The 72,089-nt window shown below is 47.0% G+C and overlaps 2 protein-coding genes and 1 pseudogene across 2 annotated transcripts in view; 2 read left to right on the forward strand and 1 right to left on the reverse strand.

Moving 5' to 3' along the window:
• Nucleotides 1-3,433, reverse strand: part of LOC119976472 (zinc-binding protein A33-like) — a 17,373-nt gene extending 13,940 nt beyond the window's left edge. The window contains exon 1 of the mRNA XM_038817012.1: nucleotides 2,886-3,433. Within this exon, the coding sequence (XP_038672940.1) occupies nucleotides 2,886-3,416 (531 nt within the window). The 5' untranslated portion in view covers nucleotides 3,417-3,433. The remainder of the gene's footprint in view (nucleotides 1-2,885) is intronic.
• Nucleotides 3,434-24,363: 20,930 nt separating this feature from the next.
• LOC119976473 lies at nucleotides 24,364-59,734 on the forward strand (annotated as a pseudogene).
• A 7,425-nt stretch (nucleotides 59,735-67,159) lies between these two features.
• LOC119975734 (zinc-binding protein A33-like) overlaps nucleotides 67,160-72,089 on the forward strand; it is a 6,825-nt gene continuing 1,895 nt past the window's right edge. The window contains exons 1-5 of the mRNA XM_038815560.1: nucleotides 67,160-67,916; nucleotides 68,003-68,098; nucleotides 68,192-68,425; nucleotides 70,808-70,830; nucleotides 71,816-71,931. Coding sequence (XP_038671488.1) covers nucleotides 67,506-67,916; nucleotides 68,003-68,098; nucleotides 68,192-68,425; nucleotides 70,808-70,830; nucleotides 71,816-71,931 — 880 coding nt within the window. The 5' untranslated portion in view covers nucleotides 67,160-67,505. The remainder of the gene's footprint in view (nucleotides 67,917-68,002; nucleotides 68,099-68,191; nucleotides 68,426-70,807; nucleotides 70,831-71,815; nucleotides 71,932-72,089) is intronic.

Raw genomic sequence — 72,089 nt, forward strand, 5'->3', positions numbered from 1 at the left:
CCGAGAGGCCTGGTTGGAGAATGGACAGGGGATTTTTAGTGGACCGGGGCTTCAGCACTGGGCTAAATCGCTGGCTTTGAAAGCAGACCACGGCAGGCCAGCAGCACGGTTCAATTCCCGTACCAGCCTCCCCGAACAGGTGCTGGAATGTGGCGACTAGGGGCTTTTCACAGTAACTTCAATTGAAGCCTACTTGTGACAATAAGCGATTTTCATTTCATTTCATTTCATTCTGTGATAAGATAGGGAATGTGATTGAGGTATATGTGGGGTTCAATTGCAAGGGACAGATTTCGCAGTTGGTGGTTTGGGAGGCTCTGAAGGCAATAGTGAGGAGGGAGATGATTATGTTCAAGACTAGGGTGGATAAGGATGAGAGGGAGGAATTCCAAGAACTGATAGAGGAGATTTTGGAGGAGGATGGTAGGTATGCGGGGACCCAGACCCAGGCCTCCTGGCCAAGGGGAAGGAATTGCAGGCGAGGTTTGACCAATTGTCCATGGGGAAAGCAGTTGAGAAGGGTGAAGAGGGCTGTCTTTGAGTGCGGGGAGAATGCATAGCCTGTCAGCTCTGGAGGGAGGAATCGGAGTTGGAGATAGTTTGGGTACGGGATAGAATGGAGAAGCTGGTGGTGGCCCTGGAGCAGATTAATAAATTATTTGAGGAATTTTATCGGGAGCTGTATAGGTCAGAGCTACCGGAGGGGGAGCGGGGGATGAGGGAGTTCCTGGACTGGTTGGAGTATCCACCATCAAATAACCCCAAGATCATGGGTTCCCAGTTGAATTTTATAAGAAATTTAAGGACAAGCTGGCGCTGTTGATGGTGGAAATATTTGAGGATGCGATAAGGAGGGGTGTCTTTCTGCAAACAATGGGGAAAGCTTCTATCTCATTGCTGCTAAAGAAGGACAAGGAACCGGTGGAGTGTGGATTGTAAAGGCCCACATGGCCGATGAATGTAGATGGCAAGATATTGGCAAAGGTGTTGGCATCAAGGTTGGGAGGGTGTCTCCTGAAGATGAGTGGGGAGGATCAGACAGGGTTGTGGAGGGAAGGCAGTTGTTCCCAAATGTGAAGAGATTGCTGAATGTGGTTCTGTTTCCAGTGGAGGGAACGGAGACGGAGGTGGTGGTGGCACTGGCTGCAGAGAAGGTGTTTGATCTTGGGGTTATTTGATGGTGGTATTGGAGAGATTGGGAATTGGGTCGAGATTTATGTAAAATGTAAATAATATTTATTTTAACTAGTAGGCAAGCATTAACACTGCAATTAAGTTACTGTGAAAAGCCCCTAGTCGCCACATTCCAGCACCTGTTTGGGTGCACAGAGGGCGAATTCAGAATTCTCAGCTGGTACAGGAATTGAACCCGCAGTGCTAGTCTTAGTCTGCATTACAAACCAGCTGTCTAGCCCACTGAGCTAAACCAGCCCTGTATCCATGGGTGCTGCTGTTGTATAAGTAACCTATAGCAAGTGCTCGCACTAACAGCATGAATTTGGGGTGTTTTGTACTGCACCGGATAATGAGTCGGAGGTGTCGTATGCCCCCCCCCCCTCCCCCCGGCCCCCATTGTTTGCATTAGCTATAGTACCCTTGGCCATTGTACTAAGGAGCTAGGGGCTATGGAAGGGGATACTGATAGGGTGGAGCATAGGGTGTCCTTAAATACCGATGATTTGATGCTGGATATTTCAGAACCGAGCACGTCGGTGGGGAGCATAATGAAGCTGCTTCAGAGATTTGGGATGTTCTCAGGGTATATATTGAAACTTAGGAAAGAGGAGAGGGTGTCTATGGAGGGGATTAAGGTGAAGTGGGAGGTGGAGTTGGAGGGGACGCAGGAAGCGGGACTGTGGTGTGAGGTGCTGTGGAGGGTGAATACCTTGACTTCATGTGCGAGGTTGAGGCTGATCTAGCTGAAGGTAGTGTATAGGGCGCACCTCACAAAATCAAGGATGAGCCGGCTGTTCGTGGGGGTGGAGGATGTTTGTGAGTGGTGTGAGAGGGGCCCCGCAAATCATGTTCATATGTTTTGGTCCTGCCCGAAACTGGAAAGGTGTTGGTGAACAGTATTTAGCACAATCTTGGGCAGGGGTGGGCAAACATTTCCGTGCAAGGGCCACATTCAGAAATTCACAATTTTAAAGGGCCGCATAGTATATTAAGTAAAATAATTACTTCACCCGGTTATGATTCTGGGCGCCTCATATAGAACATAGAACAGTACAGCACAGAACAGGCCCTTCGGCCCTCGACGTTGTGCCGAGCAATGATCACCCTACTCAAGTCAACGTATCCACCCTATACCAGTAAGTAACCCAACAGCCCCCCCCCATTAACCTTAAAAAAAAAATTTTTTTTTTTTTTTAATGACTTGGTGGGCCGCATAAAGACCTTTGGCGGGCCACATGCGGCCCACGGGCCATAGTTTGCCCACCCCTGATCTTGGGGGTTTTACATGTGGATGTGGAGCCCAGTCTCCGAGAAGCCATATTCGGGATGTCGGACCGGCAGGCGGGGACAAATGTTTTAGCTTTTGCATTGCTGATCACTCGGAGGCAGGTGTTGTCGGGGTGGAGGTCAGCTTCCTCCTGTGCCTCAGTGTGGCGGGGGGACCTGACCCTGGAAAAGTGAAGTTTGAGCTGGGGGGGGGTGAAGAACGGTTCTACTATTGTTGGTGTTTGTTCATCAAGCTCTTTCTGTTGGTTACTGTTGATTGTTGGGGAGGGGGGTTTGGGGTGTCTGTGAAACTGGGATTGTTTTTATACTGCTGGTGTTGTTTTCTTTTGTTTGAAAATGGTGAAAATTTGTTGAATAAAAATACTTTTAAAAGAAGCAAAATGGGAGAAAAGTATCAGGTTGTAAAATATTTTCCCTTTTACCTTGTATTTTTCAACAGCTTCTTTAATCGGCAGGAAGCGGTGCTCTCTGTGATCAGGGGCAACTACACAATTCACACAGATCAATTTCTTGTCAGTTTCACAAAACAGCTTCATTTCTTCCTGATGTTCCTCACAGTGAAGTTTAATTTTCTTCTCTTTCGGACTCAATCTTAATTTTCGAGCTTTCTGGGCCAGTTTCGCTAAGGCACGATTTGCCCTGAGGGTTCTTTCCGGAAACTCCTCTCTACATTCCGGGCAGGAGTTTACCTCTTTCTTTTCCCAACACTGAGAGATACAGGAGCAGCAGAAGTTGTGTCCACAATCCAGTATTACCGGCTCTGCGAAGAAATCGAGACAAATGGGACAAATTGTCTCCTCGGTCAAACTCTGGAGCTGCTGCCTGAAAGCCATGTTCACACTCAGTGCTCGCTGATTCAAACCGGTTGTGGTTTGGATGTTACTGCATTCCTGAGCGTCTCCAGTTCCATAATTCCCTGATGGTATTAAATGCATTGCATTACTCAGATACATGTTGCTACAAATTAATTGATGCCGTCTCGACTTTCACAATCTTTGTGTAGTGTGATCATTAAATAGATTTAGTGCCCAGAGGGGAATTATTGAGCTCTGTTGAGGCAAGTTCGGCTGCAGGAAATGTTGACAGCGGAGAGAGAGGGAGAGGAGGCGGAGATGGGCGGGATTGAGATTCCATTATATTTTTCTCGGCACCTATTACAAACACTCTGATGAAGCAGGATGCAGTATCATGTCCATAAACTGACTTGCATTTACCATTTCGTGTTTCCAAGGTAGAACATTCCAGAAATGTCAAATAGTCAGATCAGTGGCAGAAGGAATTTAACCCTGAAATGTCTGAGGTGATGCACTTTGCAAGGAGTAACACGATAAGGGAGTATTCAATGAATGGATGGACACCAGGAAGCTTAAAGGAACAGAGGGATCTTCGGGTGCTTGTCCACAGATCCCTGAAGGCGGTAGGGCAGCTTAATAGGGCAATTAAGAATGCAGATGGGATATTTGCCTTGATCAGTCATGGCATAGATTAAAAGATCAGGGAGGGAATGTTTGGGGCTTTACAAAAATTTTGTTAGGCCACAGCTTGAGTACTGCGTACAGTTCTGGTCACCATACCGCAGAGAGGATGTGATTTCACTACAGAGGGTGCAGAGGAGATTCAGCAGGATATTGCCTGTGGCAGCACGGTAGCATAGTGGTTAGTACAGTTGATTCACAGCTCCAAGGTCCCAGGTTCGATTCCCGGCTGGGTCACCATCTGTGCGGAGTCTGCTCGTTCTCCCCGTGTCTGCGTGGGTTTCCTCCGGGTGCTCTGGTTTCCTCCCACAGTCCAAAGATGTGTGGGTTACATGGATCAGCTATGCTAAATTGCCCTTAGTGCCCAAAAAAAGGTTAAGTGGGGGTTACTAGGTTATGGGGATAGGATAGATACGTGGGCTTGAGTAGGGTGCTCTTTGTACGGGCCAGTGTAGACTCGATGGACCGAATGGCCTTCTGCACTGTAAATTCTATGATTCTATGGAGAATTTTAGCGACGAAGGGAGGCTGGATAAACTCGTGTTATTTCCTTTGGAGCAGAGGAAACTGATATGGAACCTGACTCAGGTATTTAAGATAGGGGCTGGTTTAGCACAGTAGGCTATACAGCTGACTTGTAATGCCCGTACTGGCCTCCCCGAACAGGCGACTGGGGGCTTTTCACAGTAACTTCATTGAAGCCTACTTGTGACAACAAGCAATTATTATTATTATTATTAGTGCATGGATAGGGTGGATAGAAAGCAGCTGGTTCCCTGAGCTGAAGGGTTAGTAACATCATTTTAAGGTGAAAGGCACGAGGTTCAGAGGGGGTTTGAGGAAAATTAATTAGGGGCTGTTTAGCACAGGGCTAAATCGCTGGCTTTGAAAGCAGACCAAGTCAGGCCACAGCACGGTTCAATTCCCGTAACAGCCTCCCCGAACAGGCGCCGGAATGTGGCAACTAGGGGCTTTTCACAGTAACTTCATTCGAAGCCAACTTGTGACAAGAAGCGATTTTCATTTCATTTCATTTCATTTTCATTTAGCGTGGCCAATCCACCTAACCTGCACATCTTTGGGTTGTGGGGGCGAAACACGGGGAGAATTTGCAAACTCCACATGAACAGTGACCCAGAGTCGGGATTTAACCTGGGACCTCCGTGTCGCGAGGCATCAGGGCTAACCCACTGCGCCATCGTGCTGCCCCGAAGACTTTCAAAACTGATGATGGATTTTGCAAGCGGAGTGATTGTTCTGAAATTGGGAAACACATCAGTCAATTTGTGAACAGCAAGTTCACAACAAGCCTGGATTCTGTGCTGAGATACCTCAATCCCACCACCTTCTGACTCCGATGCGAGAGCACTACGAATATACCAGGCTGACAGGGAGCCCTGTGGGAGAGAAGGTTCTCTCCTTGTTTCCGGAATGTTTGATTACAGAGAAAGTCTGGAGAGATGATGCAGTGGATGTTCTGTCGAGGCCGGGTCCTCCCAGCAACTCCATATCACAGCTCCCTGTTCATATCACAGCTCTCTCCATAACACAGCTCTCTGTCCATATCACAGCTTTCTGTCCATATCAAAGCTCTCTGTCCATATCACAGCTCTCTGTCCATATCACAGCTCTCTGTCCATATCACAGCTCTCTGTCCATATCACAGCTCTCTGTCCATATCACAGCTCTCTATCCATATCACAGCTCACATTCCATATCACAGCTCTCTATCCATATCACAGATCTCTGTCCATACCACAGCTCTCTGTCCATATCACAGCTGTCTTGTTGCTCATTTTGAGTAAGTGTGCCTAACACTCACTTGGCTCTGTTTCTCTTTCTATGCTCTGGAGTCACCAGGTGCCGTAACAGACACCGTCACAAGTATCAAGGTCAAGTTCAAAGCAATAAAGCTGTACACCGATTAGTAAGTCCAAAACAATTAGAGTTTATTATAAAACAATTATAATAACACTCATGCACATGCTAAAGACTAACTTACTTCTACCATTAAATGACTAATACTTATCTAAGAAGGAACAGGCAAGGTCAGGGAACAAGGCCTTTGTTCCGTTCTAGTCTGCAAGCTTCGGGTCACTATCGGTCGGCAAGGGTATAAGTAATGCTTGGGTCAAGTAGCGATCGTCGTTTGGCACTTACTTATCGATGGCTGCTGCTCGACGGCCGGTGTAAAAGACAGGAGTCTGGAGGCTGGAGTCGGAGGCCGGAGACAGGAGACCGAACCATGTGCGGGACCTTCTTTTATAGGTCCCAGGAGGTCCGTGACCCTTGGGGCGGGCTTCCTCACCTGCTGGGGATCGATTGGGCCTTTTCCCAATCAATATGATTTGAACCCCCCTATCCTAGGGCCATTCCTTGATGGCTGGGGCGGTTCTTAGGACTCATTGTCCTGGCATCTCTGGCTCCATCGTGTCTGGTTCGCTATTAAAAGTATCGATTGATACTTAATTGTATCTATTGTCTCTGGGATGGCCCGGTATCACCTCATTACTATGCAAATGGTTTTCCCATTTACAGCTTTGCCTGAACTCTGCAGCTGTCGGGAAACCGGTTTCTGCAAGTGTCTTAATGCTGAATGCTTCTGCAAGCGGTTTGCTTTTTACCATGTCCGTTTTTCCCTGCACTCTTTGGAGTCTCCCATTTTGTATCCACTGGTGTCCATCTTAGATGACTACACTCCCTCCTTGTGATCCTCACGAGAAATTGTGAAGGATCACCTATGTACGGTTCTTTTGGGTTCCCTGACCGTAGCAAGTTCCTGGGCGTCTACTCTGTCCTTAACTATGGCAAAATGTTTTAGCTAACAGTTTTTCCTAATTGCCGCAATGTCAAAGGGGACATGCATTACCAATAATCGGGAACCTCTACCTATCGTAATAACTACTCTCGTCTTACTTTTAAAACATTTTATCACAATCTAAAGTCTTACTCATTCATACCACAGTACATATCGCTTTCTGACTCGGCAGTCGAGTACAGAACAATATAATACATCCGTATCATTTTTATTTACAGATCGCTTTAAATAAATTTCTTATACATCAAGGGGTTGGGGGATTGGTGAAAACCGAAAATAGGGGATTGGACTCGGTAAATGGTTGAGGGGCAGGAACGGGAGGCTCTCCTTTTCCATTTCCTCACTCTGAGGGTCTGCACTATGATGCAGAGAAGTGCAATCACCAAAAGTGATTCAATTATATATGAAAGCGAGTACCAGGTCATGAATTTTGTGCACCAGGTCTGAACCTCGCTGTTCATCACTGGGCCTTGGGGAGTCGGTGTGTGGGAAACATTAACGGCGGGGGTCATGGGGAAACATGGTTTGCGTCCATGCGCAAAAATACAACAATCAGTAAAATTATGTAGGCTTCCATCGTGGTCTTCTTTCTTCTCTACCTTCTCTTCCTTTTGTATGGCTGTTCTTGCTGTGATCTATCCTTCGACTGTTCGAAAGCTATGGGATCAAGCACAGTATCTGTCAATACACAGTTTAATATCTGTAATGCTAGTGTATCTGTCCTCTCATTCCAATTGTCCCTTAAATGAATGGCCAAGTCACACCCTGTGACTCCCCTCATTTTTTTTTTCAAAAGCGAATTTAGGACCAGACATACACCTAACAACTTTTCCACTGCGAGCCATCTCGCAGGCTTTGCGATTTACCATCCGAATGTTCCTGGATGTAAATAGCATGTGGGATGGCTGACGAAGGGCTACCTTAAAGAAAAATGAAACCAAAGTTTGGAACAAAAAGGTCGAATGAGTTGCGTATGGGCCGCGACGGGTAAGATTTGAATGGGATCCCCGGGTAAGGCGTGCTGTGCTGCACCCGAGCTTAGCTGACCAAAGGAGGTTCTCAGACAGGGCGGGTCCTCAGTGCCGTTTCTCCACTGCCTGAGCAACCTGAAATGAACGGGTATGAATGTATTCGTCATGGAATTGCAGCCTCTATTCACAGAATAGAGGACATCTGAAAAAACAAGGGAGGAGCCGAGATGCTCCAACATCTGAAAACATAAGATAAGTCGTGAACTTTGTCGGTTCAACAGAGGATATCTAACTGAAGTTCTCAGAGATATCTGCGGACAAACTAACGTGTATGTGAGGCGGTCACAAGCTTTTCAGCTGCAGCTGTCGGGAAACCGGTTTCTGCAAGTGTCTTAATGCTGAATGCTTCTGCAAGCGGTTTGCTTTTCACTATGTCCGTTTTTCCCTGCACTCTTTGCAGTCTTCCATTTTGTATCCACTGGTGTCCATCTTAGATGGCTACAGTCTGGCATGAACACAGCTCTCTGTCCATATCACAGCTCTCTGTCCATATCACAGCTCTCTGTCCATATCACAGCTCTCTGTCCATATCACAGCTCTCTGTCCATATCACAGCTTTCTGTCCATATCACAGCTCTGTCCTTATCACAGCTTTCTGTCCATATCACAGCTCTGTCCTTATCACAGCTCACTGTCCATATCACAGCTCTGTCCATATCACAGCTCTCTGTCCACATCACAGCTCTCTGTCCACATCACAGGTCTCTGTCCATATCACAGCTCTCTGTCCATATCACAGGTCTCTACCCATATCACAGCTCTCTGTCCATATCTCAGCTGTCTGACATTAACACAGCTCTCTGTCTGTATCACAGCTTTCTGTCATTAACACAGCTCTCTGTATATCACAGCTCTTTGTCCATATCACAGCTCTCTGTCCATTTCACAGCTCTCTGTCCATATCACAGCTCTCTGACCATATTACAGCTCTGTCCATATCACAGCTCTGTCCATAACACAGCTCTCTGTCCATATCACAGCTCTCTGTCCATAACACAGCTCTCTGTCCATATTACAGCTCTCTGTCCATATCACAGCTCTCTGTCCATATCACAGCTCTGTCCATAACACAGCTCTCTGTCCATATCACAGCTCTGTCCATATCACAGCTCTGTCCATAACACAGCTCTCTGTCCATATCTCAGCTCTCTGTCCTTATCATAGCCCTCTGTCCATATCACAGCTCTCTGTCCATATCACAGCTCTCTGTCATTAACACAGCTCTCTGCCCATATCACGGCTCTGTCCATATCACAGCTCTCCATCCCTATCACAGCTCTCTGTCCATATCACAGCTCTCCATCCATTTCACAGCTCTCCATCCATATCACAACTGCCTGTCCATGTCACAGCTCTCCGTCCATATCACAGCTCTCTGTCCATATCTCAGCTCTGACCATAACACAGCTCTCTGTCCATATCTCAGCTCTCTGTCCTTATCACAGTTCTCTGTCCATGTCACAGCTCTCTGTCTATATCACAGCTCTTTGTCCATATCACAGCTCTCTGTCCATTTCACAGCTCTCTGTCCATATCACAGCTCTCTGACCATATTACAGCTCTGTCCATATCACAGCTCTCTGTCCATATCACAGCTCTCTGACCATATTACAGCTCTCTGTCCATATCACAGCTCTGTCCATATCACAGATCTCTGTCCATAACACAGCTCTCTGACCATATTACAGCTCTCTGTCCATATTACAGTTCTGTCCATAACACAGCTCTCTGACCATATCACAGCTCTCTGTCACAGCTCTCTGTCTATATCACAGCTCTTTGTCCATATCACAGCTCTCTGTCCATTTCACAGCTCTCTGTCCATATCACAGCTCTCTGACCATATTACAGCTCTGTCCATATCACAGCTCTCCGTCCATATCGCAGCTCTCTGTCCTTATCACAGTTCTCTGTCCATGTCACAGCTCTCTGTCTATATCACAGCTCTTTGTCCATATCACAGCTCTCTGTCCATTTCACAGCTCTCTGTCCATATCACAGCTCTCTGACCATATCACAGCTCTCTGTCCATTTCACAGATCTCTGTCCATATCACAGCTCTGTCCATAACACAGCTCTCTGTCCATATTACAGCTCTCTGTCCATATCACAGCTCTGTCCATATCACAGCTCTCTGTCCATATCACAGCTCTGTCCATATCACAGCTCTGTCCATAACACAGCTCTCTGACCATATTACAGCTCTCTGTCCTTATCATAGCCCTCTGTCCATATCACAGCTCTCTGTCCATATCACAGCTCTCTGTCCATATCACAGCTCTCTGTCCATATCACAGCTCTCTGTCCATATTACAGCTCTCTGTCCTTATCACAGCTCTCTGTCCATATCACAGCTCTCTGTCCATATCACAGCGCTCTGTCCATATTACAGCTCTCTGTCCATATTACAGCTCTCTGTCCATATTACAGCTCTCTGTCCTTATCACAGCTCTCTGTCCATATCACAGCTCTCTGTCATTAACACAGCTCTCTGTCATTAACTCAGCTCTCTGTCCATATCACGGCTCTGTCCATATCACAGCTCTCCATCCATATCACAGCTCTCCATCCATATCACAACTGCCTGTCCATGTCACAGCTCTCCGTCCATATCACAGCTCTCTGTCCATATCTCAGCTCTGTCCATATCTCAGCTCTCTGTCCTTATCACAGTTCTCTGTCCATGTCACAGCTCTCTGTCTATATCACAGCTCTTTGTCCATATCACAGCTCTCTGTCCATTTCACAGCTCTCTGTCCATATCACAGCTCTCAGACCATATTACAGCTCTGTCCATATCACAGCTCTCTGTCCATATCACAGCTCTCTGACCATATTACAGCTCTCTGTCCATATCACAGCTCTGTCCATATCACAGCTCTCTGTCCATAACACAGCTCTCTGACCATATTACAGCTCTCTGTCCATATCACAGTTCTGTCCATAACACAGCTCTCTGACCATATCACAGCTCTCTGTCCTTATCATAGCCCTCTGTCCATATCACAGCTCTGTCCATATCACAGCCCTCTGTCCATATCACAGCTCTCCGTCCATATCACAGCTCTCCGTCCATATCACAGCTCTCTGTCCATATCACGGCTCTGTCCATATCACAGCTCTCCATCCATATCACAGCTCTCCATCCATATCACAACTGCCTGTCCATGTCACAGCTCTCCGTCCATATCACAGCTCTCTGTCCATATCTCAGCTCTGACCATAACACAGCTCTCTGTCCATATCTCAGCTCTCTGACCATAACATGGCTCTCTGTTCATATCACAGCTCTTTGTGTTCACTGGATCCCTCACAGGGACAGTGACCCAGAAAATATCATCAACTGAATCTGGAAGTGTCATCTTTCCTCCAATATTTATCTTTTCCTCCAAGATTACTTTACACAGGGAGTGGCGGGAATCTTGAAGTCGCTGTCACAAGGAGAGGTTGAGGTAGAGAGAGTTGTCATTGACAGAGAGGCTTGAATTCAAAGATGACATTGAATGCGAATAGTGGAGATGGAGCCTGTATCGCAGATAATTATTTTTGGAAAATTGAAAAAAGATGAGATACTCATGCTCTGGATCAGGGATTTAATGTCTCTGGATCTAAATCCTAAACAGTGCTTCGCTCCCAGACCTCCTTACAAGGAACGTATAGCAATGGATATGGAGAGGAACAGAGGACAAATCGATGGAAAATGGGTCGGTGACTGAATGGACATCCTGTTTGGACTAATGGCATTTGAAGTACTTCATCTTACAGGAACTTCACTCCTGTCAAATCCAGCAGGGAGGACACACATGCAGTAGAGTTCTGTGATACATCCTTCAGTGCAGTGAGGGATAAACTGACATTTATCGAAGGCTGGACAGTAGAGAGTAAATATTGAGGGGGAGAGGAGACGCCAATGTTTATTAGGTTTATTTTACAGAGATGTTCTGTTATTCTATTCTGTAACATGCACTATGTTTACGGTCTGTAACTCTGGGCTGTATCGTATTGCGGGGAGAGGGGAGTTTATTGAATGATTTGGGATTAATTTGTAGAGATGTCTTGTGTCAGTATCTGAGGAATTGTGAATGGTGCTGAGTACATAGAACATAGAACATAGAACAGTACAGCACAGAACAGGCCCTTCGGCCCTCAATGTTGTGCCGAGCCATGATCACCCTACTCAAACCCACGTATCCACCCTATACCCGTAACCCAACAACCCCCCCTTAACCTTACTTTTATTAGGACACTACGGGCAATTTAGCATGGCCAATCCACCTAACCCGCACATCTTTGGACTGTGGGAGGAAACCGGAGCACCCGGAGGAAACCCACGCACACAGGGAGAGGACGTGCAGACTCCACACAGACAGTGACCCAGCCGGGAATCGAACCTGGGACCCTGGAGCTGTGAAGCATCATCAGTTAAAAATCCCACCCCTGGCCTAATGGTGGCGAAAAGGCCATCGCTGATGTAGCTGATGATTAATGGGTCTGGGAAACTCCCCTGAAGAATTTTGATATCCTGGGAATGAGATGATTTAAAAAAAAAAAAATTTAAAGTACCCAATTAATTTTTTCCAATCAAGGGGCTATTTAGCTTGGACAATCCACCTAACCAGCACATCTTTAGTTTGTGGGTGCAAAACGCACCTAAACATGGGGAGAATGTGCAAACTCCACACGGACAGTGACCCAGAGCCGGATCGAACCTGGGACCTCGGCGCTGTGAGGCAGCAGTGCTAACCACTGCGCCACCGTGCTGCCTGGAATGAGATGATTGACCTCCAACAATAACAGCTTTCTCGGCTCTACCTGACTCTAACGAGTGGAGGATTTCCTCCCTGATTCCCATTGACTCCAGTTGTACCAATGGTCATGGATATCACACTGGGTCAAATGCTGTGTTGATAAGGGCAGCAGGGGTGGATCTACTATGAAACTAATGAACCTTAAGCTTCAGGGCCCCTAATCCCGGAGGGGCCCCAGAAGTGACTTTAGTCCACATTGCTTAAAAATTTGGGATCTACTGTCTGAGAAGGATTTTTAAAAAAATAATAATATAGTGTAATTCTTGCATAACTGGATTATCAAGCAATTCAATACAAAATAATAGTTAAAATAAAAATGAAACGGTTATTAAACTATCATGTAGGCTAGCTGTAAATGAAAAAATATTCAAATTATGGATGTTTCATTCTAAATATATTTAATATAAAATAATTATAAATAAATTGAAGCTGTTATGAAGTTTTTAAGTGAAAGAGGTGAAAGAGGTTTGGCATTTAGAGGTCATGAGGAGAAGTGGGGCTCACCAAATAATGGAAACTTCATGGGGGCCATTGAACTTATTGCAGAGTTCGACCCATTTTTACATGAACACCTGGAGAAATGTAAAAATGAACAAGTAAATGCTACTTACCTATCCAAACCCATGTATGAAGAATTGATAGAAATCATGGGAAAACATGTGCAAGATGAAATTGTGAATTATTCTGATGCTTCCAAACACATTGTTACAAGGAAATTTTCAGATGGAACAAGTGATGTTGCTTCTTTGAGAGGAGCTGACAAATTTAGGATTGAAGCTCTATATCAACTCTATGACTGCTTGATAATCCAGTTACGCAAGTTCTATATGAGCAGATTGCAAAAAGATTCAAGTTCCTCTCAGAATTGGTGAACAATTCTGAAATTGATGAGGACAGTATTAAACTTATAATATCGTATTACAAAGATGATATTGACCACAAATTAGTAAACGAGTGTTATCAGTTCAAAGAATATTTGCACCTTAGGAAATCCCAGAACACAGAAGAAAATACGCCATCTAAAATACAATGCGCAGAAGTTCTTCAGTTTATTTGTGAGCAACACCTAATGGAAGTGTTCCCCAATATTACTGCTGTGCTTAAGCTGTACTTGACAATGCCTATCAGGAGCTGTGAAGCAGAAAGGAATTTTTCAAAGCTATCCTTTATAAAGAACAAATTTTGGTCGACCATGACTGAAGAGCGCTTCAATTCTTTCTGCATATTGTCTCTAGAAAATGACATTGCAAGGAAGCTCTCATATGACAAAACTGTACATGAATATGTTGCTAGAAAAAACAGAAAAAAAGAGTATTTTGTAAAATGTGCTTCATGTAGTATGTATTCTCATAGGTGTCTAAAATAAAAGATTATACTGACTGTGGTCTTTTCTATGTTTTATTTCATCATTCTATGATGCATCATGCATGTATTTAACATTTCTCTAATTTTCATCCCCCCCATAACTCGAAAACTATAACGCATAGGACATTTTAATTCATTTTGACATGTGAGATAATCCAGTAAAGCAATTTTAATCAAAATCTGAGATGTAGTGGTTAATTTTTTAAAAAATTGTGGTGATCTGTCGTGGAACAACCCCATTGAAGAAGATAACACTGGTTATCCAGACCTCGTTGCTGGTTGCGAAGGGGCCCCCACAACAGTTCAATCTTCAGGGCCCCAATATGTTTGACCGCCACTGAAGGGCAGACACTCTCTGTGTCATGTCTGGAGTTGAGCTGCTGTGTCCACAATTTGACCAAGTCCCTAATGAGGTGCGGAGCTGAGTGACCCAGGTGAAAGCCAAACTCAGGGTCAGTGAATAGGTTATTGCGGTGTCTGTCTTGCTGAATATCGCTGTTCATTCCATCATTGTGCGAGAGTAGGGGGTAAGTAGTCGGAGTGGATTTGTCCTGCTTTCCAGGGCATCCGCGGATATGGATCTAAGGCAGATCGATTGAATTGAGACACAGATCAGTCATGATCTAATTGAAATACATAGATATACATAGAGAAATACAGCACAGAACAGGCCCTTCGGCCCACGATGTTGTGCCGAACTTTTGTCCTAGGTTAATCATAGAATTTTGGACACTAGGGGTAATTTATCATGGCCAATCCACCCAATCTGCACATCTTTGGACTGTGGGAGGAAACCGGAGCACTGGGAGGAAACCCACGCACACACAGGGAGGATGTGCAGACTCCACACAGACAGTGACCCAAGTCGAAATCGAACTTGGGACCATGGAGCTGTGAAGCAATTGTGCTATCCACAATGCTACCGTGCTGCCCTTAAAGGTGGAAGGTGGAAGGGATTCTAGGGACTGAATAGTCTGCAGCTCTCCCTCTCTTTCTTTCTACCATCTGTTCCTTCACTCCGGCCAAATGTTAAACTAAGGTCTGTCTGCAGTGGGTGTTTCGATCCCCAGGCAAACAACAGTTTTCCCGGGTTTTCCCGGTGTCCTGGAAGACATTCCTCTTCAACCAATACTAGTAAGAAACATAAATGGTCAATCATCTCTTGGGCTCTTCCTGTGTATAAAATAGATGCTGCTGTTTTCTACCCAACGGCGGCGGCTGCACTTGCGTGTCAAGTTTTTCATTATTGCAAAGCTCACCGCCGCCACCTGCTGACAGAATCTCAGCGCTGCAGGAAATAATCCCCCATTAAAAACAGAGAAGTGGTGACTGACATACATGATGAGCTGAGTGGCCGGATCACAGCCTAATGATTGTGTATTTTAGCACTTGGATCTAATTAAATCCGCATTCTGATAATTGACTTCATTCAATCTCATTGTTGGATGATATATTCCCCATCTGATATTGAGAGAGGTCATTTGGAGAATGTTCGTTAATATCCACAATATTGTGGCAGCACGGTATCATGGTGGTTAGCATAAATGCTTCACAGCTCCAGGGTACCAGGTTCGATTCCCGGCTGGGTCACTGTCTGTGCGGAGTCTGCATGTCCTCCCCATGTGTGCGTGGGTTTCCTCCGGGTGCTCCAGTTTCCTCCCACAGTCCAAAGATGTGCGGGTTAGGTGGATTGGCCATGCTAAATTGCCCTTAGTGTCCTAAAAAGTAAGGTTAAGGGGGGGGTTGTTGGGTTACGGGTATAGGTGGATACGTGGGTTTGAGTAGGGTGATCATTGCTCGGCACAACATTGAGGGCCGAAGGACCTGTTCTGTGCTGTACTGTTCTATGAATGGTGAATGATTTATTTCTACACTGTAAGGATTCTATGGAACATGGAATTTTGTCAGGTAGACACCAATATTGTAGCTCTACTGGAACAATTTGGTTGGGGCACAGCAAGTTCTGGAGCACAATTTCTCAGTACCATTGAAGGAATATTGTCAGGGCCCATAGCCTTTGTAGTATTCAGTGCCTTCAGCCATTTCCTGATATCACTTGGAGTGAATTAAATTGGCTGGACTGGCATCTGTGATGCTGGAGACCTCTGGAGGAGACGGAGAGGGATCATCCACTCAACACTCCTGGATGAAGATTATTGCGAATGCTTCAGCCTTTTACTTGCACTGATGTGCTGGGCTCCTCCATCATTGAAAATTGGGATATTTGTGGTGCCTGTTCCTCCAGTGAGTTGTTCACTTGTCCGCTACCATTCACGACTGGATGTGACGAGGCTGCAGAGCTTAGATCTGACTCATTGGTTGTGGGATCACTTAGCTCTGTTTATCATTTGCTGCTTCTTGTGCTTGACACACAGGTAGTCCTGTGCTGTAGCTGCACCAGGTTGACGCATCATTTTTCGGCATACCTGGTGTTGCACCTGGCATGATCTGTACTCTACATTGAACCAGGGCTGATCCCCTGGCTTGATGGTAATTGTAGAGAGGGGGATATGCCAGACAATGTGGTTACAGATTGTGGTTGAGTACAATTCTGCTGTTGTTGTGGCCTGCAGCTTCTCATCGATGCCCAGTCTTGAGTTGCTAGATCTGTTCTGAATGTATCCCATTTAGCGCAATGGGCGCCACACAACACCCGGTGACCCCAAGCTTCCAGCTGCTGTCATTTTAACTCTCTGTCCCACGCTGACCTCGCTGTCCCACTCCCTCTCTGACCTCTCTGTCCCACTCTGACCTCTCTGTCCCACTCTCACTCTGGTCTCTCTGTCCCACTCTCACTCTGACCTCTCTGTCCCACTCCCACTCTGACCTCTCTGTCCCACTCTCACTCTGGCCTCTCTGTCCCACTCTCACTCTGGCCTCTCTGTCCCACTCTCACTCTGACCTCTCTGTCCCACTCTCACTCTGGCCTCTCTGTCCCACTCTCACTCTGACCTCTCTGTCCCACTCTCACTCTGACCTCTCTGTCCCACTCCCACTCTGACCTCTCTGTCCCACTCTCACTCTGGCCTCTCTGTCCCACTCTCACTCTGACCTCTCTGTCCCACTCTCACTCTGACCTCTCTGTCCCACTCCCACTCTGACCTCTCTGTCCCACTCCCACTCTGACCTCTCTGTCCCACTCCCACTCTGACCTCTCTGTCCCACTCCCACTCTGACCTCTCTGTCCCACTCCCACTCTGACCTCTCTGTCCCACTCTGACCTCTCTGTCCCACTCCCACTCTGACCTCTCTGTGCCACTCTGACCTCTCTGTCCCACTCCCTCTGTGTCCCACTTCCACTCTGACCTCTCTGTCCCACTCCCTCTCTAACCCACTCTAACCTCTCTGTCCTCAACCTCCTGAACTGTTCCAATGAAGCTCAACCTCAGCTCGAGAAACAGTCTCTGATAATCCCATTGGACATTTTACAGGTTCTGGATTCAGCTTTGAGTTCAGCAATTTCAGATCAGCACGGGCAATTTCAGGGCAGCACGGTAGCAAAAGTGGATAGCACTGGCTTCATAGCGCCAGGGTCCCAGGTTCAATTCAATGCTGGGGCACTGTCTGTGAGGAGTCTGCACGTTCTCCCTATGTCTGCGTGGGCTTCCTCTGGGTTTCCTCCGGGTACTCCGGTTTCCTCCCACAGTCCAAAGTCATGCAGATTAGGTGGATTGGCCATGCTAAATTGCCCTCAGTGTCCAAAAAAGGTTAGGAGGGGTATTGAGTTCCAGGGATAGGGTGGAAGTGAGGGCTTAATGTGGGTCAGTGCATCCTCCTCCCTCCCCTTCCTCTGTATTTGCTTTCAACCTATTTCATCACTATCTGTCCCAGTCTAATTACAGGTCATCAATCTGAAATGCTGTACTTGTTTCTTTCTGTTGATGCTACCAGATCTATTGAGGTTTTTTTTTCGTTTCTCGGTCTGACCGGACCTGAATTCGATTTATCACCTGTCGTGGAAAAAAGATAATTGGTTTGAGTTTCGTTTCAGGTAATTTATTTGGACACGAATCGTGAGGGGTTGAAATGGACAGAAGGCCATTCCAAAACGCTCCCTTACAATATTAAGCGCATATTTTTATACCATAGAATAACAACCTCGAAGACAAAAAACAGGCTTCGACAGCCATGTTTACACAAACCAAACCTGAGGAATGTTCAGGATCAGTGGCGGACTGGCCAGGGTGTCAGCTTGCCCGATGGCAAGTGGGCCCCTGATGAAGTGGGCCCCCTATATCAAATAAAAATGCAATAAAGAAACAAACACAGACAACTGTTTTAGTAATAAAAAGGAATAAGAAAAAAAAGAGAACAGGACACAAATAAGCAGTGCATGAAAAGGAACGAAGCAGGGGAGGTAGTGGAAGGATGTGGAATAGGGGGGCCCGGGTCGGGCATAATTACGGAAATTCCATGTTTTCAGCAAGAGTGTGTGAATTTAAAGATAAAGTTACAATTCGTGATTTGAGATGGTCGGCAACTTCAAAGGATATCAAGCAGTAGTCTTGGTTCAGCCGGTACATCGGTCCGGGGCCCGGAGAGCCAAGAAGGGGCCCGTGAATCTCTGAAGGGCCCTTAAAAAATTATAATTAATTAGATAAATCTCCAACTTCTTTCCTGAGATTTGTATTCTAACTTAATAAAATATAATTGTTTTTAAAAAGAGCAATACCAAATAAAAATGCAATAAAGAAACAAACAAATAATCACTCAGTGTATGAAGGAACGAAGTAGTGTTAAACGGATGTGAAAAGGAGTGGAAGGATAGGGGGGGGGGGGGGGGGGAGCTGGTTCACCCAGGTCGGACATAGTTGGAAATCCATGTTTTCAGCAAGAGTGTGCGATTTAAAGATAAAGTTACAGTTCGTGATTTGAGATAGTCGGCAACTTTGAAAGGAAATCACGCAGTACATAGAGTCGTGAGGTCACCGAAAAGGAGAAGCGGTACCTTTGACCGTGAATCATGAGGTCAAAGATATTGAAGTGATAAGCCATGATCGGTAAACTCAAAGGGTTGCGACTTGTAACACTACACTGGTATCAAACTGGACATGTTAACTTTGGTCGTGGGACCATTCTTAATGTCTTCCTATAGTCGGACCAAACTTCTAAGTTTCAACAGTTGTCTCAGTTGCTTGCTGGTGTGAACACTGGACAGTGGATTGTCTCCTCTTCTGAAGCTGCATAGGCCACAGTAGTATTGACTAATGAACATAGCCTATTGAAGTGTAAGTTATTTTATATTTTTTATCAAGTAGGGGTTTATCTGGCGTTCCTTCAAGTTATCCTTGCAATCATCAATATTCATTTTTCCCAATGTGGGCTATTTTTCATTATTTCAGGAATATTATCCCTACCAGCATGGAAAAGAAAAAGCATAAATCTGGGTCACTAAAATGCAAAGAACAAATAGAAGCAGAAAGGAAGGAATCAGCCAAGCGATGCAGGCCTATTACAGAATTTATAATACCACAAGCACAATCCACATCAATATCCAGTTCTGCAACAAATAATCAAGAAGCAAGAAGCAGAGCTCATGGTGAAGATGCAATGACATTCGAGTTACAAGAACAGAGAAGGGCTACTTTGAATGTAGAGACAAATACAAGTGCATCCATTACTAATCAACCCAGGCCCAATATTTCTTGTGGCTTCCTTGTTCCGGTATCTGTACTGCCTGTAGTTGCAACATCTGAACACATAGCTTCAACTAGTGACAGGGAATCAGATATTCCTTCAAGCATAAATGAATTGGTTTCTGAAGCAAATCCCGTAAATGAACCTACGCAAGAAAATGAAAGATCAATTACTGGAATCTTCCAATATCCATCACGAGCAAAGCTAAAACAGTTTTTTGCTGAACATCCACTTCAGCCACTTGATGATCTGCCATTTGATGCTCGTTTGTATATGAGAGGAAAATTATGAATGACTCAGTCCCAAGAAAATAGCTAACATATAACAAAGAAAATAGATGCTTATATTGTTCATACTGCTTAGCCTTTGAGTTTCCCAACACTTGTAATCCATCACCCTTTGTACATGGCTTTAGTGACTACATGCATATTAGCCAGAGCTTGACTTTACATGAATCGACAACAACACATGTCAGAAATGCTCAGCAATATATCAGTGTGGTTAATGATGGCATCTTAGATAAATTTTTTGCCGCATCACTAATTAAAAGGAAATAAGAAGTATTGAAGCAGAAGAGTATTGTCATGAGGATTATAGGCATCATAAAGATGTTAGGCAAGCAAGCACTTCCTTTTCGAGGTCACATAAATGAATCGGCCTACACTCTAGATAATGAGGTTCTGAATTTTTTAGCTACAGTGCAGTTGATGCCAAAATATGACCCCATTATGGCAGCTCACGTTTCTGCAGTGCAAAACAAGTCTAAACAAATAATCAAATGATTAGAGCAACAAGGAAAGGTTCAAAGTAAAGGCCGTGGTGGACTTGTTACATACCTGAGTAAAACAACTATAAACATGTTAATCAAAATTATGAAGAATATGATAAAGAAAGAATTAGTCATAAAGTTTCTCAAGCAAAATATTATTCTATTCAGGTTGATTCAACACAAGATAATTCATCGATCAATCAGTTTAGCATTATTATTCGGTATGTGCTTAAAGGTATTATCTGTGAGCGACTACTTTCAGTTGTGCCAAGTAATGATGGTACAGGACAGGGACTTTTTGATCTATTGATTGAAACATTACAGAATCTTAAAATTGACCCCCAAAAATGTTTATCTGATAGCACTATTTTACAAAGTAAAACTGCTGATGTGGCTGATCAACATGTTCATATATGGTGCTATGCCCATGTTTTGAATTTGGTGATAACTGAAACAACAAAACGTTGTGTGCCTGTAGTTTCTTTTTTCAATTTGCTCCAGAATATAGCAACTTCTGCGAAAGCATCGTACAAGAGAATGGCTGTATGGATAGAAGTTGTTGGAAAACATCTAGGACAAGAAAAAATGAAATGATTAAAGCTAATTGGTGAGACTAGATGGTCCGGAAAATCCAATGCAGCAACAACTATATTTGGACATTTTGATGATGCCGCTGCCAGCACTTTCATAAATCTATTGACATGCTTATCAATGATACAATATTCAGAAAAGTTTGATGCAAAAACAAAACATGAAGCAAATGTTTTACTTCAAAGTCTTCTAAAGTTTGAAACCATATTGACAGCATTTACTTACTTGTATATATTTGAAACTACAACCCCGTTATCAAGTTATCTACAGACAAGTGGTTTAGATATGTTTACTGCATGGAGTTTGGTGGATTCAGCTACAACAAAGTTGAAGGAACAGACAAGCACATTTGATAATGTTCACAGCAAGGCTTTGGAATTTGTAAATAAATGTAATGACAGGATTTCACAGATGAATATGGATGAAAATCAAACATTGGAAATTGATGCATTGGAAACAGCATTGCCAGTTAAGAGGCAGAGGAAGAAGAAAAGAATGGCAATGAGCTTATTGATGATGAAAGAAATTCCTCAGATTCTCTAGCTGATTTTCGAGTAAATGTGTTTAACCTAATAATGGATCGCATTGTCCAGTCACTCGAATCATGCTTTGTACAACACAAACAGTTGTATAAAGATTTGTCCTGCTTGGACCTAGCAAAGTTTAAAACTATTGCCGAGAAGGGCCTTGAAGATGAAGCATTGGAAGGTATTATTAGCTGTTTCCATAAATCAGCAACGATCAAGTAATATTGGAATTGTTTTCTTTTGCTTCAAACTTTGATGTATTAAAGCTATTGCTTAATGATGGTGAGAATATGGATTCCAGTTGCAACAATTGTAAAATTAGCAGCACTTGCCCATCGTATGTACTAAAAATTCTGGCATCCAACAGACTTCATGACAAGACATATGATAACCTTTTATGAACTTTATGAAGTCATCTGCACACTATCAGTTACTCAAGTCCAATGTGAGAGGACATTTTCAAAGCTAAAGATCATAAAGACAAGGTTAAGAAATTCGCTGTCTGAGGAGAATTTGGAATCATACATGTTGCTATCCATTGAAAAGGAATTGTTAGATGAATTGGATGCAGAAGCAATTATTGGCAGATTCGCACAATCATCTAGCGAACACAAATGATTTCTCTTAATATAGTGGACTGCATGCAATGTTCTATTGTGCTTTTGAACTATCTGTTCATGTGTAAATTGTGCAGTAAACTATTTAAAAATATCAACCAATTACATAATATTTTTAAAAATAAATAAAAAATTCAATTATAAATTCTGTATTTACATTTGGTATCTACTGCCAGTAATATGTACAGTACATGTAAACTATAATTACTAAGAAATACACAATTTGTCCACAAAAATTTTAATTGTACCCTTTTTTCCATATGTATTTTTTGAAAATTTTATTTATTTGTTATGAAAATTAAATGATAGCATTGTAGTTGTGGGTCCTGGCAACCAATATTTTTAAACCCAGTCCGCCACTGTTCAGGATAAGCTATCTAGTATGTTTTCTGTTTCTAGCTTAAACAATTTTAAAGCAGATTGTCAGCAGAAAATGGCTACAGCTGTAGCATTTGTAAACAACACTCGACCTTCCACAATTTTGTAGAGGCAGTTCAAAATAGAGCCAAGCACCCCATCATGCTTTTTGCAAGTGCCTTTTCTCATAAAATATAGACAAGCAACTAGATACTAATGAATGCCCTTAAGCACGCAATTAATCCCCGCACTAAATTCCCTTCTGCATCACCTCAGCCTTTTCCCATTCATGCCCTTGTATGTTCCACTTGTCTCCGAATCCTTAGTGTTTGTGGGAGCGAGTTTCACACCTCTGCTGCCCATTGTGTGAAAATGTGTTTCCTGATTTCACGACTGAATGCATAGATCTATTATTGAAGAGGATCCCCACCTATTCTGCTGCAGCCTACAGCAGCACATGGAGGGTTATAGCAGGATGATTCTGTACATTTTATAAAATTCTGAGTTTATCTGAAAAGATAATGGTGGGGCGGAGATATTTCCTCGAGATCAATTATAGCTGAAGGTCTAAAGCAAGGAAGTGCTGTACATGCCATTTGCAATACAGCACCTGAATTATTGTGCACAGTTTTGATCGCCTTATTTGAGGAAAGCTGCAGTGGCATTGGAGGCATCTGGAGTGGAGCACATCATTGTCGTCTCAATGTTTTGACCACAGCCGCTGCCTGTGAGAGTCTGAAGTAAGAGATGACTCATGTAGACTTCATCCCCAATGTGCCTGCGGCTTCTCTCTTTCCAGCCTCTCCATTTGAAATATACCCCCCCCCCCCCCATTAGTTGAAATCCAGCTCTCTCCGCTCTATTTGATTTCCCGCTACATTGAGACAGACTAATTTAAATGATATTGAAATGACAGGAATGTGTCCCTGGGCCGGATCACATTCATTTGAAGGAGATTAACGCTGGGGGAAAGTGGTACTGTGGATCGCTGGGATCCTGTGTTGCCGCATGGTGGATGGGGCAGCGGCGGGGGGGGGGGGGGGGGGGGGGGGGGGGGGCAGACTGAGTATTGAGTGATGTTGGAGGTGGGGCGGTGCTGGGGATTTAGTGATTACCCGAACCATATATTTCTGAGTTGCTACTGGGGCTGCCAATGAGGCGGTCGTTGGCACCTGAAGTCATTACAACCTTTCTCTGACGCCCCTTGCCAAATAATCCAGTCCCACGCCCATTCCCCGGAGACCCCCGGATTCTTTCTGACAAAACTCTTCCAATGACTGTGAAGATAAAACAGGAGCCGCAGTCAGGGGTGCTTGTGGCTGTGTTATGACCCAGGGTTTAGAGAACCCCAAAGTGTATCATGGAGTTCACCTGACCCACAACTTTTACTAGACTGTGGTATGGGGAGCACACGGCCCACTCAACAAGTGTGGGACAGCAGAAATGGAAAAGTATTTATTCAAGCAAAACAATGTTTATTCTATGAACTCAAGTTAACCTTTTTAAAATATACAGTGAACATCTTAGCAACCATTACAACCCCCAAAGAATACAACACTAAGTAATCCTTTAAGCCTTTCTTTTAACATCCATAAGACTTAAAACACCTTTTACCAGAAGCACATCAGGTTAAAGTCACTACTGCTATTAGTTTTAAATCACCAGGATTGATTTACAGTCTTTAGGTCACAGAGAGAGACTCTAATACACCTTCTGGCTGTGACTGCAGCTATCCAGCTCTGGAAAGTAAACTAAAACATACCCTGCAGCACACGGCCTAAAACAAAAGTAAAAAGCTGACAGGCAGCCCAGCTCCACCCCCTTTTTGACATCACTGCATCAATAAACACCCATTTTGTAAAGGTACTCTCACCACAGATATTTCTATACATACCCGTTTATGTCATGGTACCAGTTCTTAAAGGTACTCTCACATGCCAGCTGCAATGCAGAACTCCTGATCGGCTTGGCCAGAGGCTCAGATTATATTACAAATTCAGTGGAATATGTCACATGTAGTGTTATCCCGTAATCCAAAACATTCTGAAACATTACTTCAATTTGCAGTGAAAGTCAGTAAACCCTCCATGGATGTTAATCAGCTACCCACTCCCATCGCGTGCCTTTTCATCTCTTTGCTCCACACAGTGGCTGATGAATACATTGGCAGCAATGATAAAAATATATTCTAATTCTGCATATTGTGAAAGTTATTGCATAATAGTCGTGATGATAAACCTGCAGTAAAACATGTAATTTCAAATCAACATTGGTCGCTCCTTCCACACCACTGTTAATTATTTGTCAGCCTTAATAAAATGCCTGTCTGACCAATGGCATATCCCAGAACATAATAGCCTGGGTTTCTCTAATATTTTTAAATTCCGAAATAACTTTGATGTGTTTGAGAAAAAATAAGGAAGGGGCTTAACGGAGTTAAAGTCATCTTAGAATTCAACCCTCCCTGTCAAAATATAAATGATATCTGCCTCAACAAGTCCATAAAGCTCCGAGTTCCACATTCTCACCACTCTCTGTGGGGCAGCAGGGAAGCATGGTGGTTAGCATAAATGCTTCACAGCTCCAGGGTCCCAGGTTCGATTCCCGGCTGGGTCACTGTCTGTGTGGAGTCTGCACGTCCTCCCCCTGTGTGCGTGGGTTTCCTCCGGGTGCTCCGGTTTCCTCCCACAGTCCAAAGATGTGCGGGTTAGGTGGATTGGCCATGCTAAATTGCCCGTAGTGTACTAATAAAAGTAAGGTTAAGGGGGGGGTTGTTCGGTTACGGGTATAGGGTGGATACGTGGGTTTGAGTAGGGTGATCATGGCTCGGCACAACATTGAGGGCCGAAGGGCCTGTTCTGTGCTGTACTGTTCTATGTTCTAACATTGGAGGAAAGACAACATTTGAAGGTATTTCAACATAATTTTCTCTCCTGAGCAGTGACCCAGCAAGGGCCCATCTAAAATGTGCGGGGCTGGAGGGGAAAGGCTGGAAAGTAACACAAGTTAGCATTGCTCCTTCAGAGAGGCAGCACAGACATGAAGGATAGAATGACTTAAAAAACCATTCACAACGTATTTTGTGTAAAAGGGCGAGTGGCTGCAATCATTAACACAATTCAGTTTCTTCACCTTGAATGGTTTGTAATCGGCAGCGGGTTCAGACTGGAGAAAAATGTCTCCTCCTTCTTTCCAATCTCTCTCTCTCCGCCCACTGCCAACTCTCCGTGGACCTTCGTCCTCTCAGTCAGGGTTCAGTTATACCACATCCCTGCACGTACTGTGTGGGTCCTTTATACAGTCCAGGTTTTGTCACACCGCAGAATATATAATAACAATTTTCTAAATATTGCTGTGATTCTTTCAGGAAATCTGAGAACTGAAGGTGTTCTGCAGCAAAGGAACAGTCAAAGCTAAACCGGTTTGAATCAGGAAGTGCTGAGTGTGAGCATGGCTTCCAGACAGCAGCTAAAAAGTTTGACTGAGGAGATGATTTGTCCCATTTGTCTTGATTTCTTCACTGATCCGGTAATACTGGATTGTGGACACAACTTCTGCCGCTCCTGTATCTCCCAGTGTTGGGAAAAGAAGGGAATAAACTCCTGTCCTGAATGTGGAGAGAGGTTTCCAGAAAGAAACTTCAGGGCAAATCGGGCCTTAGGGAATCTGGCCGAGCGAGCTCGATATTTAAACCTGAATCAGAAAGAGAAGGAAATTAGATTTCACTGTGAGGAACATCAGGAAGAACTGAAGCTGTTTTGTGAAACTGACAAGAAATTGATCTGTCTGATTTGTAGAGATTCGCAGAAATACAGAGAGCACAGCTTCCTGCAGATTAAAGAAGCTGTTAAAAAATACAAGGTAAGAGGAAACCAATTTTATTATCTGAATTGTCGTGTCGCCGTGATCTGACTTATACACGGTCTAATTTTCTCTCCCACTCCCAGGGTCAGCTGAAATCTTCCTCAGATTTTCTCACAGAGAAGAAGTTGACGGTCCAAGAAACAAAACAGAAATACAAACGGAAGATTTCTGAAGTTAGGGTAAGGCTGTTTAAGAAAAGTAGCAGGGATAATCCTGGAAACTATAGGCCGGTGAGCCTCATGTTGGTAGTAGGTAAATTATTGGAGAAAATTCTCAGGGAGAGGATTGATATGCATTTGGAAAAAAATTAACTCATTCGCGAAAGGCAGTATAGTTTTGTGAAGAGGCGGTCGTGCTTCACATATTTGATCGATTTTTTTTTGAGGAGGTGACGAAGATCATTGATGATGAGGGGAGAGCGGTGGATATTGTTTACATGGACTTCAGTAAAGTCTTTGACAAGGTGTCTCATGACAGACTGGCACAAAAGGTGAAGTCTCACAGGATCAGAGCTGAGGATACAGAACTGGCTCAGTCATAGAAGGCAAAGGGTAGCAATAGAAAGGTGTTTTTCTGAATGGAAGGTTGTGACTAGTGGTGTTCCACAGGGATCTGTGCTGGGGCCTCTGTTGTTTGCAATAAACAATTTGGAGGGAAATGTCACTGGTCTGATTCGCAAGTTCGCAGATGACACCAAGGTTGGTGGAGTAGCAGATTGTCAGAGGTTACAGCAGGACATAGATAGGTTGGAGACTTGGGCAGAGAAATGGCAAATTGAGTTTAATCTGGACAAAAGTGAGGTAATGCATTTTGGTAGATCAAACATAGAGGGGAAATATGCCGTAAATGGAAAAACTCTTTGGAATACAGAAAGTCAGAGAGATCTGGGCGTGCAGGTCCAAAAATCTTTGAAAGTGGACAAGGTAGTCAAGAAAGCATACAGAATGCTTGCCTTCATTGGACGGGGCATCGAGTATAAAAACTAGCAAGTCAGCCACAGTTGTATAGAACCTTGGTAAGGCCGCACTTGGAATATTGTGCACAATTCTGCTTGCCACACTACCAGAAGGATATGTAGGCTTTGGAGGCAGGGGAAGTTTATTAGGATGCTGCCTGGTCTGAAGGGTGTTAGTTATGTGGAGAGGCTGAATACTCAGACTGTTGAGGGGTGACCTGACGGAGGTCTACAAGATTATGACGGGCATGGATATCGTGGACGGGCAGGCACTCTTTCCCAAGGTGGAGGGGTCAGTCACTAGGGGGCATAGGTTTAAGGTCCATGGGGCAAAGTTTAGAGCAGATGTCAGAGGCAGGTTTTTCACAGAGGCAGGTTTGTCACACAGATGGTGGTGAGTGCCTGGAACGTGTTGCCAGGGGAGGTTGTGGAAGCAGATACGTTAACGGCGTTCAAAAGGCATCTTGACAAATACATGGATAGGATGGGTATAGAGGGATACGGCATAAGGAAGTGCTGAGGGTTTTGGCCAAGGTTGGTATCATGACCGGTACAGGCTTGGAGGGCCGAAGGGCCTGTTCCTGTGCTGCATTATTATTTGTACTTCCTCGTCTCCCTGTGCTGATTTTCTGGGATCTCGGTTAGTTTTGTTCCCTTCAGTGCAGCACGGTGGCCTAGTGGTTAGCACAACCGCCTCACGACGCTGAGGTCCCAGGTTCGATCCCGGCTCTGGGTCACTGTCCGTGTGGAGTTTGCACATTCTCCCCGTGTCTGCGTGGGTTTCGCCCCCACAACCCAAAAATATGCAGGGTAGGTGGATTGGCCACGCTAAATTGTCCCTTAATAGAAAAAATAATTGGGTAATCTAAATTTATTAAAAAAAAAGTTTTGTTCCCTTTATCGCAGGACATTAATTATGTTTCACATTTCATTTGGTAGGAACAGTCGAGCAGTCTGCAGACCCACATCACATCCGAGTTCAGTAAAATGCACCAGATTCTCACTGAGAAAGAGCAGCGTTTACTCCGAGATCTCAGGGAAGAAGAGGAGAGGATTCTAGAACCAATGGAGAAAAACCTTCAAGAGATTCAGAAGAATTTAAATTCTATTGAGGAGAAACTCTCAAAGTTGCAGAAACAGATGGAGCAAAAAGACGACCTGATATTTCTGATGGTGAGGGAATATATTGCGGGTCAGTTCGGTGAAACTTCACAGTAACAAACTTTTCCAAGCAGATTGAAATAGATAGTTTTAAATACTATGGGCGCGATTCTCCGCCCCCCACGACGGGTCGGAGAATAGCGGGAGGGCCTTCCCGACATTTTTCCCGCCCTCCCGCTATTCTCCCCCCCCCCGCCCAACTCCCGACACGAATCGCTGCCGCCGTTTTTTTACGGCCGGCAGCGATTCACAGCTGATAGATGGGCTGAAGTCCCAGCCCTTTATGGCTGTTTTTACGAACGGCAAACACACCTGGTCTGGCTGTTCGTAAAAACGGCGGGAACAACTCGCTTTTTATAACCATGGCACCGATTGGCACGGCAGTACCACGGCCGTGCCAAGGGTGCCATGGGCCCGCGATCAGTGGGCACCGATCGCGGGCAGCGGGCCCGATGCCCGCGCACTATTTCTCCTTCCGCCGCCCCGCGAATGGATACTGCAGGGAGTGATGTGGGCTGTGTCAATCCAGAGTGTGATGTGGGTGGTGTCAGTCCAGAGTGTGATGTGGGTGGTGTCAGTCCAGAGTGTGATGTGGGCAGTGTCAGTCTAGAGTGTGATGTGGGTGGTGTCAGTCCAGAGTGTGATCTGGGTGGTGTCAGTCCAGAGTGGGATGTGGGCGGTGTCAGTCCAGAGTGTGATGTGGGCGGTGTCAGTCTAGAGTGTGATGTGGGTGGTGTCAGTCCAGAGTGTGATGTGGGCAGTGTCAGTCCAGAGTGTGATGTGTGCGATGTCAGTCCAGAGTGCGATGTGGGCTGTGTCAGTCCAGAGTGTGATGTGGGCGGTGTCAGTCCAGAGTGTGATGTGTGCGGTGTCAGTCCAGAGTGGGATGTGGGCTGTGTCAGTCCAGAGTGTGATGTGTGCGGTGTCAGTCCAGAGTGGGATGTGGGCTGTGTCAGTCCAGAGTGTGATGTGGGCGGTGTCAGTCTAGAGTGTGATGTGGGCTGTGTCAGTCTAGAGTGTGATGTGGGCAGTGTCAGTCCAGAGTGGGATCTGGGCAGTGTCAGTCTGGAGTGTGATCTGTGCGGTGCCAGTCTAGAGTGTGATGTGGGCTGTGTCAGTCCAGAGTGGGATGTGGGCTGTGTCAGTCTAGAGTGTGATGTGGGCTGTGTCAGTCCAGAGTGTGATGTGGGTGGTGTCAGTCTACAGTGTGATGTGGGCGGTGTCAGTCCAGATTGGGATGTGGGCGGTGTCAGTCTGGAGTGTGATGTGGGCGGTGTCAGTCCAGAGTGTGACGTGGGCGGTGTCAGTCTAGAGTGTGATGTGGGTGGTGTCAGTCCAGAGTGTGATGTGGGCGGTGTCAGTCCAGAGTGTGATGTGGGCGGTGTCAGTCCAGAGTGTGATGTGGGCGGTGTCAGTCTAGAGTGTGATGTGGGCGGTGTCAGTCCAGAGTGTGATCTGGGCGGTGTCTGTCCAGAGTGTGATCTGGGCGTTGTCAGTCCAGATTGGAATGTGGGCGGTGTCAGTCTGGAGTGTGATATGGGCCGTGTCCATCCAGAGTGTGATGTGAGCGGTGTCCATCCAGAGTGTGATGTGGGCGGTGTCAGTCTACAGTTTGAATTGGGTGGTGTCAGTCCAGAGTGTGATGTGGGCGGTGTCAGTCCAGAGTGGGATGTGGGCGGTGTCAGTCCAGAGTGTGATGTGGGTGGTGTCAGTCCAGAGTGTGATGTGGGCGGTGTCAGTCTAGAGTGTGATGTGGGCGGTGTCAGTCTAGAGTGTGATGTGGGCGGTGTCAGTCCAGAGTGGTGATGTGGGCGGTGTCAGTCCAGAGTGTGATGTGGGCGGTGTCAGTCTAGAGTGTGATGTGGGAGGTGTCAGTCTAGAGTGTGATGTGGGCGGTGTCAGTCCAGAGTGTGATGTGGGCGGTGTCAGTCCAGAGTGTGTTGTGGGCGGTGTCAGTCCAGAGTGTGATGTGGGCTGTGTCAGTCTAGAGTGTGATGTGGGCTGTGTCAGTCTAGAGTGTGATGTGGGCGGTGTCAGTCCAGAGTGTGATCTGGGCGGTGTCAGTCCAGAGTGTGATATGGGCGTTGTCAGTCTACAGTGTGATGTGGGTGGTGTCAGTCCAGAGTGTGATGTGGGTGGTGTCAGTCCAGAGTGTGATGTGGGCGGTGTCAGTTCAGAGTGTGATGTGGGCATTGTCAGTCTAGAGTGGGATCAGGGCGGTGTCAGTCTATGTGAGTGGTGTCAGTTCAGAGTGTGATGTGGGTGGTGTCAGTCTAGAGTGTGATGTGGGCGGTGTCAGTCCAGAGTGTGATGTGGGCAGTGTCAGTCCAGAGTGGGATGTGGGCTGTGTCAGCCCAGAGTGGGATGTGGGCGGTGTCAGTCCAGAGTGTGATGTGGGCGGTGTCAGTCTAGAGTGTGATGTGGGCGTTGTCAGTCCTAGAGTGTGATGTGGGCGGTGTCAGTTCAGAGTGTGATGTGGGCTGTGTCAGTCCAGAGTGTGATGTGGGCGGTGTCAGTTCAGAGTGTGATGTGGGCGTTGTCAGTCTAGAGTGGGATCAGGGCGGTGTCAGTCTATGTGAGTGGTGTCAGTTCAGAGTGTGATGTGGGCGGGTCAGTCAGGTGTGATGACGGCGGTGTCAGTTTCAGGGTGATGGGGCGGTGTGTCAGTCTAGAGTGGGATCAGGGCGGTGTCAGTCTATGTGAGTTGTGCAGTTCAGAGGAGTGATGTGTGGTGGTTTCAGTTGGAGTGTTATGTGGCGGTGTAAGTCCAGAGTGTGATGTGGGGGTGTCAGTCTCAGTGGGATGTGGGCGGGTGCGGTGTTAGTACCAGAGTGTGATGTGGGCGGGTTGTCAGTCCAGAGTGGTATGTGGGCGGTGTCAGTCCAGAGTGTGATGTGGGTGGTGTCAGTCCAGAGTGTGATTGGGGCGGTGTCAGTCCAGAGTGGGATGTGGGCCGGTTGTCAGTCCAGAGTGTGATGTGGGCGGTTGTGTCAGTCCAGAGTGGGATGTGGGCGGTGCCCAGTCCAGAGTGTGATGTGGGCGGTGTCAGTCCAGAGTGTGATGTGGGAGGTGTCAGTCTAGAGTGTGATGTGGGCGGTGTCAGTCCAGAGTGGGATGTGGGCGTTGTCAGTCCAGAGTGTGATGTGGGCGGTGTCAGTCCAGAGTGTGTTGTGGGCGGTGTCAGTCCAGAGTGTGATGTGGGCTGTGTCAGTCTCGAGTGTGATGTGGGCGGTGTCAGTCTAGAGTGTGATGTGGGCGGTGTCAGTCCAGAGTGTGATCTGGGCGGTGTCAGTCCAGAGTGTGATATGGGCGTTGTCAGTCTACAGTGTGATGTGGGCGGTGTAAGTCCAGAGTGGGATGTGGGCTGTGTCAGTCCAGGGTGTGACGTGGGCTGTGTCAGTCCAGAGTGCGATGTGGGTGGTGTCAGTCCCGAGTGTGATGTGGGTGGTGTCAGTCCAGAGTGTGATGTGGGCAGTGTCAGTCTACAGTGTGAATTGGGTGGTGTCAGTCCAGAGTGTGATGTGGGCGGTGTCAGTCCAGAGTGGGATGTGGGCGGTGTCTGTCCAGAGTGTGATGTGGGCGGTGTCAGTCTAGAGTGTGATGTGGGTGGTGTCAGTCCAGAGTGTGATGTGGGCGGTGTCAGTCCAGAGTGTGATGTGTGCGGTGTCAGTCCAGAGTGGGATGTGGGCTGTGTCAGTCCAGAGTGTGATGTGGGCGGTGTCAGTCCAGAGTGTGATGTGTGCGGTGTCAGTCCAGAGTGTGATGTGGGCGGTGTCAGTCCAGAGTGTGATGTGGGCGGTGTCAGTCTATAGTGTGATGTGGGCGGTGTCAGTCTAGAGTGTGATGTGGGCAGTGTCAGTTCAGAGTGGGATCTGGGCAGTGTCAGTCTGGAGTGTGATCTGTGCGGTGCAAGTCTAGAGTGTGATGTGGGCTGTGTCAGTCCAGAGTGGGATGTGGGCTGTGTCAGCCTAGAGTGTGATGTGGTCGGTGTCAGTCCAGAGTGTGATATCGGCGGTGTCAGTCCAGAGTGTGATGTGGGCGGTGTCAGTCCAGAGTGGGATGTGGGCGGTGTCAGTCCAGAGTGTGATGTGGCTGTGTCAGTCTAGAGTGTGATGTGGGCTGTGTCAGTCTAGAGTGTGATGTGGGCGGTGTCAGTCTAGAGTGTGATCTGGGCGGTGTCAGTCCAGAGTGTGATATGGGCGTTGTCAGTCTACAGTGTGATGTGGGCGGTGTAAGTCCAGAGTGGGATGTGGGCTGTGTCAGTCCAGGGTGTGACGTGGGCTGTGGCAGTCCAGAGTGTGATGTGGTTGGTGTCAGTCCAGAGTGTGATGTGTGCGGTGTCAGTCCAGAGTGTGATGTGGGCGGTGTCAGTCCAGAGTGTGATGTGGGCGGTGTCAGTCCAGAGTGTGATGTGGGCGGTGTCAGTCTAGAGTGTGATGTGGGCAGTGTCAGTTCAGAGTGGGATGTGGGCTGTGTCAGCCTAGAGTGTGATGTGGTCGGTGTCAGTCCAGAGTGTGATGTCGGCGGTGTCAGTCCAGAGTGTGATGTGGGTGGTGTCAGTCTACAGTGTGATGTGGGCGGTGTCAGTCCAGAGTGGGATGTGGGCGGTGTCAGTCTGAGTGTGATGTGGGCGGTGTCAGTCCAGAGTGTGATGTGGGCGGTGTCAGTCTAGAGTGTGATGTGGGTGGTGTCAGTCCAGAGTGTGATGTGGGCGGTGTCAGTCCAGAGTGTGATGTGGGCTGTGTCAGTCCAGAGTGTGATGACGGCGGTGTCAGTCCAGAGTGGTATGTGGGCGGTGTCAGTCCAGAGTGTGATGTGGGTGGTGTCAGTCCAGAGTGTGATGTGGGCGGTGTCAGTCCAGAGTGGGATGTGGGCGGTGTCAGTCCAGAGTGTGATGTGGGCGGTGTCAGTCCAGAGTGGGATGTGGGCGGTGCCAGTCCAGAGTGTGATGTGGGCGGTGTCAGTCCAGAGTGTGATGTGGGAGGTGTCAGTCTAGAGTGTGATGTGGGCGGTGTCAGTCCAGAGTGGGATGTGGGCGTTGTCAGTCCAGAGTGTGATGTGGGCGGTGTCAGTCCAGAGTGTGTTGTGGGCGGTGTCAGTCCAGAGTGTGATGTGGGCTGTGTCAGTCTAGAGTGTGATGTGGGCGGTGTCAGTCTAGAGTGTGATGTGGGCGGTGTCAGTCCAGAGTGTGATCTGGGCGGTGTCAGTCCAGAGTGTGATATGGGCGTTGTCAGTCTACAGTGTGATGTGGGCGGTGTAAGTCCAGAGTGGGATGTGGGCTGTGTCAGTCCAGGGTGTGACGTGGGCTGTGTCAGTCCAGAGTGCGATGTGGGTCGGTGTCAGTCCCGAGTGTGATGTGGGTGGTGTCAGTCCAGAGTGTGATGTGGGCAGTGTCAGTCTACAGTGTGAATTGGGTGGTGTCAGTCCAGAGTGTGATGTGGGCGGTGTCAGTCCAGAGTGGGATGTGGGCGGTGTCAGTCCAGAGTGTGATGTGGGCGGTGTCAGTCTAGAGTGTGATGTGGGTGGTGTCAGTCCAGAGTGTGATGTGGGCGGTGTCAGTCCAGAGTGTGATGTGTGCGGTGTCAGTCCAGAGTGGGATGTGGGCTGTGTCAGTCCAGAGTGTGATGTGGGCGGTGTCAGTCCAGAGTGTGATGTGTGCGGTGTCAGCCTAGAGTGTGATGTGGGCGGTGTCAGTCCAGAGTGTGATGTGGGCGGTGTCAGTCTATAGTGTGATGTGGGCGGTGTCAGTCTAGAGTGTGATGTGGGCAGTGTCAGTTCAGAGTGGGATCTGGGCAGTGTCAGTCTGGAGTGTGATCTGTGCGGTGCAAGTCTAGAGTGTGATGTGGGCTGTGTCAGTCCAGAGTGGGATGTGGGCTGTGTCAGCCTAGAGTGTGATGTGGTCGGTGTCAGTCCAGAGTGGGATGTGGGTGGTGTCAGTCTACAGTGTGATGTTGGCGGTGTCAGTCCAGATTGGGATGTGGGCGGTGTCAGTCTGGAGTGTGATGTGGGCGGTGTCAGTCCAGAGTGTGATGTGGGCGGTGTCAGTCCAGAGTGTGATGTGGGCTGTGTCAGTCCAGAGTGTGATGTGGGCGGTGTCAGTTCAGGGTGTGATGTGGGCGTTGTCAGTCTAGAGTGGGATCAGGGCGGTGTCAGTCTATGTGAGTTGTGTCAGTTCAGAGAGTGATGTGGGTGGTGTCAGTCTGGAGTGTGATGTGAGCGGTGTCAGTCCAGAGTGTGATGTGGGCAGTGTCAGTCCAGAGTGTGATGTGGGCGGTGTCAGTCCATAGTGTGATGTGGGCGGTGTCAGTCTACAGTGGGATGTGGGCGGTGTTAGTCCAGAGTGTGATGTGGGCGGTGTCAGTCCAGAGTGGGATGTGGGCGGTGTCAGTCCAGAGTGTGATGTGGGTGGTGTCAGTCCAGAGTGTGATGTGGGCGGTGTCAGTCCAGAGTGGGATGTGGGCGGTGTCAGTCCAGAGTGTGATGTGGGCGGTGTCAGTCCAGAGTGGGATGTGGGCGGTGCCAGTCCAGAGTGTGATGTGGGCGGTGTCAGTCCAGAGTGTGATGTGGGAGGTGTCAGTCTAGAGTGGGATGTGGGCGGTGTCAGTCCAGAGTGTGATGTGGGCGGTGTCAGTCTAGAGTGTGATGTGGGTGGTGTCAGTCCAGAGTGTGATGTGGGCGGTGTCAGTCCAGAGTGTGATGTGTGCGGTGTCAGTCCAGAGTGGGATGTGGGCTGTGTCAGTCCAGAGTGTGATGTGGGCGGTGTCAGTCCAGAGTGTGATGTGTGCGGTGTCAGTCCAGAGTGTGATGTGGGCGGTGTCAGTCCAGAGTGTGATGTGGGCGGTGTCAGTCTATAGTGTGATGTGGGCGGTGTCAGTCTAGAGTGTGATGTGGGCAGTGTCAGTTCAGAGTGGGATCTGGGCAGTGTCAGTCTGGAGTGTGATCTGTGCGGTGCAAGTCTAGAGTGTGATGTGGGCTGTGTCAGTCCAGAGTGGGATGTGGGCTGTGTCAGCCTAGAGTGTGATGTGGTCGGTGTCAGTCCAGAGTGTGATGTGGGTGGTGTCAGTCTACAGTGTGATGTTGGCGGTGTCAGTCCAGATTGGGATGTGGGCGGTGTCAGTCCAGAGTGTGATGTGGGCGGTGTCAGTCCAGAGTGTGATGTGGGCTGTGTCAGTCCAGAGTGTGATGTGGGCGGTGTCAGTTCAGAGTGTGATGTGGGCGGTGTCAGTTCAGGGTGTGATGTGGGCGTTGTCAGTCTAGAGTGGGATCAGGGCGGTGTCAGTCTATGTGAGTTGTGTCAGTTCAGAGAGTGATGTGGGTGGTGTCAGTCTGGAGTGTGATGTGGGCGGTGTCAGTCCAGAGTGTGATGTGGGCAGTGTCAGTCCAGAGTGTGATGTGGGCGGTGTCAGTCCATAGTGTGATGTGGGCGGTGTCAGTCTACAGTGGGATGTGGGCAGTGTTAGTCCAGAGTGTGATGTGGGCGGTGTCAGTCCAGAGTGGGATGTCGGCGGTGTCAGTCCAGAGTGTGATGTGGGTGGTGTCAGTCCAGAGTGTGATGTGGGCGGTGTCAGTCCAGAGTGGGATGTGGGCGGTGTCAGTCCAGAGTGTGATGTGGGCGGTGTCAGTCCAGAGTGGGATGTGGGCGGTGCCAGTCCAGAGTGTGATGTGGGCGGTGTCAGTCCAGAGTGTGATGTGGGAGGTGTCAGTCTAGAGTGTGATGTGGGCGGTGTCAGTCCAGAGTGGGATGTGGGCGGTGTCAGTCCAGAGTGTGTTGTGGGCGGTGTCAGTCCAGAGTGTGATGTGGGCTGTGTCACTCTAGAGTGTGATGTGGGCTGTGTCAGTCTAGAGTGTGATGTGGGCGGTGTCAGTCTAGAGTGTGATCTGGGCGGTGTCAGTCCAGAGTGTGATATGGGCGTTGTCAGTCTACAGTGTGATGTGGGCGGTGTAAGTCCAGAGTGGGATGTGGGCTGTGTCAGTCCAGGGTGTGACGTGGGCTGTGGCAGTCCAGAGTGTGATGTGGGTGGTGTCAGTCCAGAGTGTGATGTGGGTGGTGTCAGTCCAGAGTGTGATGTGGGCAGTGTCAGTCTACAGTGTGAATTGGGTGGTGTCAGTCCAGAGTGTGATGTGGGCGGTGTCAGTCCAGAGTGGGATGTGGGCGGTGTCAGTCCAGAGTGTGATGTGGGCGGTGTCAGTCTAGAGTGCGATGTGGGTGGTGTCAGTCCAGAGTGGGATGTGGGCTGTGTCAGTCCAGAGTGTGATGTGGGCGGTGTCAGTCCAGAGTGTGATGTGTGCGGTGTCAGTCCAGAGTGTGATGTGGGCGGTGTCAGTCCAGAGTGTGATGTGGGCGGTGTCAGTCCAGAGTGTGATGTGGGCGGTGTCAGTCTAGAGTGTGATGTGGGCAGTGTCAGTTCAGAGTGGGATGTGGGCTGTGTCAGCCTAGAGTGTGATGTGGTCGGTGTCAGTCCAGAGTGTGATGTCGGCGGTGTCAGTCCAGAGTGTGATGTGGGTGGTGTCAGTCTACAGTGTGATGTGGGCGGTGTCAGTCCAGATTGGGATGTGGGCGGTGTCAGTCTGGAGTGTGATGTGGGCGGTGTCAGTCCAGAGTGTGATGTGGGCGGTGTCAGTCTAGAGTGTGATGTGGGTGGTGTCAGTCCAGAGTGTGATGACGGCGGTGTCAGTTCAGAGTGTGATGTGGGCGTTGTCAGTCTAGAGTGGGATCAGGGCGGTGTCAGTCTATGTGAGTTGTGTCAGTTCAGAGAGTGATGTGGGTGGTGTCAGTCTGGAGTGTGATGTGGGCAGTGTCAGTCCAGAGTGTGATGTGGGCGGTGTCAGTCCATAGTGTGATGTGGGTGGTGTCAGTCTACAGTGGGATGTGGGCGGTGTTAGTCCAGAGTGTGATGTGGGCGGTGTCAGTCCAGAGTGGGATGTGGGCGGTGTCAGTCCAGAGTGTGATGTGGGTGGTGTCAGTCCAGAGTGTGATGTGGGCGGTGTCAGTCCAGAGTGGGATGTGGGCAGTGTCAGTCCAGAGTGTGATGTGGGCGGTGTCAGTCCAGAGTGGGATGTGGGCGTTGCCAGTCCAGAGTGTGATGTGGGCGGTGTCAGTCCAGAGTGTGATGTGGGAGGTGTCAGTCTAGAGTGTGATGTGGGCGGTGTCAGTCCAGAGTGGGATGTGGGCGGTGTCAGTCCAGAGTGTGATGTGGGCGGTGTCAGTCCAGAGTGTGTTGTGGGCGGTGTCAGTCCAGAGTGTGATGTGGGCTGTGTCAGTCTAGAGTGTGATGTGGGCGGTGTCAGTCTAGAGTGTGATGTGGGCGGTGTCAGTCCAGAGTGTGATGTGGGCGGTGTCAGTCCAGAGTGTGATGTGGGCGGTGTCAGTCTAGAGTGTGATGTGGGCGGTGTCAGTCTAGAGTGTGATGTGGGCAGTGTCAGTTCAGAGTGGGATCTGGGCAGTGTCAGTCTGGAGTGTGATCTGTGCGGTGCCAGTCTAGAGTGTGATGTGGGCTATGTCAGTCCAGAGTGGGATGTGGGCTGTGTCAGCCTAGAGTGTGATGTGGGCTGTGTCAGTCCAGAGTGGGATGTGGTCGGTGTCAGTCCAGAGTGTGATGTGGGTGGTGTCAGTCTACAGTGTGATGTGGGCGGTGTCAGTCCAGATTTGGATGTGGGCGGTGTCAGTCTGGAGTGTGATGTGGGCGGTGTCAGTCCAGAGTGTGATGTGGGCGGTGTCAGTCTAGAGTGTGATGTGGGTGGTGTCAGTCCAGAGTGTGATGTGGGCGGTGTCAGTCCAGAGTGTGATGTGGGCTGTGTCAGTCTAGTGTGTGATGTGGGCGGTGTCAGTCTACAGTGTGATGCGGGTGGTGTCAGTCCAGAGTGTGATCTGGGCGGTGTCAGTCCAGAGTGTGATATGGGCGTTGTCAGTCTACAATGTGATGTGGGCGGTGTCAGTCCAGAGTGTTATGTGGGCGGTGTAAGTCCAGAGTGGGATGTGGGCTGTGTCAGTCCAGGGTTTGATGTGGGCTGTGTCAGTCCAGAGTGTGATGTGGGTGGTGTCAGTCCAGAGTGTGATATGGGTGGTGTCAGTCCAGAGTGTGATGTGGGCAGTCTCGGTCTAGAGTGTGATGTGGGTGGTGTCAGTCCAGAGTGTGATGTGGGCGGTGTCAGTCCAGAGTGGGATGTGGGCGGTGTCAGTCCAGAGTGTGATGTGGGCGGTGTCAGTCTAGAGTGTGATGTGGGTGGTGTCAGTCCAGAGTGTGATATGGGCGGTGTCAGTCCAGAATGTGATGTGTGCGGTGTCAGTCCTGAGTAGGATGTGGGCTGTGTCAGTCCAGAGTGTGATGTGGGCGGTGTCAGTCCAGAGTGTGATGTGGGCGGTGTCAGTCCAGAGTATGATGTGGGCGGTGTCAGTCTAGAGTGTGATGTGGGCGGTGTCAGTCTAGAGTGTGATGTGGGCAGTGTCAGTCCAGAGTGGGATCTGGGCAGTGTCAGTCTGGAGTGTGATCTGTGCGGTGCCAGTCTAGAGTGTGATGTGGGCTGTGTCAGTCCAGAGTGGGATGTGGGCTGTGTCAGTCTAGAGTGTGATGTGGGCGGTGTCAGTCCAGAGTGGGATGTGGGCGGTGTCAGTCCAGAGTGTGATGTGAGTGGTGTCAGTCCAGAGTATGATGTGGGTGGTGTCAGTCCAGAGTGGGATGTGGGCTGTGTCAGTCTAGAGTGTGATGTGGGCGGTGTCAGTCCAGAGTGTGATGTGGGTGGTGTCAGTTCAGAGTGTGATGTGGGCGGTGTCAGTCTAGAGTGTGATGTGGGCGGTGTCAGTCCAGAGTGTGATGTGGGCGGTGTCATTCTAGAGTGTGATGTGGGCGTGGCCAGTCTAGAGTGTGATGTGGGCGGTGTCAGTTCAGAGTGTGATGTGGGCTGTGTCAGTCTAGAGTGTGATGTGGGCTGTGTCAGTCCAGAGTGGGATGTGGTCGGTGTCAGTCCAGAGTGTGATGTGGGCGGTGTCAGTCCAGAGTGTGATGTGGGTGGTGTCAGTCTACAGTGTGATGTGGGCGGTGTCAGTCCAGATTTGAATGTGGGCGGTGTCAGTCTGGAGTGTGATGTGGGCGGTGTCAGTCCAGAGTGTGATGTGGGCGGTGTCAGTCTAGAGTGTGATGTGGGTGGTGTCAGTCCAGAGTGTGATGTGGGCGGTGTCAATCCAGAGTGTGATGTGGGCTGTGTCAGTCTAGAGTGTGATGTGGGCGGTGTCAGTCTAGAGTGTGATGCGGGTGGTGTCAGTCCAGAGTGTGATCTGGGCGGTGTCAGTCCAGAGTGTGATATGGGCGTTGTCAGTCTACAATGTGATGTGGGCGGTGTCAGTCCAGAGTGTTATGTGGGCGGTGTAAGTCCAGAGTGGGATGTGGGCTGTGTCAGTCCAGGGTGTGATGTGGGCTGTGTCAGTCCAGAGTGTGATGTGGGTGGTGTCAGTCCAGAGTGTGATGTGGGCGGTGTCAGTCCAGAGTGGGATGTGGGCGGTGTCAGTCCAGAGTGTGATGTGGGCGGTGTCAGTCTAGAGTGTGATGTGGGTGGTGTCAGTCCAGAGTGTGATATGGGCGGTGTCAGTCCAGAATGTGATGTGTGAGGTGTCAGTCCTGAGTGGGATGTGGGCTGTGTCAGTCCAGAGTGTGATGTGGGCGGTGTCAGTCCAGAGTGTGATGTGGGCGGTGTCAGTCCAGAGTATGATGTGGGCGGTGTCAGTCTAGAGTGTGATGTGGGCGGTGTCAGTCTAGAGTGTGATGTGGGCAGTGTCAGTCCAGAGTGGGATCTGGGCAGTGTCAGTCTGGAGTGTGATCTGTGCGGTGCCAGTCTAGAGTGTGATGTGGGCTGTGTCAGTCCAGAGTGGGATGTGGGCTGTGTCAGTCTAGAGTGTGATGTGGGCGGTGTCAGTCCAGAGTGGGATGTGGGCGGTGTCAGTCCAGAGTGTGATGTGGGTGGTGTCAGTCCAGAGTGTGATGTGGGTGGTGTCAGTCCAGAGTGGGATGTGGGCTGTGTCAGTCTAGAGTGTGATGTGGGCGGTGTCAGTTCAGAGTGTGATGTGGGCGGTGTCAGTCTAGAGTGTGATGTGGGCGGTGTCAGTCCAGAGTGTGATGTGGGTGGTGTCAGTTCAGAGTGTGATGTGGGCGGTGTCAGTCTAGAGTGTGATGTGGGCGGTGTCAGTCCAGAGTGTGATGTGGGCGGTGTCAGTCTAGAGTGTGATGTGGGCGGTGCCAGTCTAGAGTGTGATGTGGGCGGTGTCAGTTCAGAGTGTGATGTGGGCTGTGTCAGTCTAGAGTGTGATGTGGGCAGTGTGATGTGGGCTGTGTCAGTCTAGAGTGTGATGTGGGCAGTGTGATGTGGGCTGTGTCAGTCTACAGTGTGATGTGGGTGGTGTCAGTCTTGAGTGTGATGTGGGCGGTGTCAGTCTAGTGTGATGTGGGCGGTGCCAGTATAGTGTGATCTGGGCGGTGCCAGTCTAGAGTGTGATGTGGGCGTTGTCAGTCTAGTGTGTGATGTGGGCAGTGTCAGTCTAGAGTGTGATGTGGGTGGTGTCAGTCTAGAGTGTGATGTGGAGATGCCAGCATTGGACTGCAGTGCGCACAGTAAGAAGTCTGACAACACCAGGTTAAAGTCCAACAGGTTTGTTTGGAATCACTAGCTTTCAGTCTGGAGTGTGGGAGGAAATCAGACTAGAGGGAGAGGCGGATCTGACAGCCGCAATTCGGGATGGAGTGGCCAAGAAATCGCAACAGGAGGAGGCCATTCAGCCCTTCGAGCCCGCTCCGCTGTCCAGTATGATCAGGACCAATCTTTAACTTCAACACAAAGGGCTGGTAGGAGCAGCACAGGCACAGAGATTGGGACGATTGATGCCCCAAAAAAATTAGAAAGCAAGAGTAATCTTTATAAAATGAAGCTTTGTCGAATGGTCAGCCGATGTAAATCAGTGAGTGCAGGGAGTTTGAGAGAATGACGCTGTCGGCAAATTGGATGGGGACAGTACATATTTGCAAACCTCAACATTGCGAACAATGGAAGATGGGAGTGTGACCACTGCGTCACTGGAAGAGTCAGTTCAGGAGATTAATAAAAGGTGGATGACAGCAAATGAGCCGAGGTCATGGTGAAAGAAAATGTCTGTCCATCCAGCATTGACTGTCAAACAAACATTGCAGCAGCTGAGAGATCATAGAATTTACAGTGCAGAAGGAGGCCATTCGGCCCATCGAGTCTGCACCGGCTCTTGGAAAGAGCACCCTACCCAAGGTCAACACCTCCACCCTATCCCCATAACCCAATAGCCCCACCCAACACTAAGGGCAATTTTGGACACTAAGGGCAATTTAGCATGGCCAATCCACCTAACCTGCACATCTTTGGACTGTGGGAGGAAACCGGAGCACCCGGAGGAAACCCACGCACGCACGGGGAGAATGTGCAGACTCCGCACAGACAGTGACCCAAGCCGGTGTCGAACCTGAGACCCTGGAGCTGTGAAGCGATTGTGCTGTCCACAATGCTACCGTGCTGCCCCACAGATGTGCAGGTAAAATAGAATTGGATGTGGTCACCGTGTGTGTGGAAACTAACATTGTCTCTGAGATGTTCAATAAACCTATGAAATATGATAGGGCCAAAGATAGATCCTTGGGGAGCAGGAAGATGAGCCATTTTAGCCACGACTGCATGGGCAGGAATGGAACCAGCTGAGAACAACCCCTGGTAGTGGAAGTGGATGATGTGGACCCTGGCAGGAAAGGATGAGGAGAGATAGTTTGCCACATTGCTAATCATAGCCAAAGCCTTTATGAAATTTATAAAGTTTTTTTTTCTGGCGTAGGAAGTGTTCTGAATGGCGGGATTTAAATATAATTTGTGGGAACGTTAAGCACAGAATCAGCTGTTTTGGTCTTTACATTTATTTTGTAATAATTTCTCTAATGATCAATAGTTTAGTATTCTTTGCAATCTAGTTACACGTTTGGCATATGCCCGCCCAGCATACATTACCTTGCACGTCACCGAACTAATTTCCTTTTATACTTTTTAGTCCACCTGGCCAGTCCATTCATGACTTCCAGCAGGTCACAGCTTTCTTCCTCAATATTAAGCACACGGCCAGTGTTCCTATAATCTGAAAATATTGACCCCGGCATTGATACATATATCATGAATACTAAATGACCCAGAATTGAGCCCCGCAGAACTCCAGTTAACATTAAATAGCTTTACAGCGCTGGCCCCGAACCTGCGGGAGATGTTCACAGACTCGCTAGCTCGGGGCACACTGCCACCCACATTAGCACCCTCAATCTCGCTAATACCTAAGAAAGACAAAGACCAACGGAATGTGGGTCATACAGACCCATATCTCTGCTGAACGCAGACGCCAAAATACTGGCCAAAATCCTAGCCAAAAGGCTAGAAGACTGTGTACCTGAGGTGGTCACAGAGGACCAGACGGGCTTCGTCAAAGGTAGACAGCTCACCTCGAACATCAGGCGCCTGCTGAACGTGATAATGACCCCCTCCGGGGAGAGAACAGAAGAGGTGATCGTCTCCCTGGACGCAGAAAAGGCCTTCGACAGAGTCGAATGGAAATACCTCATAGAGGTACTGGAGCGGTTCGGGCTTTCATAGAATTTACAGTGCAGAAGGAGGCCATTCGGCCCATCGAGTCTGCACCGGCTCTTGGAAAGAGCACCCTACCCAAGCCCATACCTCCACCCTATCCCTATAACCCAGTAACCCCACCTAACACTAAGGAAAATTTGGACCCTGAGGGCAATTTAGCCTGGCCAATTCACCTAACCTGCACAGCACTAAAGGGGCTGTCCCGACATAAATTCAGCTACCTGGGGATCCAAATAGCCCATGACTGGAAAGGGATCCACAAATGGAACCTCACCAGCCTGACGGAGGAAGTAAAAAAGGACCTGCAAAGATGGAACACACTCCCACTCTCCCTCGCGGGGAGAGTCCAGACGATCAAAATGAACGTATTGCACAGGTTTCTCTTCCTGTTTAGATCCATTCCGATCTACATCCCCAAGGCCTTCTTCAAAGTGCTGGATAAACTTATCATGACGTTCGTATGGGGGGGGGGGGGTAAAAATGCTAGGATCCCAAAGAAGGTCCTACAAAAAACAAAATCCAGGGAGGGGCTAGCTGTCCCGAATCTAAAATTCTACCACTGGGCGGCAACAGCCGAGCGAGTAAGGGGATGGATCCAGGAGCCAGAAGCCGAGTGGATGCGCGTGGAGGAGGCCTCCTGCATGGGGACCTCCCTCCGGGCCCTTGCCACGGCAGCACTCCCATCCCCACCCAAAAAACACTCCAGCAGCCCAGTGGTGACAGCCACCCTCCAATCCTGGAACCAACTGCGGCAGCAATTTGGCCTGAACAAAATGTCGGACAGGGCTCCCATCTGCAACAACCATAGGTTCACACCAGCACTGACTGACGCCACCTTCAAAAGGTGGAGGCAGGACGGGGGGACACTGACAGTCAGGGACCTATACACGGACGACAGGATCGCAACACTGGACAAACTGACAGAGAAATTTCGGCTAGCTGGGGGGAACGAGCTACGGTACCTACAACTCAAAAACTTCCTACGAAAGGAGACAAGGACGTACCCACAACCACCACGACAGACACTACTGGAAGACCTACTGGACGCAAGTATCCTGGAGAAAGGGAACTGTAGTGACTTGTATGACCGACTGGTAGAAAGGGACGACACCGTACTGGACGCAACAAGAAGGAAATGGGAGGACGACCTGGGGATGGAGATAGGGTGGGGACTCTGGAGCGAAGCACTACATAGGGTCAACTCCACCTCCACGTGAGCAAGGCTCAGCCTGACGCAACTAAAAGTGGTACATAGAGCCCACTTAACAAGAAACCCTATGAGCAGGTTCTTCCCGGAGGTGGAGGACAGATGCGAACGGTGCCAAAGAGACCCGGCCAACCACGCCCACATGTTCTGGTCTTGCCCCAGACTTGTGGAGTACTGGACAGCCTTCTTCGAGGCTATGTCCAAAGTGGTGGGGGTGAGGGTGGAGCCATGCCCGATAGTGGCGGTCTTCGGGGTTTCAGACCAGCCAGATCTATTCCTGGAGAGGAGGGTGGACGCCCTTGCCTTTGCCTCCCTGATCGCCCGCCGTAGAATCCTGTTTGGCTGGCGGTCAGCAGCACCGCCCAGAGCTGCAGACTGGCTGTCCGACCTCTCGGAATCTCTCCAAATGGAGAAAATCAAATTCGCCATCCGTGGGTCAGACGACAGCTTTCACAGAACGTGGGAGCCATTCATGCAATTGTTCCGGGACCTGTTTACCTGTTTGTGGCCAACCGACAATAGTCGGGTGGCCAAGAATCAGGGGAAAATGGACGGGAATCGGGGAAGGTTGCCCGGGGGGGGGGGGGGGGGGGGGGGGGGCTACGGGTTCGTTATGGGGGTTTGATGGCTAGCTAAGGCCCAAAACCAAACTGTAAATAAATGCCAATAAACATGTGCCTCGGCCATATTGGGGAATGTAAAATATGTATGCCGGCTAAAGGGGGGAGGCCACAGTTATTATTACGAAGATGCTTACCTGTAAATATATATGTTAATTTTTGCGTGTTTTTTTTTTTCTCTCTCTCTAACAATTTGTAATTTGTTCAATATAAAACATGAAAACTGAATAAAAAACATTTATAAAATAAACATTAAATAGCTTTTAATTAATGTTTAATTTTTTAACCATTCTTTTCGCTGGGACTATGTCAGAAGCCTTGCTAAAATCCATGGAGAGTACCTTAAACGTGTTACTCTTATCGACCTTCCTTGTAACCTACCCAAAACATTCAACCAAGGTATTTGGATACGTTCTTCTCTGAACAAATGTATGCCGACAGTCCTTGATTAATTTATGCCTTTCCAAAGGTACTTCTCTCAGAATAGGCGAGAATTAAGAGCAGGAGTAGGCACTCGGCCCCTTGGGCCTGCTACGTCAATCAATAATCATGGCTGATCTGATCTGATTGCAATCTTATCCAGGATAACCTTTGACCCCTTGTCAATCAATAATCTACCTCACTCTGCCTTAAAAGGTCAAAGATCCTGCTTGCACTGCCTTTTGAGGAACAGAATTCCAGAGAATCACAACCTCCTGAGAGAAAATATTCCTCCTCAGCTCTGTCTTAAATGAGTGACCCCTTATTTTTAAACAGTGACGCCTATTTCTTGACTCTCCTAGAAGAGGAAACATCCTCTGTACATCCCCTCTGTCAATGCCCCTCAGCATCTTAAATGTTTCAATCAAATTGCCTCTTACCCTTCGAAACGCCAGTGGCTAAGAACCTAACTCAAACCTTTCTGCATAAGAAAACCCGTCAATTCATGACTTTAGTCTAATAAACCTTCTCTGAACTGCTTATAATGCATTTACATATGTAATTAGGCATGTAGACCACTACTGTGCCCAATATTTAAAAAAATAATAAATTTAGAGTACCCAATTCATTTTTTCTAGTTAATGGGCAATTTAGTGTGGCCAATCCACCTATCCTGCACATCTTTGGGTTGTGAGGGCAAACACAGGGAGAATGTGCAAACTCCACATGGACAGTGACCCAGAGCCGGGATCCAACCTGGGACTTTGACGTCATGAGGCAGCAGGGCTAACCCACTGCGCCACTGTGCTGCCCTCCTGTGCCCAATAATTGAGATGTGGTGCCCAGCACCCACTGTAGGCTGACTAACCTTTACTGAATCAGACTATTCCCTTTTCCCTTTGGAGGGACAGTAAAGCATTCACAATACTTTGGCCGGCTGATACCACAACTTTAACCAGAGAAGATTGGAAAATGATCTATTTCTTCACTATTTCTTCCTTGCTTCTCCAAGCAGCCTGGTGATTTATCCACTTTTAACAACGCTAAAAGCATTAATATTTAATCCTTCACTAAAAATATCTCAGTAAGAAGTCTTACAACACCAGGTTAAAGTCCAACAGGTTTGTTTCAAACACGAGCTTTCGGAGCACGGCTCCTTCTTCAGGTGAATGGAAAGGCTTGTTCCAGAAATGTTTATATAGACACAGTCAGAGATGCCCCGGAATGCGAGCACCTGCAGGCAATCAAATCATCAAAGATGCAGAGAGAGAGGTAACTCCAGGTTAAAGAGGTGTGAATTGTCCCAAGCCAGTTCAGTCGGTAGGCCTCTGCAAGTCCAGGCTTGTTGGTGGGGGCCGAATGTAATGCGACATGAATCCCAGATCCCGGTTGAGTCCGCATTCATGCGTGCGGAACTTAGCAAAAACTTATAGCTAAGTTCCGCACGCATGAATGCGGACTCAACCGGGATCTGGGATTCATGTCGCATTACATTCGGCCCCCACCAACAAGCCTGGACTTGCAGAGGCCTACCGACTGAACTGGCTTGGGACAATTCACACCTCTTTAACCTGGAGTTACTTCTCTCTCTGCATCTTTGATGATTTGATTGCCTGCAGGTGCTCGCATTCCGGGCCATCTCTGACTGTGTCTATATAAACATTTCTGGAACAAGCCTTTCCATTCACCTGAAGAAGGAGCCGTGCTCCGAAAGCTCGTGTTTGAAACAAACCTGTTGGACTTTAACCTGGTGTTGTAAGACTTCTTACTGTGCTCACCCCAGTCCAACGCCGGCATCTCCACATCATAAAAATATCTCAACCACAATTTCGCATTCCTCCTCTTTAATTGCAATGTTTGCTTTGTTCCTCTTTTATGAAAAGAGATGCAAAATATTCATTAGGAACCCCAAGTGCGTTGCTCTGAAATAGACTTAATGCTCCAGCAGAAATCTCCAAATTGATTCACCAGAACCTCCTTGTTTCTGTTGCCTACGAATTCAGTTGCAAATTCTGTAATGCCATGGGCTTTTTAAACATCTTCACCCACTTGCCCAGTGACCTCAAAGATTTTTGGTATGTGATCCCCGAGGCCTCTCACACACGGCACCCTCACCTAAACATGTACTGATCAGCCGCATCACATTTTCGTTAAAAAGCATATCACACTTTGTTAAATATACCTTCCCATTACATCTGTGTTTCAATGAATATTTTCATTGAAGGCTTTCCATTTTCCAATCTCCAAAATCTAGTACAGTACAGCGTAATCATCATTCCAATTATACATATAGAAAAGACCAGCAATTTTAAAAATAATTCTTCATGGGATCTGGGTGTCGCTGTTAGGCCAGCAATTTTTGCTCACTCCTAGTTGCCCTTCAGAAGGTGGTGGTGAGTTGCCTTCTTGAACCGCTGCAGTCTCTGAGGTGTAGGTACACCCACTGTGCTGTTAGGAAAGGAGTTACGGGATGTTGCCCCAGCAACAATGAAGGGACAGCGATATATTTCTAAGGGTGGTGAGTGACTTGGATGGGCACCTCCAGGTGGTGGGGTTCCCAGGTATCTGCTCCTCTTGTCCTTCTAGAGCAGGGGTGGGCAAACTACGGCCCGCGGGCCGCATGCGGCCCGCCAAAGGTCTTTATGCGGCCCACCAAGTCATTTAAAAAAAAAAATTTTTTTAAGGTTAATGGTGGGGGCTGTTGGGTTACTTACTGGTATAGGGTGGATACGTTGACTTGAGTAGGGTGATCATTGCTCGGCACAACGTCGAGGGCCAAAGGGCCTGTTCTGTGCTGTACTGTTCTATGTTCTATATGAGGCGCCCAGAATCATAACCGGGTGAAGTAATTATTTTACTTAATATACTATGCGGCCCTTTAAAATTGTGAATTTCTGAATGTGGCCCTTGCACGGAAAAGTTTGCCCACCCCTGTTCTAGAGGGTCGTGGGTTGGAAGGTGCTGTCGAAGGAACCTTGGTGAGTTACTGCAGTGTATCTTGTAGATGGTACACACGACTGCCACTGTTCGATGGTGGTGGAAGGATTGAATGTTTGTGGAAGGAGGAGAAATCAAGCGGGCTGCTTTGTCCTGGATGGTGTTGAGCTTCTTGAGTGTTATTGGAGCTGCACTCATCCAGGCAAGTGGAGAGTATTCCATTTCTGATCAGTGGTAACTCCCAGGATGTTGATTGTAGGGTTTCAGTGATGGTAATGCCATTGAATGTCATGGGGCGGTGGTTAGATCCTCTTTTGTAGGATATGGTCATTGCTTGGCACTTGTGAGGTGCGAATGTAACTTGTTAGCCCAAGCCTCGATATTGTCCAGGTCTTGCTGCATTTGGACATGGACTGCTTCATTATCTGAAGAGTTGCAAATGGTGCTGAATATTGTGCAGTCATCCGCAAACATCCCCGCATCTGATCTTATGATGGAAGGGAGGTCAGTGATGAAGTAGCTGAAGGTGGTTGGGCCCAGGACACTATCCTGAGGAACTCCTGCAGGGATGGAGCTGAGATGAGATGTTTGACCTCCAACACCACAGCCATCTTCCTTTGTGCCAGGTATGACTTCAACCAGTGCGGAGTTTTCCCCCAGATTCACATTGACTCCAGTTTTGTTATGGCTTCTTGATACTATACTTGTCAAATGCTGCATTGATGTCAAGGGCAGTCGCTCTCACCTCTCCTCTGGCATTCACTCTTTTGCCCATGTTTGAACCAAGGTTGTAATGAGGTCAGGAGCTGAGTGACCCTGGCGGAACCTAAACTGAGCTCCATGAGCAGGTTATTGCTGAATAACTGCCATGTGATAGCACTGTCGATGACTCCTTACATCACTTTGTTGATGATGGAGAGTAGACTGATAGGGCGGTAATTTGCTGGGTTGGATTTGTCCTGTTTCTTGTGCACAGGACACAACTGGGCAATGTTCCACATTGCTGGGTAGATGCCAGTGTAGTGCTGCACTGGGACTGCTTTGCTAAGGGTGCAGCAATTTCTGGAGCACAAGTCTTCATACTATTGCCAGGATATTGTCAGGGCCCATTGCCCTTGCAGTATCCAGTGCCTTCCGCTGTGCTCAGACAAATGGTTTAAAGATAAATAATTTGAATTGTTCTAATCAATGTCTTCTTTGGATGGGTAATGAAAGGATACTATAAAGAATAGGGGATCTCAGGATAACAAAATAAGGTCATGGCACCGTGGTGTGTGTCCTCCTCCACAGGAAAACAAAGGCAGAACTACACAATATGCATACCTTGTGGGGTTAAATACAAACAATTAGGACAGAAATCAGCATCCCAATTCCTGGAAGCAATGAAGGGATACCCAGAAATAGGGGAACATCAGGATATATTCACTGGTACAAGACGTGGCATGGAGAGTACACTCTCGTATATAGGAGTCACTTAACCAACAATTCTTACAAGACAACAAACCTCACTCTGCAGCCATATCAAATGCACCGTTCAGACCCCGCTATCACCAGAAAACCTAAACCATTTCCCACCAAGGAAGCTCTACCAGCGAGGAGAAGAGGAATTGTCAAGGCAGAAATCAACTGGATATTTTGGGCAGAGATAGAATTCTCCTTCTTCTGACAAGATGCGGAAATCCTCTGAATTAAATATAATAAATCAAGGCCTGCATCAGCACCTCACCCACCCAGATAAAGAAAGGAAACCTCAGGGAGACAGGACCACCAAGACTTACCAACAGACGGCAGATGTGGTATATCAATGTGCAGGTTTGCAAAAGGATACCAGGAACAGAACAGCATAACCTCATAGGAAACAGGATACTGCCCCCCTCCCCCCCCACTCACACACACGAGGGAGCACAAGGCTCAAGAAGGAGAACAGTCTGTAATTCCCTAAACAAAACCACTTTGAGGAGTGTGACCTACTCGTCCATCCAACCTAAGGAAGACGACACTGAAGCAAAGCACTCACACTCAGGTTCCACAGCCAAGAGAATATTACATGCCCAGAGGAACCGACTCTGGAAAATTAGAGTAGTCCATAAGCCCCAAAAGTGGGAGAGTGATCTTTCCCCCGCCAGCCCACCGAACATTCACTCCACCTGATCCAGATAGGGATACTGCTAACCCAACTACACCTGATCCACATAGAGATACTGCTAACCCAACTACACTTGATCCAGATAGAGATACTCCTAACCCAACTACACCTGATCCAGATAGAGATACTGCTAACCCAACTACACCTGATCCAGATAGAGATACTGCTAACCCAACTACACCTGATCCAGATAGGGATACTGCTAACCCAACTACACCTGATCCAGCTAGAGATACTGCTAACCCAACTACACCTGATCCAGATAGAGATACTGCTAACCCAACTACACCTGATCCAGATAGAGATACTGCTAACCCAACTACACCTGATCCAGATAGAGATACTGCTAACCCAACTACACCTGATCCAGATAGAGATACTGCTAACCCAACTACACCTGATCCAGATAGATACTGCTAACCCAACTACACCTGATCCAGATAGAGATACTGCTAACCCAACTACACCTGATCCAGATAGAGATACTGCTAACCCAACTACACCTGATCCAGATAGAGATACTGCTAACCCAACTACACCTGATCCAGATAGAGATACTGCTAACCCAACTACACCTGATCCAGATAGAGATACTGCTAACCCAACTACACCTGATCCAGATAGAGATACTGCTAACCCAACTACACCTGATCCAGATAGAGATACTGCTAACCCAACTACACCTGATCCAGATAGAGATACTGCTAACCCAACTACACCTGATCCAGATAGAGATACTGCTAACCCAACTACACCTGATCCAGATAGAGATACTGCTAACCCAACTACACCTGATCCAGATAGAGATACTGCTAACCCAACTACACCTGATCCAGATAGAGATACTGCTAACCCAACTACACCTGATCCAGATAGAGATACTGCTAACCCAACTACACCTGATCCAGATAGAGATACTGCTAACCCAACTACACCTGATCCAGATAGAGATACTGCTAACCCAACTACACCTGATCCAGATAGAGATACTGCTAACCCAACTACTTAAGTGAGCTAGGCTAAGATCAACGATACACTAGAACAGGGGCCAACAGGACAAGGATACTTCCATCGCTCTTATACATTGAGTAAAACAAACTACCACTATCCCTAGCCACCCCAATGGTGCCACTTAGGGGCAGCCCATCAATGGGCATACACCTATTTTCTCTAACATCAGAATGATATGCCCACCGTACATTCCACGAACCAAGTAATCAAGCAAACACTGTTACCACCCGCCCAGCCAAGTAAATATAGAAGACCTATCCAAGAAAGGCGAGATTTCGAAGCATTAGGCAACCACACCGGGGCATGCACCAGCATAAGGGCAGTACAGTAGCACAAGTGGATAGCACTGTGGCTTCACAGCGCCAGGGTCCCAGGTTTGATTCCCCGCTGGGTCACTGTTTGTGTGGAGTCTGCACGTTCTCCCCGTGTCTGCTTGGGTTTCCTCCGGGTGCTCCAGTTTCCTCCCACAGTCCAAAGATGTGTAGGTTAGGTGGATTGGCCATGCTAAATTGCCCTTAGTGTCCAAAAAAAAGGTTGAGAGGGGTTATTGGGTTACGGGAATAGGGAGGAAGTGGGGGCTTAAGTGGGTCGGTGCAGACTCAATGGGCCGAATGGCCTCCTTCTGTATTGTATATTCTATTACTCTAGGACTCTATATATTTGCCTTGCTCCAATAATGCCAGACACGTAAACAACTGAATCGTCCCTCCCTCCCCCATAATTATTTTCCAGGATACAAATGTTTTGGCCTCAACTGCCTTCTATGGTAGCGAACTCCACAGGCCGACCACTCTTTAGGTGAAGAAATGTCTCCTCATCTCAACCCTAAATGGTCTACCTTGAAGTCTCAGACTGTGATCCCTGGTTCCCGACACGCTCACCATCAGAAATGTCCTTCCTGCATCTACCATGTTTAGCCCTGTTGCAATTTTATAGGTTTCTAAGAGATCTCCCCCTTATTCTGAACTCCAGACAAATACAATCATAACTGAGTCAATCGCTCCTCATACATAAGCCATGTCATTCCAGGACATGTACAATCCTGATTTCTGCAGGGTAAAAACGCTTCTCTGCTCATAGCCCTTGTCAGAATAAAAGGCAGTAACTTGAAATCAGGAGCATAAGAACATAAGAACTAGGAGCAGGAGTAGGCCATCTGGCCCCTCGAGCCTGCTCCGCCATTCAATGAGATCATGGCTGATCTTTTGTGGACTCAGCTCCACTTTCCGGCCCGAACACCATAACCCTTAATCCCTTTATTCTTCAAAAAACTATCTATCTTTCCCTTAAAAACATGTAATGAAGGAGCCTCAACTGCTTCACTGGGCAAGGAATTCCATAGATTCACAACCCTTTGGGTGAAGAAGTTCCTCCTAAACTTAGTCCTAAATCTATTTCCCCTTACTTTGAGGCTATGTCCCCTATTTCTGCTTTCACCCGCCAGTGGAAACAACCTGCCCGCATCTATCCTATCTATTCCCTTCATAATTTTAAATGTTTCTATAAGATCCTCCCTCATCCTTCTAAATTCCAACGAGTACAGTCCCAGTCTACTCAACCTCTCCTCATAATCCAACCCCTTCAGCTCTGGGATTAACAAGCATAATAACAAGGGAACAAAGTTGAGGATTAATGATGAGTAGTTGGATAACATAACTGTTCCTGGAGCTTGAAAAGACAAAAGGCATGAGAGGATCATCGAGCAATATGCAGGATTCATCCAAAGTTTCACTGAAGCACTCCCCCCTCTGCCGTGCCATCATCCTGAAACCCTAATAAATAGAAATCTGGATCCTGGTTGGTGGCAAAGTCCAGTTATGTTGAGCTGCCTCCAGCCCTTCTCGATGAACACCAAGTGGTCAGAATCTTCAGCCGACCCCAGGCCTCCAAATCTGGATACAATGTATTTCTTCTCCAGACCCAATTTCATGAATCAACCAAGGCCCTCATACCAAACACCAGGATTACCAAGGGCTGAAGGTGAGCACCCAGCAAGGAAATTGACAGAATTCTCTTCTCCACGCCATCCATTCTCTTTAGGGTATTTCACAGCTCATCAATATGCGCACCAATAATTTGTGCCGGGTAGCCAAGACTGTCGTCCACAACTTCACTTACAATGGCAGTCATCATCTCAACACCAACGGTATCGCCGAAGTGCAGGCCCGCTCACCAGTGGAAGCGCCACTGTGACTGGGCCCCATTATGGCCTCCTCCAACCGTCTCGATCAAACAAGAATTTGCTTTACTTGGCTCAGTTCTCCATCAACAAACCTTGGCCAGGATCTTCCAGAAACATAGCACAGACAATACACATCAGCATCAAATAATTACAGGTTGTGCATCAGAATTAAATGAAGGATTAAGTGATGCGTGGGGCCAGAGCTCGTGTAAACGCAGCCATTCCCGCGCTCACGTCACGCAAACCGCCCCTCGACATCAGGCGATATTCAACTCCAAACGTGTCAATTATGGTGCGTATTCAAGTCCAGGTGACTGATATATTATGAAAATATTTCTTATATCTGCTTTCTGAACATATAGCGCGGACTGTGTTAATTCTGATTATCAGCAACTAGTAAGAATTTGGGTGCAATCCTGTTGTCTCGGATTGGACTGTGAGACTCTATAAACTGAGCTTTATGTTTGATTTATTTCAGGAGGAAGCTTGTCGTAAGAAAAGGTAGGAGAGAAACTTTATTGAAACCCTCCACAATTCCTAAAATAACAAAGAAAAATGTTTATGACACCAACTGTTTAATATTTACAGAATTAGTGCTGATATACAGTTACTATCAGGAGCTGATGCCGCCCTGTCTATCGAAAAGTTCACAGGTCCTTTACAATACAAAGCATGGAGGGAAATGATGAACGTTATTAACTCTGGTAAAACTCCTTTCTTTATTTTATAGATTTATAACGCAAAAGAGATGAGGCTTTGACACCCATAATTAAATGATCACAATTCCTGTTGTTAGCACTGAGGAGGCTCTGCAGTCTTCCATTTTTGCTTTCCTGTGGGACCTATGGTTAAGTCGAAGCAATCTACACCGTCCGTGACAGCAGTGAGGGGATCTGTATAACCAGCCGAATCGGGAAGGATCTCGGTTTCGTGGCATCCTCTGTCGGCGGGATCTTCCGCTACGCCAGCAGCGCTCCCACATCCACGGGCTTGCCGACGGCGTGGGGTGACCAGAATGGAAAACCCCTGCGGAAGGAGGATCCTTCAGTTGGCGACGGCACACCATGCAGGAAAATGGCGCTGGCGGGATGGAGAATCCCTTTACGGAAGACTGATTTGGTCCCCAATAGAGTTCTGAATTGCACTTTGATAAACATTCTCCAATAATGGGATTATGTCCCCACGCCGGCGTATAAACGCTGGCATTTCACTCTGGACTTTCCTTAAGAAAAGGAGGCTGGAAGGGCCCCGGAGTGGTTCTCGCAGCTCTGGCTGCGGATACTGGTCCCACACTTCTGGCTGGGAGTCTGCGCATGCGCACGGCGGCAGCCTCGTGCGACATGGCGGACGTGCACCGCGGACCATGATGGAAGACGTAGGCCACGGCCACGGATTGGTGCCGCCCGATCACTTGACTGGCCGTTCATGAGCCCCCCCCCCCTCGGTGAACAATCCCCCTACTCCCACCAGGGCGGCCATGGACTGATGTTCCTGATGGCCGATAGGACATTAGAACCACGCCGTCGGGAACTCGGCCAGTTGCACGCGGAGAATCGCGGGGGGTCTCTGTCAATGGCACCGCGTAGTTCGCACCTGCGCACGCGATTCTCGAGCAATTTTCCAGGGACCGGAGAATCGCGGGAGCGGCCGGTCCGAATTTCCGTGTTAACGATCATTCTCCGGCCCCCACGCCGAAAGTGATTTTGGCGTGGAGGCTGGGAGAACCCATCAGGAACATATACAGACATTAGGTAGTGTGTGATTAAAGGTAATTAAGCCAATAGGATTTAATGGAAGGGAAATAGCGGCAATCAGGAGTTGTTGCACATGTTGGCATGGTAGATGGTCTTACTGAAGCATTTAAGGTTCAAAATAGTATAGAAATGATAAGACAACCTAAATTACTTGGCAAATGAAGCGCAGCTTAGAATTTGAAACAAAGCACGGATAGCCTCAAAGTAGGAAGAGGGGAGCAGTTCAAAGTGAATAAGGTGGATTTTGTTTTTCAGTACAGCTGTTTTTGGTTGAATTGAGCCAGGGAATACACCAGGATTAGACCTCAGTAAAATGCGATTGATGAACTTCCCATGGGGTTGGAGGGTGCAAATGTGCTCTGTAATCCTTCAAATTGGAAGTAGAGCAATGGAAATACACCAAAAAAGGATGTAAAGTGAAGGGGCTACTAATGCCGTTAATAATATTTAGTGTGCTTGTTAGCCACAGATAAAATTAAATAACTTTTTCAATTCTGCTCCTTGGCCACGGTTCACGCTCAAGTGGACACGAGGAAATATTTTTTTCAAATTAATTTTTATGGGATGTGGGCTTCGATGGCTCGGACAGCATTTGTTGCCCTTCCCTAATTGCCATTAAGAAGATGGTGCTAAGTTGCCTTCTTTAACCACTGCTGTCCCTGAGCTGTAGGTATGCCCAAAGTGCTGTTGGGGGGGTGGGGGGAAGAGTCGCAGGGTATTGACCCAGCGACACTGAAGGAACAGCGATATATGTCCAAGTCAGGGTGGTGAGTAGCTTGGAGAGAAATTTCCAGGCAGTAATGTACCAGATATCTACTGCCCTTCTAGATAGTAGGGGTCGTGTGTTTGGATGGTGCTGCCTAAGAAGCCTTGATGAATTTATGCAGTGCATCTTGCAGATGATACACACTGCTGCTACTGTGCATCGATGGTAGAGGAGAAGGGGTGCCAATCAAGTGGGTTTTCTCCTCTTCCTGATGCCTTCCCATCCTCTGATTCCATTGCCCTCCCCACAGCGCACCATCCCCACCTCCGCTGATGTCTTTCCCATTCACTGTCTTTTCCCCTCACGCTGTCTCTTTTCCCTTTGCCACTATTATTTACTTCACCTGTCATCTATTTCCATTCACTGTCGCTTCGCTCTCCCCTTGTCTTTTCCCCAGTCTTATTATATCTCGCCTTCCCTTTGCCATCTGAACTGACCGCCCAGTGTTCACCTTTCGAGAGCTTCACCCACAGGAGCACTGATTCTGGGCTTATACCAACACAAATTGACGCTCATAGCATGAGCGTTCAAATGACAGAAAAGTCCATGAATGGAACTCAAAGTCTGACTGCACAGGTTAAAACTTAAGAGTCCAAGAAAATATAATTATGAGCAGCAATAGTCCATATGGCACGTTCAGCCTGCTCCGTCATTATATATAAAATCATGACTGTCCGGCATCAACTCTATTTTTCCACCGCTTCCGCATATCCCTTGATTCTCCCAAAGATCTGTCTATCTATACCTTAAGTATATTCAATGGTGGAGTTGGTGGAACCGTCTAGAGCAGAGAATTCCAAAGATTCGCAACCTGCTGAGTTAATAATTGTCATCTCATCTCAGTCAAATGATTCACACTTTACCACGAGACTATTCTAGTTCACTAATCAACTAATTTATTCAAATTCTTTGAGGAAGTAACAGAAATATGAATAAAATATAATGTGTCGACATGCTGGTCTTTCGATTTCCACAAGATGTTGAATAAAGTACTACGTCAAAGGTTACTACACAATAAGAGCTCATGGTGGTGGTGGTGGTGGGGTTAACCTATTGGCATAGTGAGATTTTTTTAGCTCACAAGAAACAGAGAAACAAAGTAAGCGTAAATTTGGGTTGACAAGATGTGGTGAGAGGAGTACCACAGTGATCAGCGCTGGGCCTCAACTACATACTATTCATATCTCTGACTTGGTTGAAGAACTTAATATATAGTTATTAACTTTTCTGATGGGGCAGCACGGTGGCGCAGTGGTTAGCATTGCTGCCTCATGGCGCCGAGGTCCCAGGTTTGATCCCAGCTCTAGGTCACTGTCCGTGTGGAGTTTGCACATTCTCCCCGTGTTTGCGTGGGTTTCACCCCCACAACCCAAAGATGTGCAGGGTAGGTGGATTGGCCATGCTAAATTGCCCTGCAATTGGAAAAAATGAATTGGGTACACTAAATTTTTTTTTTAACTTTTCTGATGGCATAATTATGGATAGGAATGTAAGTTAGAAACGGGACATAATGAACCTACAAGGGGATATAGGCAGGTTAACTGAGTGGGCGAAAATTGGCAGATGGAGTATGCTATAGGAAATTCAAAGTGGTTCAATTTGGCAGGAAGAATAGAAAAGCAGCAATTAATTAAATAGAAAGAGAATACTGAACTCTGTGGAATATAAAAGTAATAACGTTTTGCGAAAGTTGGTTTGACCACATGGAGAATATTGTGGAGTTTTTTCACCTTATACAGTAAATAATGTAAATGTGTTCGAAGCAGTTCAGAGAATGTTGAATCGACTGATATCTTGGATGAGAAGATTATCTTATTAGGAAAGGTTGACCTGCATTAATTGGATTTGCAGGAATGAAAGGTAATCTGATTGAAACATATACGAGCTTGAGGGGGCTGGACAGGGAGACTCGGGGATTTTGTGAAGGTTTGGAACACCACCCCCACAGAATGTTGAAGACAGAGGCAGATCAAATTTTGATTAATGCGGGAGTCAAAGGATATCCGGCGTAGGTGGGAGTGTGAAGTTGAGATCACGATTAGTTCAGCCATTCTCTTTTTCCACGACAGCGCAGGTTGGAGAGTCCAAATGACCGACCCGTATTCCTAATTCGTATGATCTAGACTTTCCAGCTTGGAAAAACAGCAACTCAGTGTCTGGTTTTCAAAATGTTGGACGATTCAATTGAAATCGCTTCATGCATCTAAACTACAGAGAGCATGGGCCCAATTTACTCCTCCCCTTCTCAGCCAAAACGCCTCTCAGGGACCAAGTTCACAAACCTTTGCTGCACTGCATCCAAAGCAAGAATACATGTGAAGGCAAAAATTGCGCACAGTTCCAAAACTACTCAAAATACCCCGTGCGATGAATCATAGAATCCCTAAAGTGTAGAAGGAGGCTATTCGGTCTATCGATTCTGTACTGACCCTCTGAAAGAGCACCCTATCAAGGCACACTCTCCTACAACTCCACTTTACCTGCACATCTTTGTGACGCTGAAGGGCAATTTGGGGTGACCTAATACACGCATCTTTGGACTACGGGAGGAAACCTACGCACACTGGGAGAAAGTGCAAACTCCACACAGTCCCCCAATGTCAGAATGTAACCCCTGGCGCTGTGAGGCAGTAGTACTAACAAATGTGCCACCGTGCCAGTGGTACCAAGACTTTGTTATTCTTGCACTCCAATCTGATTACAATAAAGAACAACAAAGCATTTGTTTTCCTAATTGCTTGCTGTATCTGCATGCTAACTTCGTGTGTTCCTTGTCGACAGGTTTTAGAAAGGAAATACTTGAATGACCCACAACACAAACAGTGTCACTGACTGTGTTATTTTCACTTTCCCCCAGCTCCAGCCTCTCTGACTCTGGATCCAAACACAGCGAATCCCCGGCTCATCCTGAATAAGGACAGGACCAGTGTGAGACTCGGCGAGAAACGGCAGCAGTTTCCAGACACCCAGAAGAGGTTTGATCCCTGGGGCTGTGTCCTTGGATCAGAGGGATTCACATCAGGGAGACATTACTGGGAGGTGGAGGTGGCGAACAAGACTCAGTGGAGTCTGGGACTTGCGCAAGAGTCTGCCAGCAGGAGAGGGAGAATTGATCTGAAACCGGAAACCGGATACTGGGCTGTACGGCTGGAAGCTGGCTCTAACTATTTTGCCCTCACCTCCCCCTCACCAACCATCCTCATTATGAGTGTGAAACCCAGGATGATAGGGGTTTTCCTTGATTATGAGGCAGGACATGTGTTATTTTACAATGCGGACAACATGTCCCATCTCCACACTTTCACCCACACTTTCACTGAGAGAATCTTTCCCTTCTTAAATCCGGGACAACACGACAGAGGGAAAAACTCTGCACCACTGAGAATCTGCGGTGTGAAAGATGTCAATCACGACCATTGGACTATTTTACAGCACCATGTTGCCTCCACCTCATTGTAAACTGATGAATGACAGTTTCGGTCAAATTTACTGTGGAGATCCCAAACGTCACCTGAAGTGAATGTTTTGTTGGTAAAATATGTTTCTTTAATCGCTGGAGTGGAACAACGTCTGGTAACTGCTTCAAAAACTGCTATCCACTAAATAAAAAATAATTCCAAGATTTGAATTTGGATTTGTTTTATTGTCACGTGTACCGAAGTACAGTGTAAAGTATTGGTCTGCGTACAGTCCAGACGGTTCATTCCATACATGAAGAAATAATAGGACATACATAAATACATAATGTAAATACATAGTCACAGGCAACGGGTAAGCATACGGACTGCAATACTACTCCATAGAGAAGATGTATGAATAGATCAGTCAGTCCATAAGAGAGTAGTTTAAGAGTCTGGTAACAGTGGTGAAGAACCTGTTAGTGCTTGTTCTCAGCCCTTTGTATCTCCTGCCCGATGGAACCTATACTTATCTACACAGATAGGTCATCTAGAAAGCTTTAAATTGTAGCAATCTGAATAACCTGTAATGAGAAATATATTTTATATCCTCATACCAAAGCGATTTGACAAAACCAGGAGTGATTATCTTCGTACATTAATTTGTCACTTTATAGCCATGGAAGAAACAGCTGCGACAAACAAGGTGGTTAAGGATCCACTACCCTTAAAAACAATAACGAAACAATTCGTTTGGTAAATTGCTTCTCAAAAATAGTCTTGATTGTAGTTGGTGAATCATGGATTATGTGCACAAAAGTCATTCCTTTCTTATTTAAAGTCGATTTTTCTGCATCAGCCAATTTGCTCAACTGTATCATCACTTTTCACTTTGATGCTCTCATCCCGAACAAAATCACACACTGGTTGATTGTACTCATCTATCACACCCCCCCCTCCTCCCCGCCCCCATCTTCTCCCCACATTCCCATGAATTGCAGGTTTGAAAGCAAATGGCGACAATTGGTTTAGCGGTCCGCACCATCGAGTCCTACTCTTTGCTGCTAAAACACATCACAATTCCAATATCATTCTATTCCTTACTCCCACCTTCACAACATCGCTCAATTTCACCCCTACAGTTCAACCCATACGTTGCTGAATCCCTCATTCGTATATTTACGACTTCTAGACTTGACAATTCTAATACGCCCCAGGCTGATCTCCCACATTACATCCTCCATAAACATTTATTTATTTATTTATTTTTTAAAATTTAGATTACCCAATTATTTTTTCCAATTAAGGGGCAATTCAGCGTGGCCAATCCACCTACTCTGCACATTTTTGGGTTGTGGGGGCGAATCCCTCAGCAAGTTCGGTCCAGACTCCAGACACGCTCTGTGTGAAAAATATTTTCCTTACATTATCTCTGCTGCTTTTGCCCATTATTTTCAGTCGGTGCCCTTTGGTTCTTGACGTACCTCTGCAGAGGGAACAATGTCTCCATAATCTTCCTGTCCTCTCAGCCTACTTTTCACCAAGGAAACAGGCACAACCCCTTTTCTTTCTCCGCTCTCAGGAGAACGACATCGGCTTCCAGGACCGCCTCTGAATCCATTCTCCACAAAGTTTGGAGTGGGGAATTTGACCCAGTTCTCCAGCTGGGGTTTATTGAGTGATTCATTAGGGTTTAGCACAATATCCGAGCTAGTTTCATTGGTCCCCCTGTTTATAAAGCCAAGTTTACCAGATTCATTGTTTACAGCGACAGTAACATGCCCCACCATCTATAAGAATTTGTGTATGTCCAGCCCCAGATCCCACTATCCCTGCGTCCCATTAAGACTATCAAACGTGGGAGTAGAGGTCGGCCATTCGGCCCATCGAGTCTGCTCCGCCATTCAATGACTGATTTGATAGTCCTCAACTCCACTCTCCCGCCGTATCCCCATAACCTTCGATTCCCTTCCCGAATAAAAACCCATCTCCCTCAGCCGCAAACATACTAACGACCCGGCTCCACAGCTCTCTGTGGCAAAGGATTCCACGGGTTCACTATCCTGTCAGAGAAGAAATTCCTCTTCATCTCTGTTTTAAATTGGCCGCTTCCTTGCTGAGATTAAAATTGTATCGTCTAGCTGTTTCTCTTCATTCTGCCTGGCAAATGCATCGCTTGCCGCCGTCCGGTCCCATTACATCGGCCATGTGTCTGTCCATTCCACTACCCTGCCCTTGTCATTCTGAAATCTGATCATCATAGCGTTTTACAGCCTGCTACTATCCTCTTTCTTATTTGCTGCATTTCCAAGTTGTCTGTCATCTGAATTTGAATCCATCACCAAATCAAATGGAGTTAAAGTGAAGATCGGCCAACATGAATTCAGTGTCAGGAGGGGCTGAAGGGCCTGACTGGGTCACTCCTGTTCCTGTGTCACCCCAGAGAGTGGGCCAGCAGGGAATGAGCTGTTATCGATAAACTGGAATCAATCGCAACGAAGATTCACCAAATATCAAGTTGCCGATAGCGGAGGAAGATTGTCTATTTCGAAGAAGACCAAAGGGATTATCTTCGGCAGCCTGGCCAATATTTAACCCCCCCCCCCCCCATCAACATCACAAATTGACAGATTTTCTGATAATTATCACATTGCTGCTTTTGGAAGTTTATTGAACACAAATTGCCTGCTGCGTTGCCTGCATTACAACAGCGACTATACGTCATGAAATACTTCATTGACTGGAAACCGCTTCAAGACGTCCCGCAGTCATGAAAACGTGACAGAATGGAAGTTCTTTCTTCTTCCGTCTTTCCTGCTGCGCTGCTGTTCGACCAGCAGGTGGCAGCCGTGCACCTTGTAACTGCGTTTCTCCAGCGCCTCAACCCATCCCAGAAACCTGCTGCACCCGCAAAGCTTTCCTCACAAATACAGTCACTGCCCTTACATAGGGAAATGCAGCGCCTTTTTACACACAGCACCATCTCGCAGGGAGAAAATTAGACGAACTAGCTAGTTAAACTCTCTTTTGCACTATTGGTTGAGAGGGGAATGTTGACCAGGAACCTGGGAGAACTTCCCTGCTACTATTTTGCTGTGGGACTGAAATACAAATTTGCTGTGCAGAAAATTCGCACAGCGCCAGGGTCCCAGGTTCGATTCCCTGCTGGCTCACTGTCTGTGCGGAGTCTGCACGTTCTCCCTGTGTCTGCGTGGGTTTCCTCCTGGTGCTCTGGTTTCCTCCCACAGACCAAAGACGTGCAGGTTAGATGGATTGGTCAAGATAAATTGCCCTTAGTGACAAAAAAATGTTTAGGGTTATTGGGTTACGGGCGGAAGTGAGGGCTTAAGTGGGTCAGTGCAGACTCGATGGGCCGAAGGCCTCCTTCTGCACTTTATGTTTTATGTTCTAAGTTATGTTCTGCCCTCAGCCCATAATCAGTTTAGCCCGGATGCTTTAAAAGACAAAGTTCCACATTTCCATTACAGTATTTCCTGCGAATATGGGTGTCGCTGGGCCGGTATCTGTTGTCCATCCCTAATTGCCTTTGAACTGAATGGTTTGTTGGGCCATTTCATAGGACGATTAAGGGTCAACCACATTGCTGTTGTTCTGGAGTCACGTGTAGGCCAGGCCAAGTAAGGACGGCAGATTTCATTCTGTGAAGGACATCAGTAGTGTTTCAGCACAATGAAAGACAGTTCGGAGCTTTTACTTCCAGATTTACTGATCAAATTTCTTGGTGGGATTTGAACCCGTGTCCTCAGAGTTTCTGAATGGCTAGTCTGGTGATATTACCCGACATCATCTGCGTACCCCATCACCCTCCCTGTGAACATAGAGGGCGCTCTACTATTAAAAATAATTTCCGCTTATTCTGAATAAGCCCCCATCACAAATTACAGACAAGGGAGTGATATAATATCTTCCAGTTCACAGTGTGGGATCAATGATACTGAAGGAAGATGGGCATTTCTGTGATTTTCTCTCACAGGCATTGGTGAATGGTGTTGGCAACGAGACTGGGGATAGCTTTGTGGTGTCAATGTTTTCATTCATGTTTACAGTTAGAGCGGGTCCTGTAAACAATTCTCAATTTAAACATATAACCCGCACCCCCATGGGTTGAGGTGAAATGCAACGCCGTTTCCAGTGATTGAATTTCCTGCTCCACACTCAGACAGGTTGAAATGAGATTCAGACCCCCGAATTATACAATCAATCATAGAATCCATACAGTGCTGAAGGAGGCCATTCGGCCCAGCAAGTGTGCACGAATCCCCCAAAAGAGCACCGCACCCAAGCCCACTCCCCGCCCTATTCCTGTATCTCCACCTAACCTTAGGATACGAAGGGGCAATTTTGTACGGCCATTCACCTAACATGAGCATATTTGGACGTGTTTGAAGAAATACGTCAACAGGAATGTTTACCCACTGCAACCATAGCAACGCTGGGGCAAAGCGGCACCTGGTTGTTTCTGGTTACCTGTGTTGCTGTGGGTGGAGTGAGAGATATTTAATACCGAGTGCTGAGCCATTGTTTACAAACCAGATGGATTTGTGTCTGAAATGACACTGCTGGAACTGAGGTTCCAGGCCGGTACAGTTACACTCCATTCCCTGGTTCTCCTCCCATCCGCTCCTGTACATAATCCAGCTGAATTTCAGGTTGAGTTCGGTAACATTTTGTGGCAGTTACAGTTTCATCTCTGCGGAAGAAAGAAATTCCCCAGATCAAAGTAAATTACTGCGGATGCTGGGATCTGAAACAAAAAACAGCAGATACTGGACAATCTCAGCAGGTCCGGCAGCAGAGAGAAGGCAGCTAAGGTTTCGAGTCTGGGTGAGTCTTTGTCAAAGCACAAATTCCCCATCCTGGTGATGGGACAGTCGGTGACAAAAGAAAATGAAATAAAAGTTCATCTTGCACTTGAGCATTGCCGCCAGTAAGTACCGCCACTGATTTCCCTTCTGCTGAAATTAATGTATTTCCCGCTGGCTCTGTTAGGGGTGTATACCCCCTCCCTTCCTACAGTACCCTCCCTAACCCTGTCCCCAGCGCCACCACCCCCCTGCCCCCCCCCCCCACCACCACCACCCAAATTCTCTGTTTCCCAACTTTACAAAATGTTTCCTGATCTGTTATTCTATTTTTAAAATAAATTTAGAGTACCCAATTCCCCCCCCCCCCCCCCCCCCAAATTAAGGAGCAATCCACTTAACTGCACATCTTTGGGTTGTGGGGCTGAGACCCATGCAGACACGGGGAGAATGTGCAAACTCCACACAGACAGTAGAGACAGCAGTGCTAACCACTGCACCACCCTGCCGCCCGGTTTCTCTCTCATTCTGATGAAGGATCCAATCGCCAGGGTCTGTGCTCCGCCTGCTGGATTAACATCCGTTTCTGTAAGGGGGAGAACTTCAGCATCCCCAGTCCAAAGATGCACGGGTAGGTGGATTGGCTATGCTAAATTGCCCCTTAGTGTCCAGGGATGTGGAGGTTAGGTTATGGTGTAGCAGGGATAGACTGGGACATGGATCGGTGCAGACATAGATGGGCCGAATGGCCCATTTCCACTGTAGGGATTCTATGATCAGTCCCAGTAGGATGCAGTTCACATCCTCCCATTTCCCCTTGGTTTATCCAATTGTCCTATCCCGTATCCTCTGATATGCTTCCTTCTTATCTGGGACTAGGGTGACAGCACTGATGTTGAAATTCGGGAGTCCCAATGAATCCTTTAAACCCCCTCGCTCAAATTCTGCAATTTTTCCAAGTGATACCCTTAATCTTGATTATTATTCAACGTGAGGAAGACTAGACACGTGTTAATGTCTGAACGGTGCTGTCAAATCCCAGTAGAATTCCCATTACACCCTGGGGAAGAGGAACTATCTCTGTGTGACCGCGCCAATGGCCACGACATCGGCTCCATTACCAGTCAATATGTGCACTCGTGACCCCTTCCGTCAGTACAGTCTCTGCGTGAGTGTTTGTCACGGTAACTTTCAAAATCCCCTCTTGCCGAACACCTCTACCCTCTCTGCTCAGCAAGTGCCTTGTTACATTTCATTTACACAGCAGAGCCGATGGATCCACGTTTAGCTTAATCTCCCTCACAATTGCCTGAAAGTTCCAGTGATGCATCTGCCAGCCCCAATCCAGGTCAGCGTCCCATGATCTCTGACTTCCCATTGCTGGACCATTGCAATGCCGAGCGTGACGAAGGCAAAAATAACCTGGTGACCTTTGTGCTCAGATCTGTTGCCTTGGCTTGACCAACCCAATCTGGGATTTTGCTAAAGCGTTTAGCTCAATTGGCTGGGCAGCTGGGTTTGATGTAAAATAAGGCCAACAGCGTGGGATGAGGTTATTAATGATGGCCCTGCCTTCTCAACCTTGCCTGTGAGATGTGGTGATCCTCAAGTTAAGCCATGTAACAATTGCAATTACATGTGCAATTGTGCTCGCCAATCCCTGTTGCAAGATTTATTCCCCTCTCTCAATTCCTATAGAGCAATTTACATTCGGCTTCCATTTAAAGGACATAGTCCAGGCTCCAAAGCAATGATACTGGTTGGAGTTTTATAATACCCCCCGAATGCAACAGCTCTCCCGCTCAAAGGGGAAAATCAGCCCTGGGTCATCTGGGAGTATGGCGATTTAACCTTTACTTAATCGTTTAATTTTCACACAGTAATGGATCTGTTTACGCACCTTCTAACATTTGCTGAAATTATTTTTTGTCCAACATGTGCCTTTCTAAACATCTGACCAATGAGGGACCATGTCCCATTGTGTTACCTCCCAGCCGCGTTCAACCAGGGCCTATCACGCTCAGGAGTGGACATGGGGTTCAGTGGAAGTGTTATCATATCAGTGTTGGTGACGTCTCTAATTTACAATCTTCTAATAGTCATTTCAAAACACAGAGCAGTGTGAAGTCACATACAATGGAATTGGAGAAGGGAACAGTCAGACACAGTCACAGTATTTCAAGTAGATTCTCTTCATTCACAACAAACCGCATTGTAGGGATTTCCCAAGATCCATGCGGTGACTAACAGATGAATCCACAGACCCCAAATCCCGCGCGCACAGATTGGGTTTGTCGGAACTATTTTCTCTATTTTAGAACATAAACAATATTTACAAACAGAAACATTAGGTGATCCACGTACATTCTGTGCGATATAGTCATCCTGGAATTCCAGGCTGCCTGTGCGATATAGTCATCCTGGAATTCCAGGCTGCCTGTGCGATATAGTCATCCTGGAATTCCAGCCTGCCTGTGAGATATAGTCATCCTGGAATTCCAGGCTGCCTGTGCGATATAGTCATCTTGGAAGTTCAGCCTTACTGGCAATGTCTCGGTTCTCTATCTCTCTCTCTCTCTCAACTATTAAATGTTGGACCGAGTTCCACATTCTCACAACTATCTGTAACAAATTCAACTAGAAATCCCCTGCATCGTTTCTCCAGACTTTCTCTGCAAAGGAACATACCGGAAACAGGGTGACTCAGTGGTTAAGTGTCTGCTGTTGCTCGGTGAGGCAGAAGCTGTGGAACGGAGTTCCAGTCCAGACACTTGCCAAGATGATGTGGGAAGGCCCTCCAGGTAAGTGCTGAGCGGCTGAATTCACGAACGCAATTCCGTTTCTGGAACGGGATGTGTTTCACCTGAGGGTTGGTAATCGACAGTGAATTTAGTCTGGAAACAAATGCAATGTAATCTCCTTCCCGCCCATTTCCGCCTTCCTCTCTCAGCCTCGTCCACCCCCCAGTTTAAGCTACATCGACCTTTCTTCCCTCTCTAACTCTGGGTCTTTTTTGTTGCTCGATTTTCTCATGGAAAGATCAACAGGACATTGACTCGTCCATAACAACATTTTCTGGTTATTACAGTGATTAGGATATCGTGGAGAAGAGGAACTCTGGAATAACCTTTAAAATTGAAAGTAAATTAAGCAGGAAGTGCTGAGTGTGAACATGGCTTCCCAACAGCGACTCCAGAGTTTAGCGGAGGAGACAATTTGTCCCATTTGCATTGATTTCTTCGCTGATCCGGTAACACTGGGTTGTGGACACAACTTCTGCCGCTCCTGCATCTCCCAGTATTGGGAAAAGAAGGAGATAAACTCCTGCCCGGAATGTAGAGAGGAGTTTCCGGAAAGAAACCTCAGGATAAATCGGGCCTTGGGGAATCTGGCCGAGAAGACACGAAAATTAAATCTGAATCCGAAAGAGAAGGAAATCAAACTTCACTGTGAGGAACATCAGGAAGAACTGAAGCTGTTTTGTGAAACTGACAAGAAATTGACCTGTGTGAATTGTGTCGGTTCTCGGGAACACAGAGAGCACCGCTTCCTGCCGATTAAAGAAGCTGCTGAAATCTACAAGGTAAAAACACATGTTCAGAAGCTGATACTACAATCACATTTTTCTGTTCTAACACTTTCATTCTGTGATTTCTCTCCCAATCCCAGGATCAGCTGAAATCTTCCTTAGATTCTCTCACTGTGAAGAAATCGGCGGTTCTAGAAACGGAACAGAAACAGAAAGGGAAGATTTCTGAAGTTAGGGTAAGGTCTCCCTGTGCTGATTTTCTGGGATCTCGGTTAGTTTTGTTCCCTTTATCGCGGGACATTAATTATGTTCCACATTTAATTTGGTAGGAACAGTCGAGCAGTCTGCAGACCCACATCACATCCGAGTTCAGTAAAATGCACCAGATTCTCACTGAGAAAGAGCAGCGTTTACTCAGAGATCTCAGGGAAGAAGAGGAGAGGATTCTAGAACCAATGGAGAAAGTCCTTCGAAAAATTCAAGAAAAAATTAAGTTTATTGAGGAGAAACTCTCAAAGTTGCAGAAACGGATGGAGGAAGAAAACGAGCTGAAACTTCTGAAGGTGAGGGAATATATTTCCTCAACAAATAGAAACAGACTTAAACTGAAATGTTGCCTACTCGTGAACGGTTCTGCTGGTATCATTGAATTTATGGCAGAGATCCCGGCTTGGGTCATTGTCTGTGCGGATTCTGCACATTCTCCCCGTGTCTGCGTGGGTTTCCTCTGGGTGCTCTGATTTCCTCTTACAGTTCCTGAAAGAGGTGCTGTTAGGTAATTTGGACATTCTGAATTCTCCCCCTGTGTACCAAACAGGCGCTGGAATGTGGCAACTAGGAGCTTTTCACAATAATTTAATTGCAGTGTTAATGTAAGCCTACTTGTGACAATAAAGATTATAAAATATAAATAAAGTGTGGTCTCTCCAAGGCTCACAGCTGAAGTAAAGTCCACTTGCAATGAAGGCCAACATGTGAATTGTGTTCCTAACGTCTTGTTATACCTGCGTGCTTGCTTTCACTGATTGGTGTACAAGGACACCCAGGTCCCTCTGTACATCAATATTTCCCAATCTATCACCATTTAAGTAATACTCTGCCAGCCTGTTTCTCCATCCAAAGTGGTAAATTCATATTTATCCACATCATACTGTATTTGCCCACTCACTCAACTTGTCTAATTAACCATGAAGCCTCTTAACATTCTCTTCAATACTCACCTTCCCACCTAGTTTCAGGTTGTTGTCAAATTTGGAAATAGTATATTTTGTTCTCTGATCCGAATCACTGATATATATTGTGAATACCTGGGACCTAAACACAAATCCCCACATCGCAAAAGACCCATTGATTCCTCCTCCCTGTTTCATGTCTGCTAACTAATTCTTGATTGATGCCAATATACTACTCACAATCCCAGGTGCTCTCATTTTGCACACGGACTTCTTATAAGGGACTTATAATTTCCCTTTCATAAATCTATTTTGACATGATCTAATTGATATTTTCCAAGTGTCCTGTTATCCAAGTCCTTTATAACAGACTCCAGCATTTTCCCTAATATTAATGTCAAGCTAGCCACTCTGTTATTTCCTGTTTTCTCCCTCCCTCCTTTTTTAAATAGCGGGGTTACATTTGCCACCCTCCAGTCTGCTGGGACTGTTCCAGAATCTTGGACTTTGACAACCTCCATTGCCACCTCTTTTAGTACTCTGGGAAGTAGATTAATAGACCCTGGGGATTTATCGACTTTCAGTCCCATTAATTTCTCCAGCATTTTTTTTTAGTAATACTAATTTCCATCAATTCCTTATTCTCACCAGACCCTTGATTCCCTGGCACTTCTGGGAACTATTTGTGTCTTCCTCACTCAAGACCAAATTAAAGTAGTTGTTTAATTTCTCTGCCATTTCCTTGTTCTCTCTTATAAATTCTCCCGATTCAGACTGTAAAGGCATTTATCTTTACTAATCTTTTTTCCTTTTTACATACTTAAAGAAGCTTTACAGACCACTTTTGTGTCACTTGCAAGCTTACTCTAAAATATAAATTTTCTTGGTATTCTTCTGTTGAATACTGAACTGGACCCTTGCTAATTTTTCCAGCAACTTTATATGACTCCTCTTTGCACCCAATACTACCCTTTGTTAGCCATAACTGGTTGGGCCGCTTTTACTGTTACATTTATGTGCCGGAAAGGAATGTTGCAATGCATACGTTTGTTCCTTAAATATGCAACCGGGCATGCCTCCATTCTACTGGAAATGATTTGTTGTGACCTTGATACTACATTTGTAATTAATCTCATGTTTCCCAAAATTTATTTTCTACTGGAAAGTACATGGTAATCTGGTTGCAGTTCCATGTTGGGAGAATATGTCTGTGTCTCGTTAGGATAAGTGTTACAGACACTGGGTTGAATTGAACCAAAAAAATGATAACATATCAATCCCGGGTGAGAGTCAGTGGGATTTCTCATGGAATCTTCAGCCTTTTAGAGAGAAAGAAATTGAGTTGACGAGATGAACTCTGGCGAGACGGAGATTCTTAATGCCAAGAACAGCCCTCAGACAGGTCGGGGCACCGTCAAAGGGTGCCAGGACCTACGCTGTAGCCGAACGGCCTCCAGGGCCGGTGGGTCTCGGGGCTTTCTCCCCGACAGTCATCACCGGCAGGAACTACCCTCCCCCCACCCCCCAAGTCTTCATCGGCAAATCCTGCCCCACTCCCAACCTTTACATTCAGTACATGCCTATGGTGTGGAGAAGCGGGTGTTGGATTGGGGGGGGCACAGTAAGAAGTCTTACAACATCTGGTTAAAGTCCAGCAGGTTTGTTTGGAACCACTAGCTTTCGGAGTGCAACTCCTTCATCAGGTGAGGCCCGTCTACATCCTTCTGAAGTTTGTTATTATTATCACCACTTTGTGCATTTTATTTCTTTCAGGAGCAAACTATTTGGAACAGAAGGTAGGACAAGTTCTTTACTGAACATCTGCACAGTCATTGTTTATATAACCCTGAAGAGGATTGTTACAGTTGCAATCGGCATTCTTGTTGACAACAGAAAATTGGTCTCAATATCATAGAATCCCTCCAGTACAAAAAGAAGCCATTCGGCCCATCGAGTCAGCACCGATCTTTTGGAAGACCACCTTACCGAGGACCTCTCACCTGTCCTGCAACCTCACCCTAAGGTGCCTGCGTGGCTCCTGATCAACCCGAGAAAGTCATACCTGAAAAGTGAAAAGCTTTGTGTTTTTATATCACAATCTTGTTTTTTAATCACAAAAAACACACATCAATGAAGCGTATTTATATAGAGTCTGAAACATTTGGAAATCCAAGGCCTTTACTGGAGCAGTAGAAAGGAAAACAAAATGGCAGCGAGCCATAGTGCAGGCATGAGGGAGCTAAGATTTGGAGAAAGTCCTGGAGGAGGAGAGAGAGGGGCCGGGAGGTTTAGGGAGGGAATTCCAGAGTTAGGGCCTCCAGAGATGAAGCCTAGCCAACAACTGGGGAGAGAATAAAATCAGGAATGGAAGTCAGAATTAGGGGAAAGCAGATGTTTGAGCGGGTTGTGAGGTCCACGTATGACATTGATGGAAAACAAGTTCTAGATATTTACACAGCTTCTAATATTTGAGACTTGTCTTTGTTGTACAGTTTTGTTTATAATACAAGTGCGTCATAGGCTAAATGTTGTCCTCTGTGGAATGTTATCTTGGCAACTAATCTGTAATCAGTCTTTTTTCTTGACATGGGGATTTCCATTCTCTGCCATTTCGTTTCCAATTTGTATTTTGCTCTGTTATAGAACCAATATTCATATTTAACTTCCTACCACATTTGCCCAAATTATATAAAAGGCTGAAAGACAAATTTTAAGATTAAATTATTTATTAAATATGCTGGCAAAGGCGAATTTATAACAAAAGCTGTTTAATATTTGCAGGATTAGCGAGGAGTATAACGTACTCTCAATGGCAAATGTGGCCTTCTCTATTGGAAAGTTCAAAGGCCCTTTACAGTACACAGCGTGGAGAGAAATGATCAACTCCATTAATCCCGGTAAAAACTCTTATATTTACCTCACTGTAAATCCATCTGTGAAGGGATGAAGGAGGTTCCCAAGTCTGAGATTATTTGATCGCATTGACGATTGTTAATTTTCTGGGGACTCTCCATTTTCATCTTTTGCCTTCTGTGGGTTCCTCAGCACGGAGTAT

This window comes from Scyliorhinus canicula, chromosome 13 (assembly GCF_902713615.1).
Source record: "Scyliorhinus canicula chromosome 13, sScyCan1.1, whole genome shotgun sequence".
Classification (NCBI taxonomy): domain Eukaryota; kingdom Metazoa; phylum Chordata; class Chondrichthyes; order Carcharhiniformes; family Scyliorhinidae; genus Scyliorhinus; species Scyliorhinus canicula.